General features: G+C 33.9%; 1 protein-coding gene and 2 long non-coding RNA genes across 5 annotated transcripts in view; 2 read left to right on the top strand and 1 right to left on the bottom strand.

The window, feature by feature from the left end:
• The first annotated feature begins 3,895 nt into the window (after nucleotides 1-3,895).
• Nucleotides 3,896-23,580, top strand: LOC131042786 (NAC domain-containing protein 26-like). Its single transcript, XM_059212490.1, has 5 exons — nucleotides 3,896-4,058; nucleotides 4,158-4,405; nucleotides 4,550-4,655; nucleotides 23,118-23,369; nucleotides 23,510-23,580. The coding sequence occupies exons 1-5, from the start codon at nucleotides 3,896-3,898 to the stop codon at nucleotides 23,578-23,580; spliced, it is 840 nt and encodes a 279-aa protein (XP_059068473.1).
• A 24,055-nt stretch (nucleotides 23,581-47,635) lies between these two features.
• Nucleotides 47,636-55,955, top strand: LOC131042800 (uncharacterized). Its single transcript, XR_009105312.2, has 3 exons — nucleotides 47,636-47,930; nucleotides 48,081-48,232; nucleotides 55,656-55,955. It is a non-coding gene; the product is annotated as an uncharacterized LOC131042800 (long non-coding RNA).
• A 15,275-nt stretch (nucleotides 55,956-71,230) lies between these two features.
• Nucleotides 71,231-72,089, bottom strand: part of LOC131042776 (uncharacterized) — a 6,140-nt gene continuing 5,281 nt past the window's right edge. The window contains exons 3-4 of one of the 3 annotated variants that reach the window (XR_009105309.2): nucleotides 71,746-71,827; nucleotides 71,231-71,595 (exon numbers count right to left, since the gene is read on the bottom strand). This is a non-coding gene — a long non-coding RNA (uncharacterized LOC131042776). Of the gene's footprint in view, nucleotides 71,828-72,089 lie in introns of all 3 variants that reach the window. The other 2 variants (XR_009105310.2, XR_009105308.2) reach the window with 2 other exon arrangements.

The raw sequence follows: 72,089 nt of genomic DNA, 5'->3' as shown, positions 1-72,089 counted from the left end.
AAATACATATCATTTGATAGAGCTTGGAGTCCATATACATTGGAAAGTATTTGATCCTCTCAAATAAATTCCATTAATAAAAACACTTATTTTTTCTTAAAAATTAGGATCAACTTTGTAAATTTTCTGTTCAATAAGTATTTGTGAATGTATGAACCCTCGTTACCATTTTCTGAGAAGACATTTAAACGAAAACAGAGAGGAGAATACATAAAATGATGAGAGTATTCTGCTATTTCAACCACACAGTCCTCACTATTGGCCCCCATACTATCTATTACGAGTTCCTGCCTATTGCCTACAAATGGGATAAAACATAAATTTAACCTTTATTTGAAAACTATCATAATACTACACAAATGTAAAGCCAATCGCAATGTCATAATAGCATACAGATTTTGCAGATGTAGAAATCAGAAACCTTTCAAAAAATCTTACATTTGTCTATTAAAATTGTCATAATAGCACACAGTAGAAATCAAAAGGCTTTCAAAAAAAATATCGCATTCGTAACTCAAAATATTTCATCAGGTCCTCTTTTTTAATAGCTCTTCTTATTTTTAAATTTAAGAAACTAACTATGAATGCAGAATATAAACAAAATATATTTCACGCAAAACAAATAGATGTTGGGAGGAGGTTTCCGAAGAAAACATGCTATTGCTATCTGGTGGAGATTGCATTGGCTACTGTTGTTGAATTGGTGATAATTTTTGTTTTAAAAGACCCTACTCTTCCAATATTCTTGAGGGGATCTACAAAACACATAAGCTAACTTGCAAAAGGAGAACATGCACAAAAAATGAAATATATAATGCTGGTTAAAAGTCAAATTTCTATTTAAATATGTGAAGTGATATTCCAATAACAAAACATAACCATTTTGACACGGGGAACCACTCAGAAATTTTGTAGGTTTAGAGGTGCCTAGATGTGTTTTTTCTATGTTTCCAAGCTGTTAAATTTAAAGCCGAAATTGCTAAGAAATAAAGCGATGAACGAGATTGTAGCAAAATCTGGTTAGTTATTGAGCCTAGGATAGGGATTTTTTGTTGCGCTCAAGAAAAATAACACCATGAATAGATTGATCTGGAGATTATAAAAGCGGACACTCCACAATCACTTGGCATTAACATAACTGATATGCACAAATGGTCTTGTTAAAACAAAACTTAATAAAACTTGAAATAAATTTTGCAGCCAAATTACGTGGGATTGCTATACAAGAAATAAATTATTTTCAAACAGAAATCTAAAATGAGAATAGGATATTGCAAATTATAGGGGTTTAACATGAATATGTTTCTGGTAAAAGAAATGGAAGAAAGACTCTTGGTTCTATCATGCATTTTACACTGGTCTCCTAAAACGTACCAGACAAAACTTACATGGAAAACAATCATAGCACATAATAGATTTGTCTAGTAATTTTATACAAAATGGTTATATTCAATCTCCAAAATGAAGTAGTGAAATGGTTGGATGCGCAGAAGGACTCAGTGCCTAGATGAAAAACTCGTACGCCCACTTCAACCAATAGCTGGTAAAATTTGTACAAATCTTAGTGCCCTCAGAATCTATGTACTTCGCTTTCCATTGTAGAATAATTCAATTATGCTGCACAAAAATCCAGATTATACTGCAAATAATTCAATTATGTTGCAGAAAAACCAAAACCGGTGCAAAACAATGATTCAAACTTCAAAACGGGTGCAAAACAAAAGCGCGACCAAACATACACTTAGCACCACACTTTACGATGGAGAAGAGATACGTTGGTGCCCAAAAACCATGAAATGGCAATTTTATATTGCCCTCAATCTCCTTCAGTTTCATGTCAGTGTATCCATGATTATCTCCTTCAGTTTCATGTCAGTGTATCCAAATCATGCACATTCAAAATTTATTAATCAATCTTTCAGTTACAAACAATTTAAATACATGCATATCCTGGGTGGATATCAATACCATCACTATATTTGCCAAATTTGCCAATTTGCCAATTTTTATGAATCTATGAAGTGTGTAGCAAGTTTGTGGTGCAGTAGAAGTTGTGCTGCCACTAGGCGACAAGATTCTTCTGACAGATTTTATTTTGGGAACTATCATTCCAATGGAATTTCAACTACAGGCGTTCCATAATCATTAATGGCAGTGATATACAGTTTGGATTATTTAAATAGGCATGAGACCGTCAATCTTTTCTTGAAGGCATTTTGTGTTTACCGACAACTTCGATCCCATTGTAGATCGCCTCTGGCGAAATAAAGTTTCTCATTCATTTTTTTTAGGAAAAATCTATTTGCCACATACATTTTGAAACCCTTTGATCTAGACAGATAAATAAACTTTCTTATAATATTTGTAGAAAGACTTCTTTTTTTCAAGATTTATATTTCTTTCTGTAAATCTTGAATACACAAACAAAAATAAGAAGAAAAAAATCTATATTATGCAACATGCACTTCTAGAAATTTTTAGATCCACTTTCTCATTCATTATTTTGGGAAAAATCTATTTTTTTAAGATAGATAGCTTTGTTTTCTCTTTGTAATCCTGCATACACAAAAAAAAACAAAAATAAAATAAAATTACAAATTGATTTTGCAACATGGGCTTCACAAACCCTTAGGCACTCATAGAAAATAACATAGCCAAAATCTTACCTTCCCTGGAACTTTTCCATTTCAACTTCAATAGAGATCTATCAAAAAACCACAAAAAAATGGAGAAGGATTCTGAGTAAATACATGGCTTCTCTGTAAAGTTGCATAGATGTTTCTTTATCTTACATACAAGAAAAAATGAAAAGGAATGGATAGAGAAAGGAAGTTTTATAGGCTTAATTTGGATGTGTAGGTTAATTAGATTTTAGTTTATTTTTATTAGAATTAATTTCTAATTTTGGTTTTGTGACTTTTTTAATCTTCAAGTATTTTTAAAATGAATATTTGAAATGTATATATTTAATTTGTTAATGAGGAAATATGTAATCTATTACTATTCTGGTAGTATATAATATTTATTAATTTTGTAAATTTATTATTGTATTTATTTTTAAATATAACATTTAATGTATTTAGTGTATTATTTAGCTTAATTTTTAATTTAAGTTTTATTTTATTTTCTAATTGTGTGAGATCAAATCAAATAAAGGGGATTAGTTATTATATGTTAATTTAGAAATGTGCTTTAATTCAAATTTTATTCTATTGTGCAAAAACAAATCCCTATAAAATAGGAATTTGATTTTGTTTGAATTTAGATGTGATTTACTTGTCAATTGTGTACATAATTTTTTTTATCTATCAAAATATAAGAATATAAATTTAGCAAGTGTTATTCAATTAATGATTAGAAGAAACATTTAGTGTGTGAGTATTATTTGACTAGTGATAAAATATTATATAGTGTACTACAATAATTATTATAAATCACTTTTATTTGTTTGTTTATTTATTCTTTTGAAAAAAAATATTCTACAATAAATGTTGATTTCAATTAATTTAATTATTGTAGTTAATTTTTAATGTTAAAAATAATAATAGTTACATTATTGTTATTTAAAAATTCATTATATTTTATTATTTATTTACCGAATTGCATAGGAATTTATAGAGAGAACAGTTAGAACAGTGTTCGAATCTCTGAATACTTATATTCAATGCCTGAGAATTCACATTTACAGCTTGTGCAGAAATCTAAGGTGGCATTTTTCCAATTTGATTTCTATCTTGACATTTTAAAATGGACTATCAAATGTAGAAATTAATTCTGATTCTCACCATAATGCAAAACTGCGACTCCAGATATTTGGCATTGTAGAAAAGAGTTTTAATGGCTAATACTAGTACAATATAACAATGTGCGCAGGAATATCGAGCATCTCATCACAATGAACGCACTTATATCCGGCCTGCCTCTAGGTTACAGGTTTCGACCCACCGAGGAAGAGCTGCTTGATTATTATCTGAAAAAGAGAATTGCCTCAGAAAGGATTGACATGGACCTTATCAGGGATATCGATCTCTATAAAATTGAACCTTGGGATCTCCAAGGTATTTACGACAACACACTACAATATATTTTCGACTAAGCCTTGAATAACAGCAATATATGTTCTTATTCGATTTTGGTGTTTTAATGTCGATTTACAGAGATATATGGGGAAGAGAGTAGAGAATGGTACGTGTTCAACAAGAATAATAAGAAAGGCGGTCGTATAAATAGATGCACAGCAGGTGGTCGGTGGAGGGACACAGGGCATGAGAAGGAAATACACTCGAATACTGATCATGATCTGATTGGAAGGAGAAAGACTCTAGTCTTCTGGCACAAAGGGCGTTCTCACAATGCACAAATATCAGAGTGGATCATGCATGAATACAGACTTGAAACTCCTCAGGCAAGTAAATTCAAAGTTTTTTCACTTTTATAAATATGCATTAAACGGAAATCCTTCATTACATTCATACTTCAACTCTAGTTGGTCTCGTGAAAGAGACACTTTAGTTTTGTTCCATTATTAAGCTTTTACATTTTTGTGCAGGAGGTGGCATGGGTCCTTTGCCATGTCTTCAGGAGGGAAATTACAGTTCAGAGGAAAAGAAAATATCGTGATAATGAGGAAGCAGCAGCATTGGAGAAAGGTTCAAGTGAATCCAGAGACGTAGCAAAAGATCAAGTGGAAGAGGAAGAAGAGGAAGAAGAAGAGGAAGTGGAATAGGAGGAAGAAGAGGAAGAAGAAGAAGAGGAAGAAGAGGAAGAGGATATATAAAATCATCCTCCAAAATTTATGAAGGGTGAGAGGACATAAGAAGGGTGAAATGAAAGCAATTATTTTCTATTATTATCAGACGTAGGCATATCTGAGTTGTCAATGGTGTTGTTGCCATTCTGTGGTCACCATTGTGACTGTCAAGAAACCCTCGCAATCAATAGCTTATTGGATAACTTTTTCTTTATTTCAGACTGGCCAATGGCTTTGTGGAAATGCCTAAGTTCTTCACATTCTGCTTCCATTTTATGTCTTAATATTCCACATCTTCTTTTATTTTCCTTCTTTTCTTATGGTTTGCCTACAAATTTTCATATTGAATGATAATGTTAAATATTGTCTCATGTTTCCTTGTTTTAGGAATTTTAAACATTGTCATAGTTTTGATTTTCAAATCTAAATGTAATATTTTCTAGTTTCAATTAAGTTATGAGTAAAAGAACTCATTTTCTATGATAAGAAATAAAAAATAAAATTTTCAACTTTTTGGTTGGTCTTTGGTTTAATTTTACTTTCACAATTAAGTTTACATTTTTAAATATAAATTAAGATTACATTGGATTAGATTATTGTTTATATTCTCACATAAGATTATCTATACAAAATTGCAATATTTCTGATAAATTCATTTTTTAACATATAATATATGTTTAATCTTTATATATATGTACACACACAAACATATGTATATGTAAATATGCATGTCCATATGCATATATAAATATACTTCTTTAAATATACCATTATTTAAATTAATTATATTATAAAATATACCATATGTATGTATGTATATGTATATGTATATGTATATGTATACACACACATATATTATACTTCTTTACATATAGCATTATTTAAATTAATTTATACTATAAAATATAGCATTTATAATATATAATAGAATTTGTATTTACTATTATATACAATATTTTATGTAATATAAATTATTATATTTTTTATTTATTATTATTATTTTTTAAGTATTTATTTAAAGAGGAAGAGATATCGAGAAATAATGAGAAAGATAGAGATATAAAGATCTCTCTTTTTATATCCATTCATTTGTATTTTCCGCTCTATCTCTCTCATATATCTATCTTGTTACTTCTCCCTACATCTCCATCCCTCTCTTCTCTATCTTTCTAACTATATCTACCTCTCAATATATGCCGCTTTCTATCCCTATTTCTCCTTTCTACCTCTCTTTCTATCACTCCCTCTAAATCTATATCTCTACTCTATTATCTCTCTATTTATCTCCCTCTCTCTCATCTCTCTATCTATTTATAGATATTTCTCTCTCCCTCTATCTTCATATCTCTCTCACTCACAAACACCTTGTTTATCCCTAGTTATATCTCTATATATCTCTTTCTCACTCTCTCATACACACACACACTCTCTAAATCCCCCTCCCTATCTTTGTCTCTCTCCCCTCACTCTCCATTACTTTTATTTATCATCTCCCTTCTCTTTCTCTCTCTCTCCAAAATTCTCTTTCTATATATCTCTATCTTTGTACCTCTCTCTATATAAGTTCTTATATATTTATCTTACTATATCTCTATCTCATCCTCTCCCTTTATCTAGTTATCTATCTTATTTACTTTAACTCTCTCTTGGTTGCTCACATCTCTCCTACTCTCTCTATCTTACTATCTCCCCCTCTCTTATTTTTTCCCTCTACGTCCATTTCTATCTCTCCCTCTCCCTTCCTCCTTCCATATCTCCCTATCTATAAATTTATATCTCTCACTCTTACTCTCAACCCCTCTATTTTTCCCAATTTATATCAATCTCTCTATCTCTCCTTTCTATCCATGTATCACTATTACTCCCTTGTTTTATATCTCTCTACTTCACCTTTATCTATTTGTCTCCCTCCTCTATCTGTTATATATCTCCTTTTGTATCTATTGAGCTCATCCATATACATGCACATGTACTCCCCCCCTCTCTATCTCTCTCCCCCTTCCTCCTCTACCAATCCCTCTTCCTTTCTCTCCCTCCCTCCTTTATCTTCCCCTCTCTCTATCTTTCCTTATTTCTTCCTCCCTCACTCCCTCCATATCCTCTATCTATCTCTCTATTTCTACCTCTCCTCCTTTCTCTTTCTATATCTCCTTCTCTTCATCTCTATAAGACAATCTCTAGTTCTCTTTGTTTGTTTATCACTTATTTGTCTCCCTACATCTATATATCCCTCTTTGTACCTCCATCTATCTCTACCACTCCATCTCTATTAATATATCTCTTCTCTCCCTCTCTCTCTTCTTCTCATTTTATATCTCTCTATATTTCCCTCTCTGACTCCCTATCTTTTTCCATCTTTATCTCTCCCTCCATTTATATCCCTCTTCCTCTTCCCCCCCCCCCTCTCTCTCTCTCTCTCTCTCTCTCTCTCTCTCTCTCTCTCTCTCTCTCTCTCTTGTTGTGAACATTTTATATTTTTTATTGCTACAAATTTATTTGTTTTCTTAATCTCTTCAATTTAAATGTATGACCTAATAGCACTACAAGTTCCTTCAAATCCAACCCCAACTTTCTTAAAACACTCACTAGTCCCGTCATATTTGATGTTAGAGGAGGTAAGTTGTCACACACATGATTTATTATTTTTTCAGCCTATCTCTTATTCTCATTGGTATAGGATGAAAGGGCCCTATATCCTAAGTCACATAGGATTTACTCTTTTTTTTTTCAAAAAATTATTAACATCAATGCATTCACCAATTTATTTTATGTAATGAGCCATTCAGTATGTTCAGTTGATATGAAAAATACTGTGCAATTAATATTTTCAAATTTAATAATATAGATCTTGGAAATTTAATATTTTATTTCCTACTATAATAAATGCTAAAAATATATTTCTTTAAAATTTAGATTAGAAGGATAAAATTATGTTCATTTTGTTTTCTTATTAGTAAACCGCTAAGTGGAAAGTTTGTATTTCATGAAATCAAAAAAGTACATTGAAATAAAAATTGCTATGTCCAAAGCCAGGCAACTGAGGCCTAGACTATACCCCACCAAAAATAGCCCCCATTACATACACGCCGTATACCCCTAGTTACGGGTCCCAAAATGGTCGTGTCAAAATAAAATAGACCGCAAAGATTATAAAATAAACATGTCAAGCTAAACTATACAAACATAAAGGCCAAGTCATAGCAAGAAAAGGCACCAATACCTCACCAAATATATAGGGCACAACAAAACCTGGAGGAGAGAAGACCTTAATTGCCCATAGTTGCCCAATGTCTATGATGACCCAAAGCCCTATTTTTCAATCCCATGATGAAGGGTTGGTGGATAACAAGTTCAAACCCCTTAAAGAGCTTATGAATTTCACTAGCCTATGGAATACCAACTCCTAACTCTATGCACACCACTATGTCTAGGTTGTCAACCAACAAATCTTCATAAAACACCTCTCGAAGTAGGAGTAGAGTGTCAACCTTCCTTCTTCCCAAGTCCAATAGAGAGGTTTGAAACCTTGATGAGATGTTTTAATTGACTCAATAGTAGTTTTCATTCCCTATAAAATCTTTGCCAAAAACCATCTTAATGGCTCATTCTTCAACTATTGAACAAACTCAAAATGGTGATCGAGAACTTCGTGATGCATTTTAGCCTTAGGTATCAGATCACACCCAAGAAGGTCATTTGCCTCATATTGCTCCTTAATTTGGTAGGGTTTTCCATTACGATCTCTCTCCTGCAATTCTCTAATGCTAAAATCTTCACCAAGAAGTGTGTTACCAACCACTAACTAACCAAGAATTATGAAGGCATCACCCAAGTTGTCAGCTCTCTATTTATCATGACAACTCAAACCACCTTTGAAGCCCTTGATGATGTTGATCCATGCCATCCATCCATATAGCACATTTAAAGAGCCTTGGCAAAATAACCTTTTGATATGAAAGCCAAAGGATGTGAAGGCATTAAACAAATTTAGTACACTTCCCAACCATCGCGCTAGCATGACCATCCACTACCAAATAAGCCAAATTGTTTGTCTCTCCATTGCCTTCATGGAAGCCATAAATAATTCAAAATAAATTAGAAGGGAAATCACTTTCTCCAAAAAGACTCTTAATTTCCAATTGGGAGTGGTTCTATTTCTTATGGCATTAATTGCTAGAGCTAAATCCCCCACAATTTTAACTTTTTTAAATTTCATTTCAATACATTTACTCAAGACAAATATTAGAGAAGAGAAGTCTACTTTATTATTTGTTCTGATAGGGAGATGGATATACATTAAAATCAAGAGATCGCCTTTTCAATCTCGAATAATGTAACCAACCCCAAAGGCCCCTGGCTTTCCCCTCGAAGCATCGTCAAAATTTAATTTGACCCAACCAAGTTGGGGGGATTCCACTTAACCCTATCCCTTGGATTATCACCTCAACCAGAGTCTACACAAATCTAAGGGGAACTTTCAAGCCATTTCAAATCAATCTCTGATTTTAGCATCCCACTCCATAAACTCCATATTTTTGGGCCTAAAAAGATGAATCTTTGAATTTATGATTTCTACAATCAGATCTTCAACCTCTTTTTGAAAATACATGAAAGCAATTTCCTTTTCTTGGAATAGCCTCTGATTATATTCTCCTTCCACAATTCTCACAATAGAGTGGTCAGGACAATAATCTAGATGCATTTGAACGTTGTCCTATTCTTAATGTTTGGCCAAAAATGAAAATTTTTTAGTATATCATTGGGAAAGGCACTAATCCATCCTAGATTATCACACAACCAGACCTAGCACTACTGGGAAAAAGGACAACCAAGGAGAAGGTGATATGCATTATCCTGATTATTCTTGTATAAGACACATCTAGATGGTCTTGAAAATCCCATCTTGGAAAACCTATATGTTGTCAAAATTTTCTTTTGAAGGGTCATCCATGCAAATATGCTTTCTTTAGGCATGTAAAATTTATTCCAACATAGATGAATGGGAAAAGACATCATCACACCAACCCTAACACCAAGCTTCAGATAGCCAACCTTCATCGATTATTTTCCATCTTTAGCTCCATTCCAAATCAACAAATCCTCCCATGCTCTAAATATCAAAATTGTATCCTTCAAGATCTATGAAAGCCTCCTAGCCTCTTGGTCATATTGATCCAAAGTTTGTAATTGTTTCCAATTCCAACCTAAAGGATTGATAGAGTTGTCCATCACCACATATTCACAGATGCTTGATCCCTATTATTGTTGCAAAATTTCCTTCAAATTACCTTTAAATCAAATCCCAAACTATCTAGAATTGGGTACCCTCCCCAATAATCCTCCCGAAACTAATCCTTCTTCCCATTGTGAATATCCGAAGACAATTTTTTTTGTAATGACATCTTTACATTTCTACATGAAGTTCCAAATCCTAGTACCCTTCGATGGATCCTTGGTTGTTAAAAGTCCTTCAAGGAAATCATTGTCTAGATACTTACTCCTCAAATATGAGTTCATTTCTTGTGGGGTTCTTGATACATCCTCCACACCAATTTGGCACCCAAAGCCTTATTTTGAATTGCTTGACTTCTAAGCCTAACACCTCTATCTGTTCTTGCCTTGCAAACTTTATCCCAAGCCACAAGAGGGAATTTTTCCCTCTTCCATCCCTTGCCAAAAAATCTCCTCATTATTTGATTCAATTTATTAGTGAACCCATCAAGCAAAGCCATACAAGATAGCAGATAGATAGGCATAACTAAGATAAGAGATTTGAGCATAGTTAATCTTCCATCACATGAGATCCATTTCCCTTGTCATGATGACAACCTATCCCCCATCCTACATTTAAGATCATCCCTAAGGTTTTTGATTCTCAGGCCCTTGCTTAAAGGGATGCCTAAATAGATGCAAGGCAATTGCCCATCTGAATTCTATAATTTGATAAATCTCCCTCTCCAAAGCAGTAGGGGTATGGAAGAAAAATATTTGAGATGTATCTTCGTTTACCTCTTGGACTGCATCCCTAGCATATATCTTCAATATATTCTTAAATTGGAAGGCCTCCTTACATTTAGAAATCCCGAATAGAAATGTATCATCAAAAAATTGTTGATGAGTGAGAAAATGAAGTGAACTAGCCACTTCAACACTTGAAATCAAACCAAGAAGTTGACTATTGGTGAAAGGTCTTCCCAATGCATCTACCATTATAATGAAAAAAAGGGGTGGCATAGGATCCCCTTCCTAATTCTCCTTGATTATTTGAAGACTCCTTTAGGTGACCCATTTACCAATATTGAGAAACTTGGGACATAGATGTAAGATCTTCTATTGAAATCAAGGGCTTCCATGATCTTAAGCAAGAATATCTATTCAACTCTATCATATGCCTTTTTAATATCAAGTTTGATCAACATGATGGGCTTCCGTAAATGATTGAATGTAATGAATAGTCTCTTATGCAATGATGACCCCATCTATAATGGATCTCCCTAAGACAAAACCTATCCACTTTTCTGAGATAATATCCTTGATAATAAGTTTCATTTTGTTAGCCATGACTTTAGTCATAATTTTCTAAATAACATTACATAAGGATATGGGATTATAATCATCCAATTGAACTACCTCATCTTTTTAAGGGATCAATGCTATGAAAGTGTTATTAACCTCCTTTAATAGGTGGCCAAAATGCCAAGATGTATTGATGGCTTCAACCAATTCCTTACCTATGATGTCCGAGCAATACTTTAGAAAGAAACTGGTAGGCCAACCATCTAGATATGGGGCATGTTCAAGATGTAATTGGAAGAGGGTTTCCTTGATATCTTCAAAGGAGAGGTCCTTATTAAGCATCACATTTTATTCTAGATTCACCAACCTGGGGATGTGTTGAAGAATGTCCCTTTGTGCCAACAAGTTAGAGCCTTTGAGATTTGATAACATATTTTTAAAGTAATCAACTGACAACCTTCTAATAGAATCCCACTCTTCTATAATAGTACCATAATTGGATTTGATGAAATGAATACAATTCACTCCCATTCTTTGTCTTGTACTATTGTGGATTAACTTGGTGTTATTGTCCCCTTCCTTGATCCAAGTTTCTCTAGGCTTCTGCCTCCAAAATATTTCTTCCCTAGCCAATATTTATTCATATTCCTACATTAATTATTTCTATTTCATGAATAATCCATCATTCATTCCAAACTTTATAATATTCTCTCCCACCTATTCTAGAACTCCCCTTCTAAGTCCTTATCTTCAAAGATATCCTTGAACTGAGATTTGTTTCACTCCCTAATATTCTATTTGATGCTCGTTAAATTTGAAATGAAGATAAACATTTTGGAGCCATTGAAGGTAGAATCTGACCACCACTCTTCAATGAGAGAGGAAACTAGCATCTCTCATCCATATATTTTCAAATTTAAAAGGACATCTAAAGGGCTTGCAATCCCCCATAATCTCTAGTTTGATCGAGAAATATTTTGATCCTAAGAAAGAAAGAATCTAGCATTCCATATTAAAGGGGAAGAGAGCCAGGTCTCCTTGGAAAAGAAACTTATCTAATTTCTTTGTAATTTGGCAGAAGTCAATCCTCCTATTAGCCAAAGTGTAGTTACCGTTAGAAAATTGGACTTCCATCATGTGGTTTCTATCCACCCAGTCAACAAAATCTCTCTAAGATTGATTTTCTAGACATCTACCACCAAACTTCTCCTTGGCATTCAAAATGGCATTAAATTCCCCTCCATAGATAATATGTTGATCTTGCAAATTCAAAGTGAATCTATTAAGTTCCTGCCAAAATTCCCTTTTTTATGTAATTGTTTGGACCATAGACATTGATGAATGCAAAATATAAAGCCAAATTCATACTCTTAGCCCTACACCCAATCTAGTGATTACTACTACTGATGAATTATGCCACAATATCTCTCAAATTCTAAAAAATGGCTAGATCTCTTTAGGCTGAGCTATAGCGACAATCCCTTCCCATTTCTTCAATTTCCTCTTAAGAAGATCAAATTCCCCTACTGTCATTTTGGTTTCTTGTAACATAATAATGGACCCTTGACTTTCTATCAACTTCTGCCTAACCAAGTGTTGCTTTTTAGGGGCATTGAGGCCCCTAACATTCCTTGAAATGAGCCTCATGGCTGCAAGGGAAAAGGATCCCCCTTCTAATCTAAGTGCCCATAAAATTTTGGTTTTCCCATCAGACTCAACATCCAAATCTCTCTTTGTTTTATTTAATCTTCTTCCCCTTGATTTCTGAAGTGCACAATAAGGTTCAAATTTGGTAGCTAGAATCTAGCATATTCCTAGCCTCATATCCACCATTTCTACCTAGGAGGACCCTTCTAATTCTAAAATATTGCCAAAGAAGGATAATTTTTCATTGGTCAACAATTCTTCCTCATCTATGTCTAATGTTTGGTTCTTGCAATCCCCTTTTCTCCAAAGATCTTGGACATTATTTGTCTCCATCGCTTCCTTTTCAATTATAATGTTATCCACCATGTCATAGGCTTCTTCAAAAATGTTTTCCTCAATGAATGTTGTGTTGGGTAATCTTTGGGGTTCTCTAGATGCAACAATCTCCCCTTCCTCAATCAATGGATCCATAAGGGAGGGATTGAGATTCATGGGGCCTTTTTGATTTTGAGAACTCCTACCTTTATTGGTACCATCAAATACTCACCCACAAACAACAACCTCTACCAAGGATTTTGGATTACTCCACACAACCATTGCTAAAGAAGACTTTTGAGAGTCAGCATTGCCCAACCTAATATCCTCCTCCAAAGCCACAATCTTCCCCTAAAGTTCTATTCGACAAGTTTTTGAGACTCCTTGATTGGGGTTTCAATGGAATCTAAGATTTTTTAAGCACTTTTCTAGGGATGGGATCTCTAGTCTCTCTCTTCCACCCACAAATATTAGAATAACTCAACCTTAATAGCCTACAAATAATACAATTCCCCCTCAATTGCATAGGATAGATATCCTAATCTCTTCACTAACTCATTTGACTGCAAAATTCAATGAAACTTTCCGACAAAAGTCCAATAATTATTTATATCATCAAGTACCTGTGAGATTTTTTTATTTATTTTTCATTTCTACACGATATTCGTCAAAATTGCGATGCTTTGTGATTTTATTTTCTATTTAGACATTCTCTTAAATTTATGGTCTGACAGGTATATGTTTAGCACTACCTTCATTTGTGGGCTGACGGGTATATGGTTATCATTCGTTGGGGTTCCGATGAATGTTTTTTGATAAATAAAATTGATAAATAAAATTTATCTATAATTGTGACCCAATGCGGATAATGCTTGTCAAAAAGAATTTATAACTAACCGTGTAAGGGATTGTGGACTCTTATTTGGGGATTTAGACCTTTGAGATTCTTTTACCCTTTGTCAAATTAAATGTATCCACTTATGTGGCTGACCCTTCAAATTGATCCATTGTAATCAAATTTGCATATACTTGGGAGCTTGGTAAAGAAAAATCATGTCAGATAATATTATTTCAGAACAAAATGAAGAGACAATTGCTAGATTGTGTGATAGATTGAAAAGAAAGAGTGATGGGAAATGTTATTGTCCTTGTAATAATTGCAAGGGCTTAAAGACGAGAAGACTTTTAATCACAACAACTGAGAAACGTTGTAGACATCATGGTCACATTGAAGGGGGCCATGATTATCGTCCATTGGTAAGATGTTCATCATATGTCTTTATATTGATTGAATTTGTAAATATTATATCATTTTAATAATTTTTTATATATACACAAAATCACTTGATCGTGATCATGGTTTTGGGGTTCCCTAGGGCACATGATATGGATTATCATGGCTCGAAGAATGTGATTTTGTAAGTGGAGGAACATGGTATTGTGAATATCGAAGATGAAGTTAATGATCCTACGGAAGAATATTATTGTGCACCAAAAAATACGGTTGAAGATGATGGTACAAATACATTGATCTATGACACATTTGTTGGCATCATGTGAACTGGTATGAGGACATAATGATATTGTATGTTGTCATTGATGTCAATATGTGATATGAAGAGAGAACCGACATATGTGAGAACCGGTATATATGCAAATAAAGTGGTATGTTTGTTCAAGGTGAACAGGCATGTAGTCATGGGAACCGACACATGGAAGCATTGTATGACTACCAGTTGGTAGGTAGTTTCCACTTCAGAATTTCCGGTTGGAGTACCTCAAGCTTGTGTGACTCAATCGGTGACCTTTGTGTGATGAGTTAGCAGTATAACAAAGAACAGATCATGTTGCCATGTCATCCTTGTGCGTGTGAAGGATCTTGCATGAAGAAGACTATCCCTATCTACCTCGGGAATGTGCGAAGTTTGTAAATGGTGAAAACGCATGATGGATTATCAGCCACCATGAAATCAGTGGATAATGAATGATGGAGAATGTCTTGAGATTTATTCAAGATCTGTTGCATTTAATGCAGTATGTTCAATGGTCAGGATTGAACTGTTTGAATTGCTTAACCTAATAGGTTTAGGGTTTAAGGTTTATGCTACCGACCTGTCTGTTGTCCTATAAGGTCGATGTTGTGATTCTTTCAGAGGTTGTTGGCAAAAGTTGTGTGTGTGTATCTAAGAGAAGAGATACATAATTCTTGCCAAACCAAAGGAGAGAAGTCATATCTGTAGAGTGTAAGTGCAGAAGGTGAAAAGGAGCTTAAGCAGATCTGCATTGGCATTGAGTGCTATTATCAGGTCATTGATATACCTATTGATCTTTAACCACTTCAACAGTTGTGAAATCCCCTAACAGGGTAGCCTTAACCAGCTTGTTGAAAATCCTTTAACAGGGTAACTCAAAATTACTGAGTCATTGATATCCTTTAGCTATTGAGTTCTTGAAATCCTCTAACAAGGTACCCTTAACAGGGTTTAACTCTTAATCGGGTATTGTAGCCATCCCTTAACTGGGTGATCCCTAACAAGATTGGTTCCTAACAGAACCTATTGTATATGTCTTTAACCAGACAAGGCTTCTAACAGAGTGGACTTCTAAAGAGTTCAAAAACAGCTTGTGGGTATTCATCCCCACCGTGGTTTTTCCCAGTTGGGTTTCCACATGAAAAATATGTGTGTCATGTGTGATGCTTTCTTCATGTGATGTTATGATTGTTTTCTGATTAAGTGGTGATGCATGTTGATTTTGCTGTAATATGTACATCTTTGATGGTAGATTTCCTATTCATGCATTAGGGTGAAATGGGAATGAAGAGTTAGATTATATGAGAAGATAAGTGTCAACCGGTCTTTGCTTGTCTCAGTTATACTGGGTTTTGCTGGTTGAACTCTGTTGAAGGACCGGTGATGTTGTTTGTCTGTCAGTGCATAAGTGTTAGTTGACAAACTGGTTTAAGGTTGGGTTTTTGCCTGTACTGATTCACACCCCTCTCAGTACCAATTTGGTACTATTCATTCATCATTAAGTTATCAATTGGTATCAGAGCATCCTCTAGGTCCTCTGTGTTGTAAGCTTAACCGTTTGAGGGAAAGATCCTGTTGTGATGAAGAGGGAAGGTCCAAAGTTTAACAAAGAAAATTTCAGTATATGGAAAGACATAATGAAGATATACATTAGAAGCATGGGTGCTCAACATTGGAGCTATGTTGAGAATCCCTATGTTTCCCCTATCGGTACTCTCACCGATGATCAAAAGAGAGAGATACAGAAGAATGGGCAAGTCATGGAAGCCCTAATCAGTAGTTTATCTGATATTGAGTTCATTGATGTCCAAGATAAGGTGAATCCCAAAGAGGTATGGGATGCTCTTGAAAATATCTATGGAGGTGATGAGCATGTAAAACAAGCTAAGGAAGAAAGCCTTAGAGGAAAGTTTGAAGACATGTGAATGGTTGAAGGTGAAACCATTTGATAGTATGGTATTAGAATCAAAACTATTGTCAGAGATATCAAGAGTGCAGGTGGTAAAATGGAAGATTCCACTGTGGTAAGCAAAGTCCTGAGATCCCTATTGTTGGTCTATGCAATAAGGGTTGCTGCTATTCAGGAGCTGAGATCAATAGACAAGACTAAGGTATCCTTGGACTCCATCATAGCAAAGTTGACAACCTATGAGCTAGATAGTTTTGATGGCAGTGTTCAAAAGACTGAATCAGCTTTTAGAGCTTCTGTTGTACCATCCAAGAAAGGAAAAGAAGCAAGCACTAGTGGTGAACATAGACAGAGCAGAGTAATGGATGATGAGGAGTTTCTGATGGAATTTGAAGCTCTTCTTGCCAGGAAACTTCCAAAAGGAACCAGTAAATACAGAGGTAAGCTCCCTTTGAAATGTTTTTCATGTAACCAGATAGGACATGTTGCTATGAACTGTCCTAATAGTGACAACAAGGACAAACTGGAAAGATTCAGGAAATTCAAAGGAGGAAACCAGAGAAATTGTTTTGTTGCAGTTGATGAAGGTGTCACAGATGAGGAATCAGAAGATGAAGAGAATGAAGACATTGTGTTTGTTGTTGTAAAGGAAGATGTGTTAGACAAGAAGGCTCTTGTCTCCCACTTTGATAATTCCAATGAGTGGATTATTGACAGTGGTTGCTCTCAACATATGATTGGTGACCGAAGCAAGTTTCTGTCCTTGGAAGAGTATGATGGTGGTGTGGTTCGTTTTGACAATGATGCACCATGTATGGTTAAAGGAAAAGGGTCCATCTCTCTTAATGGAAAGAGTAGTGCTGACAATGTCTATTGGGTTGATGGTCTTAGACACAACCTTCAGAGTGTTGCCCAGCTGAATGACAGTGGCCTCACTCTGGATTTCAAGAATGGAGTCTGCAGAATCAAAAGAAAAGATGGTGAATTGGTGGCCACCAACATATAGATCAAAGGTAACCTATTTCATCTTAATGAAAATATAAGTACATGTCTTATGGCTAAATTTGATGATAGTTGGCTATGGCATAGGAGACTCTGCCATGTAAACTTTGATAACATTGTGAAGGCTAGTAAGATCAAGGCAGTTAGAGGGTTGTCGGTGCTAAGCAAACTAGATAATACCTTGTGCAGAGAGTGTCAATTGGGGAAAATGTCTTCCTCAACCTTTAAAGGTAAATCTTTCACTGCTGACAACTTGCTTGATCTTGTGCATACTGATTTGTGTGGTCCTATGAAAACTAGAAGTGTGCAGGGTGATAGGTACTTCATGATTCTCACTGATGACTACTCAAGAATGATGTGGGTCACATTCTTGAAAGACAAGTCTGAAGCCTTTGTGAAGTTCAAAGCTTTCAAAGCATTAGTGGAGAAGGAAAGTGGTAAAAGGATCAAGTGCCTCAGAACTGATCAAGGAGAGGAATTCACTTCCGGTGAATTCAACAAGTATTGTGAAGAATTTGGCATCAAGAGGCAACTATCTGCCCCCCAGACTCCACAGCAAAATGGCCTAGCAGAGAGGAATAACCGGACTGTGGTTGAAGTAGCTAGAACCATGTTGATTCAAGGAAAGGTAGCTCACACCTTTTGGAGAGAAGCGGTAAGCACTGTAGTCTACACAATGAATCGGGTACTCATCAAGAAAGGTAAGGATAAAACTCCTTATGAGTATTGGACCGGTAAGACACCTATGGTTAGCTACTTTAGAGTATTTGGTAGCAAATGTTACATCAAGAGGAGTGAACATCAGGGCAAGTTTGAAGCTAAATGTGATGAGGGAATATTCCTAGGATATTCCACCAAGAGTAAAGCTCTCAAGTGTTTCAACAATAGGACTCAGAGAATTATGGAAAGTATCAATGTGAGAGTTGATGAAACCTCTGAGAAACCAGAGGAAACTGGCAGTGAGCAAGTTGTGAATGAACCGGTTGCAACCTTTTGGGAGCCAGTTGTCAGTCAACCAAGTACCAGAAACAATGTTCCTGAACCAGTGAATGTTGATACTGATGAAGATGAGGATGAAGAGGAAAAGCAAGAAGAACCTGTCAAGACTATTCTTCAGTATGTCAAGTTGAATCATGAGCCTAAGTAGATCATAGGAGATAAGGATGCAGGAATCCTTACAAGAAGAAAGATTAGAGAAAACTCATGTATGATCTCTGAATTTGAGCCTAAATCATTCAAAGAGGCTCATAAAGATGAATACTGGATCAAGGCAATGGAAGAGGAACTTGACTAGATAGAGAAAAATGGTACATGGTCCTTGGTACCTAGACCGGAGCATAAAAATTTCATTGGCACCAAATGGGTGTTCAGGAACAAGCTGAATGAGGATGGCACAGTGATTAGGAACAAAGCCAGATTGGTGTGCAAAGGATATACTTAAGAAGAAGGAGAAGACTATGGAGAAACCTTTGCTCCTATAGCCAGATTGGAAGGAGTTCGTATGCTTCTTGCATATGCAGCTTTTAAAGGATTCAAGGTATATCAAATGGATGTAAAATCTGCATTTCTAAATGGTGTACTTGAAGAGGAGGTGTATATAGAGCAACCAGATGGTTTTTCCCTATCTAAAGACAGTGATATGGTGTGCAGGCTACATAAAGCCTTATATGGTCTAAAGCAGGCACCTAGAGCATGGTATGAACATCTACATTCCCATCTTGTGAAGATTGGATTTGAGAGAACAAGTGAAGATAGCAATATCTACTTGAAATCTGAAGGAGATCAGATCTTGATCTGTGAGGTTTTTGTTGATGACATTATCTTTGGTGGAGATGACAAGATGAGTCATGAGTTTGCTGATGAGATGAAGGAAGAGTTTGAGATGTCACTCATAGGGGAGATTAAGTTCTTCATTAGACTGCAGATCCAGCAGATGAAAGATGAAATCTTTATCACTCAGTCCAAATATGTCAAAGAGGTGTTGAAGACCTTTGGCATGGAAGATAGCAAACCAGTTGGCACACCGATGGTGACCGATTGCAAATTATCAAAAGAGGATGATTCTACATTGGTTGATGAGAAGGAATACCGATCAATGATTGGTAAGTTGCATTATGTAGTGCATAGCAGACCAGATATTGCACATGCAGTTGGAATTACTACAAGGTTCCAGAAAAGTCCAAGAGAATCCCACTTGGTTGTAGTCAAGCAGATTCTTAGGTATCTGAAGGGAACAGTTGACTATGGATTGTGGTACCCATACAATAATGATTTCAACCTGAAAGTATTCACAGATGCTAATTGGGCAGGTAATGTGGATGATCAGAAAAGCACAACCGGTGGTGCATTCTTTCTCGATGGTAGACTGGTCTCATGAATGAGTAAGAAGCAGAGTTGTATCTCTCAGTCTACAGCAGAAGCAGAGTATGTTGCAGCTTTCATGAACTGTACTCAGACAATCTGGATGAAGCATGTATTAGATGGCTTCAAAATCCCTGTATCTGAACCGGTAAGTATATTCTGTGATAACACAAGTGCTATCAATATTTCAAAGAATCCGGTTTTACATTCTAGAACCAAGCATTTTGAGTTTAAGTATCATTTCTTGAGGGAAAAGGTTCAGAATAAAGAGATTTCACTAGAACATGTTTCCAGTAAGGAGCAGTTAGCAGACATATTCACCAAGCATCTCCCAAATACTACATTTGTGTATTTAAGAGGTGAATTGGGGGTACTGCCCCTTTAGGAGGTAAATTAAAAGTATTTGTTCCACATCAATCAGGTATTTCATAGTCAAATTTTTTTTGTTGATTGATGTGTTGAAGGATGCTACTCCTTAGGGGGAGTAGCATAATGGAACAGGGATGTTTGTGCCTCCACTTTGGCATTGTTGTCAAAGGGGGAGAAGAAGTGTAGCGAAAAAGATATCTGCAGAAATTGGGGAGAAGATGAGTTAGCAGAGAGATATCTTTGTATATTACCATCAATGTCAAAGGGGGAGATTGTTGGCATCATGTGAACCAGTATGAGGACATAATGATATTATATGTTGTCATTGATGTCAATATGTGATATGAAGAGAGAACTAGCATATGTGAGAACCAGTATATATGCCAAAGTAAAGTGGTATATTTGTTCAAGGTGAACCGGCATGTAGTCATGGGAACCGGCACATGGAAGCATTGTATGACTACTGGTTGGTAGGTAGTTTCCACTTCAAGATTTCCAGTTAGAGTACCTCAAGCCTATGTGACTCAATCGGTGATCTTTGTGTGATGAGTTAGTAGTATAACAAAGAACAGATTGTGTTGCCACGTCAACCTTGTGCGCGTGAAGGATCTTGCATGAAGAAGACTATCCCTATCTACCTCGGGAATGTGCGAAGTTTGTAAATGGTGAAAACGCATGATGGATTATCAACCGCCATGAAATTGGTGGATAATGAATGATGGAGAATGTCTTGAGATTTATTCAAGATCTGTTGCATTTAATGCAGTATGTTCAACGGTTAGGATTGAACCATTTGAATTGCTTAACCTAACAGGTTTAGGGTTTAAGGTTTATGCTACCGACCTGTCTATTGTCCTATAAGGTTGATGTTGTGATTCTTTCAGAGGTTGTTGGAAAAAGTTGTGTGTGTGTATCTAAGAGAAGAGATATGTGATTCTTGCCAGACCAGAGGAGAGAAGTCATATCTGTAGAGTGTAAGTGCAGAAGGTGAAGAGGAGCTTAAGCAGATCTGCATTGGCATGGAGTGCAATTATCAGGTCATTGATATACCTGTTGATCTTTAACCACTTCAACAGTTGTGAAATCTCCTAACAGGGTAGCCTTAACCAGCTTGTTGAAAATCCTTTAACAGGGTAACTCAAATTTATTGAGTCATTAATATCCTTTAGCTATTGAGTTCTTGAAATCCTCTAAAAAGGTACCCTTAACAGGGTTTAACCCTTAACCGGGTATTGTAGCCATCCCTTAACCGGGTGATCCCTAACAGGATTGGTTCCTAATAGAACCTATTGTATCTATCTTTAACCAGACAAGGCTTCTAACAGAGCGGACTTCTAAAGAGTTCAAAAACAGCTTGTGGGTATTCATCCCCACTGTGGTTTTTCCCAGTTGGGTTTCCACGTGAAAAATATGTGTGTCATGTGTGATGCTTTCTTCATGCAATGTTATGATTGTTTTCTGATTAAGTGGTGATGCATGTTGATCTTGCTGTAATATGTACATCTTTGATGGTAGATTGCTTGTTCATGCATTAGGGTGAAATGGGAATGAAGAGTTAGATTATATGAGAAGATAAGTGTCAACCGGTCTTTGCTTGTCTCAATTATACTAGGTTTTGCCGATTGAACTCTGTTGAAGGATCGGTGTTGATGTTTGTCTGTTAGTGCATAAGTGTTAGTTGATAAACCAATTTAAGGTTGGGTTTTTTCCTGTACTAATTCACCCCCCCCTCTCAGTACCGGTTTGGTACTATTCGTTCATCATTAAGTTATCAACATTTACTAGTGTAGCTGATCATGATGATCATGTTGGAAAAATGGTTAGCGCTCCCCTTAGGATTAATGTCAAGGGACTAACTTCCTCCCATGTGATCCATATTTCTATAGTTTGTATCGAGCATTGACAGATCGGTCTTTTGACACAATGACGAACTGGGCCAACAAATGGTATCAAAGCATTGGGTCACGAGTTTGAATCCCCTCAAGTAACATTGAGGGGGGCAAAATGGTCAGTGTTCCCCTCAATATTCATGACAAGAGACTAACTGCCTCTTGTGTGATCCAAATCTCTACAGTTTGTATCAAGCATTGACATATCAATTTTTTGACGCAATGGCAAGCTGGGCCAACAAATGGTATCAAAGCATTGTGTCATGGGTTCAAATCCCCTATGATAATGTTGAGCGAGAGATTGTTGGAAAAATGGTTAGCGCTCCCCTCGAGATTCATGACAAGGGATTGACTGCCTCCCATGTGATCCATTTCTCTACAATTTGTATCAAGCGTTAACAAATCAGTCTTTTTGATGCAACGGAAAACTGGACCAACAAATCAAAATGACTTTGATGATGTTCATGATTTACCTGTACTTGAGAAGGCATACAAGCCCCTTTATGAAGGCTCCCAAACAACTCTTTTCTCTATTGTATTGTTGGTGTTGAACTTGAAAGTTATGAATGGTTTATCCAGCACAACAATCTCACGAATGTTAAGGTATGTCATATATGTTATATTTTTTCATCTATTTTTGTTGTAAGTTCATCACTAGTAAATAAAGGATGAAATATGTACCATTAATATTCTTTATATTAAGAAATTATTTTTTGTTGTAGATTGATAGGTGAATTTATGCCAACACACTACAATATATTTTCAACTAAGCCTTGCAAAACAACAATATTCTTATTTGATTTTGGTGTTTTAATGTCGATTTACAGAGATATGTGGGGAAGAGAGTAGAGAATGGTACTTGTTCAACAAGAATAATAAGAAAGGCAGTCGCATAAATAGATGCACAATAGGTGGTCGGTGGAGGGACACAGGGCATGAGAAGGAAATACACTCGAATACTGATCATGATCTGATTGGAAGGAGAAAGACTCTAGTCTTCTGGCACAAAGGGCGTTCTCACAATGCACAAATATCAGAGTGGATCATGCATGAATACAGACTTGAAACTTCTCAAGCAAGTAAATTCAAAGTTTTTTCACTTTTATAAATATGCTTTAAACGGAAATCCTTCATTACATTCATACTTCAACTCTAGTTGGTCTCGTGAAAGAGACACTTTAGTTTTGTTCCATTATTAAGCTTTTACATTTTTGTGCAGGAGGTGGCATGGGTCCTTTGCCATGTCTTCAGGAGGGAAATTACAGTTCAGAGGAAAAGAAAATATCGTGATAATGAGGAAGCAGCAGCATTGGAGAAAGGTTCAAGTGAATCCAGAGACGTAGCAAAAGATCAAGTGGAGGAATTAGAGGAAGAGGAAGAGGAGGAAGAAGAGGAAGAGGAGGAGGAAGAGGAAGAGGAGGAAGAGGAAGAAGAGAATGATAGAAAACATGTGTCACCATCTCCAAAATATACAATACTTGAGGAGAGCCATGTTATATTATCTTTTTATAAGTAGCCTTATCCATATTTCCATCCAATATTCAGTCATCTGAGCTCGAAATTGCCATTTCATATTTTGGTCACCATGATTGTCAAGAACCCTTCCCAATTAATAGCTTACTATGCACCCTGTACGGAGCTTAAATAAAAATATTGTATCACTTTTTCTTTATTTCAGACTGGCCAATGGCTTTGTGGAAATGCCTACGTTCTTCACATTCTACTTTCATTTTATGTCTTAATATTCCACATCTTCATTTTTTTTCCTTCTTTTCTTATGGTTTGCCTACAAATTTTCATATTGAATAATAATGTTAAATATTGTCTCATGTTTCCTTGTTTTAGGAATTTTAAACATTGTCATAGGATAAAGATTGGTAAGATAGTTTTGATTTTTAAATCTAACCGTATGTGTTAAATGTAATATTTTTTAGTTGAACAATTAAATTATGAGTAAAATAATTCAGTTTTTAATATAAAATATTTCTAATAAATCCATTTTTTAACATATAATATATGTTTAATCTTTATATATATGCACACACACACACACACACACATATATATATATATATACTTCTTTAAATATACCATTATTTAAATTAATTATATTATAAAATATTGTTTTGTTAACTATTTTATATTTAAATATATAATATAATTTATATTTATAATTATATACAGTATTTAATATAATATAAATTATTGTTTTTTATATTTTGTATTAATTTTAAAATATATTTTTAGTATTTATTTAGAGAAGAAGAGACATTGAGAAATAATGAGAAAGATGGAGATATAAATCTATCTATCTCTCTCTCTCTCTCTCTCTCTCTCTCTCTCTCTCTCTCTCTCTCTCTCTCTCTCTCTCTCTCTCTCTCTCTCTCTCTCTCTCCAACATTGTCTTTCTATATATCCCTCTCTTTATACCTCTCTATATCACTTTTTATATATTATTCTTACTATATCTCCATACCTCCCTCTCCCTTTATCTAGTTATCTATCTTCTTTCACTTTATCTAGTTATCTATCTTATTTCACTTTATCTCTCTCTATCTTACTATCTCTCCATATCCCTCTCTCTTATTGCTTCCTTCTACATCTATTTCTATCTCTCCCTTTCCCTCTCCCTTTCCCTCTCCCTTCCCTCTTCCATATATCCCTCTCTATATACTTATCTCTCTCGCTTTCACTCTCACCCCCTCTACTTTTCCCAATTTATATATCTCTCTCTCTTTTCTATCCCTCTCTCCCTATTACTTCCTCTTTTTATATCTCTTGTCTATCTCTACTTCTCTTTGTTTATTTATCACTTATCCATCTCTCTACATCTATATCTCCCTCTTTGTACCTCCTTCTATCTCTATCTCTCTACCACTCTGTCTCACCATCTATATCTCTTCTTATCTCTCTCTTCTCTCCATCTCCCTCTCCCTATCACTCTATATCTCTCTATTTTTCCCTCATTATATCCCTATCATTTGCATGGTACATATCATCTCGTGTGTCTAATATGAAAGTATATGTAGGTGAACAAAGATTATCTGCATACTATACATTAAATAATTCTAACAATCATCGTCATTAATTAGATAACTTACATGAGTGGTTTGTGGATATTAATAAAAATAAGGGTAAGGAAGGAAAAATACCTAGATGTTTAGATTAGATGAATAAAAGTAAAATTTGTCCACATCACTCTCTATTTATAAATTCAAGTATAAATTGTACATTAGTTGGAATGACAAAGGGATGGAAAACATTATTTTAAGTATATTCTTAGGTCAATTTGTAATAATAGAACCTAAATATATTTATCATCTTTTAAGAGGCTAAAATAGTAGGCATCCAACTTTAATGTGCCCTCAAAATAATGTGGAGAAATTTTATATTTTTTCCTACAAATCATTTAATGATAAATGTGGGGCAACAATTATCATTAAATCTCTAAGTGGATCCCTTTTATTTCTATTAGCGGTTCTTTTTATTATAATAGGTTAATTTTGGATATTAATTAATAAATATGTTATCAATTTTGGTATATTTTATGTTTATGCCCTAAATGATTATGAAGAAATAAGTAAGCTTTAGAACAGCACAAAGAATGCAAACCCAAAATGAAATGTCAACTTCATCTGGGTATGGGTGAAATGACAAAGATAGTGGCAAAGAGTAGAGGACACACCTTGAAGCATCTAAATTTGTATGCAGATGAAGGGCAGGTTTTCAACATCACCGACCAAGGCATCTATAGAGGACATGGGTGACAGTATACAACCTCAACACAAGTACAAAGAACATTGTTGAAGTTGTGCTATTATTGGCTAGCAAACAGATGTTGCCCACACATGAACCAGAAAAATAAGCAATTAGTAGAAGGCTAACATATTTTGTAAGCTAACTACCATGTGAGGAAGGTATCACCTAGAAAACACACCTATACATATGTTTGCATTCCACCATAGTAATAGATATATATGTATACACATATGTTTGCATGATACAAAAAAGACATATAAATGTATAATTCAAACATGGTATAGTTGTTTCGCAGCTTCACCTAATGAATGGTAATTAACCAAAAAGTGCTTTTTTGCACCACTTCGGACTACAACATGTATCCACAAATGTAATTGGCCAAAAAATAATGGATATATATATTTATGGATACATTTGGTTGCCATGTGGTATGAACTACAATATGTTCCTGACTCCCAGCTCGCAGGTATCCAGTCAAGGAACACATGTATCCATTAATGTTTTTTTAGAGACAAACACATATATATCCAATTACTTATGCATGGATACTCATGGAATGCATATATATCCTTTTCAAGAAACATAGTAGTAGAGATTCACACACATGAACATGGTTATATATGTATTGGCATGAAAAGGCATGCTAGAATGAAGTATCTCAAAAGAAAGCACATAGATAGATATGCTTCTATTTTCATTTTTGCATGAATAGCCTTCCGGGTATAAATATATATACAATTCAATACACCAATACATATGTTCTGCATATATGCATTTTAGCACACCAATACACATATAGCCATGCACATGTGGATGTACATTGAACAAGGTATATATTATAGATTACAGTATGTATACAAAGATATATGTATGCATAATTGCCAATACATACACGTTTTTTTGGCAGGCAAGGAACATGGGTAGACTAACCAAGTTCTTAGAGTCATTTAATGCAAGTTGTGCACGTGACCAAGAAAATCATCACTAGAGGACATGATAGGTGCTATACGACCTTAATACCATGTTCCTCTTGGAAAAATGTAGAAGATGATGTGGTTGTAGTTGTCTTGTCATTAGCTATCCAGTAGATGATGTGGTAGAAGATGTCTTATCATCACCTTGAAAAGAAGGGTTTGTCGGAAACATTCTGAAAAACACACCTCGTTGAAAGGCAAATACTTTGGCATAGAAAAGGTCACACAGAGAGCCTATTGGCTAAAGATGAGAGAACATAGCTATATATCTCTATACAATTCGAGAATGGAAAGAATGGATACAAATTTATATGTAGATCTATATTTTATTATGCATTGCTAGAAACAATTGTTATCTATGCCTAGTTGAAGAACGAAAAGGATAAAACATATGTCGCATGAAGCAACCTTAGTAGTAGCCTTTGCAATAAACAAAATTCCACATTTAGTTATCCATGCATGATTGTAGCCCACACAGAGAGTCCAATGGGTAAAAGATATGAGAACATAATTGTATATCTCTATACAATTCCAGAATGGAAAGATAGATATAAATTTGTATGTAGATTTATGTTTTGTTGTGTATTGAGATGAAACATTATTATCCATGTGTAGTACGACAATAGAAAAGGAGAACATATGATGCAGGAAGTAGGAAAGCAACCTTAGTAGCAGCCTTTGCAATAAACAAAATTTCACATTTACTTATCGATGCATGATGCTATCAAAACACAAAAAGGGTGCAACATCATATATAGAAGATGGGAATACAAAACAAGTAAGCACAATTATGTCTATCTATGCAAATGCAAGACCTCAAAAACACATAAACTTGGAAAAGCACAAATTTGTACATAAAAGCAATTGAAGGGACATGAAAAAATAATTGCAATAACACATATTCGACAAGATGCTAAATAAGGAAAAAGTGCAAATAGAGAACACATAAAAACTTATAGGATCATGCGCACAAAGGTCTTTGACAGTATGGGTTGGGTCTAAGCCCACCAACATAGCAAATAAAGTATCTTGCAGGGCACACCCAAGCAGAGTCTATTTGCAATTTGTAACAATACGTTGTATATGATAAAGTAACAAAGTAAATAATTGTTTTTCATATATTTTATGTGCGGGTTAAGCTATGAAAAACAACAAGTGAATCTCAACATAGGCATAATAGAAAGCAAACATTTCATTTGTTGGCATCAATTTACACCCACACATATCCATGCATCTATATGTAGTGACATCCGAACAACTACATATGTGAATATATGTATACAAACATATGTATATGTATATATATGCACACACTTAAGCGCATATTGACAAACATTCTTTTAACGAAACCTATGGAAATACATATACAATGTACATATATACACACACCGACACGTAAATATGTGAATAAATATATGTACACATTTGTAGGTATACATATACACACACATATATTTATATTCACAGGCAGTTCTTCAACCACAACTATATATATATATATTTGCAGCTAGATGCATATACATTCATACAACATAAACACATATTTATTTGGTAATCTATAAATTCAGGCACATCTTATATAGGGACACGTGTATGCATATATGTGTGCACGTATACTAACAGGTGTATATGTGGCAGTTCTTCAACCACAACTATATATATATATATATATATATATATATATATTTGTAGCCAGATGCATATACAACAACATAAACACATATTTATGTGGTAATCTATAAATTCAGGCATATCTTATATAGGGACACATGTATGCATATATGTGTGCATGTATACTAACAGGTGTATATAGAAAAATATGCATATATATGGTTGCACCTCTATTTATATATACAATGAAACCTGCAAAATATGTAAATATATGGGTGCACACCTATATATATGCACAAAAACATATATATGTATGTAATTATATAAATATATACGCATATGTAAAAACAAATAGATATGGTTGATGAATATGCATAAGTAATCGTGAACTCCAAGTTCCATTACTAAAGGGATAGAAACTATGCAGACAACGAAATTCCAAAATTAATAATGGTATGGCATTCACAATGATAGAGGTGACGAATATTTATGCATACATACATAGAAAAATATGCATTGTGATCACAACAAAGATCAAAATGTTGAGAATGGAAACCCAAAATAAATGAAGGTATAGTGCCCACAATGATAGAACCAACGAAAACACTACCCAATTACACGAAACTTTCTTGAGGGTAGCCAAGGCTTTAGCGACATTTAATGCAAGCTCTTCACATGAGCACCGAAACAATCAATAGAGGTCATTGTAGGTCCATTGCTCTGGCAGTTAACAAAAGTATATTTCAAGCTCTCTACATTTTTTAGGATTCGATCATTGTTGGTTTGTATGTATTTTTTTTCGGTTACATATCTATGATGTTAGGGTTGCACTGTTTGCATTTTCACAATGGTGCTCAGCCATTCTATACATATACACAAATATATATAACCATACATGTGTTGGTATTTTTGTATGGTTTTGTCATTGATGTCAACACCTACTAACACTTATCAACTCTAGCACTTTGGAGAATCAACAACATTCACCGACAAAGCAAATGACTTATGCACAGTCACTAGTATCTGGTACACCGACAGGATATAATGATCACTAGCAGTTGGAATGACATGGAAAACACTTGGTTATGTCAAAGACATTGTTTGGACACTTCATCTTGAAGATTTGTTCATTAGCATATTCGTATTAGCATATTTGTTGTTACCGACAAATAGGTCCAGGTTATACACCGACAGGTTTATCTTTTCCAGATCAGCATGGCACCCTATGGAGATGATTTATTATTGTTGTAAATGCATTAAGCTGACATGTTGAATCAGTTATTGCATCAGGCATTAATTTATTTGTAAATTGATTTTATTGTAATATCCTTTAGAGCCGACCTACTAAAATTGGTCTTAGGTTATGGTATAAATGTAAGATCTTATCTGTAAGATCGAATGTAAAATGCGAAAAAGAATTGTGTGAAGGTATATGCGAGAATAATCAGAGCTATACATGCACACATAATTTGAAGGTGAAGCAAGGTTTTTGTGAAAGCATATCAGAACTACATCGGTACTGAATCCAACATATGAAGATGCTATTTTGAGCAGTACATCCTTACTGGATTTAACCATCCAATTGTAGTCAGTGTGACTCTTATTTTGTGTTTACGCAGTGAGCTCTAGGCGCTTGGCCTTTCTGCATGTGCAGACCCCATTTGTATACACTTACTATCTGCAATAGTATCATCTGATTGTGGGTAAGGTTTCCCACTGTGGTTTTTCCCCTTACATGATTTCCATGTACAAATATTGGTGTTATGTGTTGTGGATGACTTTGTCTTTTTGTTTCATGCATTAATCCTTACCGGTATTGCAATTAACTGATAAAATTGTCTACCAGTGTAAAAGATTGGTTTACCAATATTAAGCATTAAGTTGGTTAAACTATTTTTGGTTTGAATTTATTTGACAACTAATTCACCACCCCCCCCTCTCAGTTATCATCGGGACCTAACAATTGGTATCAGAGCCTAGTCCTCTTTTTGCAGAAGTTTAACAGCTTGCGGAGATCCAATGTCTACTAACTATTTCAGGAAGGACAATCCTAAACTTGATGGAACCAACTATGGCATATGGAAGATCAAAATGGAGACACATTTAAATTGCATTGGAAAGAACATCTGGGAAGTTACAAAGAATGCCTATACTGCTCCTACTCCCAGTCGGCCTAATCCACCTACCTTGGGAAAAGATGAAGAAAATGATTGCAAAGCAAGAGAAGCACTTTTGAGCGCATTAACAGATCAGAAAATCATGGGATTATCAGATAGATCAACTGCTAAAGCTATTTGGGATCATTTGGAAACACTGAATGAAGGAGATTCCACAATCAAAATTGCAAAACTTGAAAGCTTCCAAGTCAGGTATGAAAATTTGAAAATGGAAGAAGATGAAAGGATTTCTGCTTTTATGGAGAGAGTTAATGAAATTGTTTTGGGTATTAAATGTTGTGGAGGAACCTTAAGTGAAGATGAAATTGTTTCAAAAGTTTTAAGAGGATTTCCACCGACATATAAAATGAAAGTTACTCCTATAAATGAGTTAAGACCAATGCCTAATACATTAATAACTATGGATATATTGATTGGAAAACTTTCAGCTTTTGAAATTGAGGAATTTGGTCATGTTGCTACTATAAAGACAGAATTAGCTTTTAAGGCATCAACATCATCTGCACCATCATTTGATAATTCTGATTGGAAAGCTTTTTATGCAAGAGAACTTGAGGAAAGCAGGAGAGAAAATGAAGAACTTGAAGAACTTGAAGCACTATTTGCAAGAAAAATGCCTAAAGGTCCAGTAGGAAGTAAGTATGAAGGTAAAGCACTCTTTAAATGCTTTAACTATAATAAGATTGGTCATATGGCTTCTAGATTCCTTGATAGACATGCTAGACTAAGAGAAGAAGCTAGAAGAACATACAAGCCTAACCCTGAATATCAAAGATACAGATTTAGGAAGAATAAAGACAAATCTTGTTATCTTGTTCATGAAGGAGTGACTAATGATTCTGATGAGGATTTGGCAGACAATGGATGGGTTTTTGTTGCTATAATAGAAGATCAACTGACACCTACTATTCAACCGGTAGAGCAGGCCCTGGCAGCTAAAGCTGAAGTAAAGGATGAATGGATCATTGATTCAGGATGCTCACATCATATGACTAGTGATAAAAGTAAATTATTGACCTTTCAGGAATATAATGGAGGTCTAGTGAGATTTGGAGATGATAAAGCTTGTTTGATCAAAGGTAAAGGTACAATATCTCTTGATGGTAACCAAAACACTGATAATGTCTACTATGTTGAAGGTTTAAAGCATAATCTTTTGAGTGTTGGTCAATTAGTTGAGAAAGGATTTCAGTTACAATTCAAAAATGGAAAATGCAAAATCATGAATAGAACTGGTTTGGAAATTACAACTGGTAATCAAACTAGAGGTAATATCTTTCATTTGAATAACAGTGAAAAGACGTGCTTGATTGCACATATTGATGAAAATTAGCTATGACATAAGAGACTATGTCATGTAAATTTTGATTGCATGGTAAAAATCAGTACTACTAAGGTAGTTAGAGATCTACCTAAGATTGTTAAACCTCACAATATAGTATGTAAGGAATGTCAATTTGGAAAACAAGATAGAGCTACTTTTAAAAGTATTCTAGAAAAATCAAATAATGCTCTTGACTTAATCCATACTGATTTATGTGGTCCATCTAGAACTAAAAGTTTGCAAGGTGATAGATATTTTATGCTAATCATTGATGACTACTCTAGAATGTGTTGGGTTACTTTTCTCAGAGAAAAATCAGAACCACTTGGAAAGCTCAAACTATTCAAAGCAATGGTAGAGAATGAAACCGGTAAGAAAATCAAATGTCTGAGATCATATCAAGGAGGAGAATTTACATCTAAGGAATTTAATGCATTATGTGAAGTGAATGGAATCAGAAGACAACTATTAGCACCTTGGACACCACAACAGAATGGAGTTGTTGAAAGGAAAAATAGAACTATCTTGGATGCAACAAGAAGTATGTTATCAGAAGCAAATCTACCACATGTGTATTGGAGAGAGAGGCAGTAAGTACAACGGTCTATACATTCAACAAAGTTCACATCAAAGGTGAAACCGGTAAGACACCTCATGAACTATGGTTTGGTACTACTCCTACTCTTAAATATTTCAGAATATTTCGAAGCAAATGTTATATTAGAAAGGATGAGTATATTGGCAAATTTGATCCTAGAAGTGATGAAGGAATATTTCTTGGTTATTCATCTAAGAGCAAGGCATATAGATGTTTTAACAAAAGATTGCAGAAAATTGTGGAGAGTACAAATGTGAAGATTGATGAACAATTCAAAGGAACTTCAAGGTACATAGACTCTAAACCGACAGCAAAGATTCTAACAAATGAACCTACATTGAACCCGCTAGTACAGAATGAAGATCCAGTTATCCCGGTATCATCTGAAAATTCCACTGTAACTGAGGAACAACAACAAACGAAGGAAACCCGGTATGTAAGACTAAATCACTCTGAAGATCAGATAATTGGAAACAAGTATAAAGGAGTTATGGCAAGAGGAAGATTGGCAAATTAAGAGGTATGTCTTATTTCTCAAATTGAACCATCATCAATTAATGAGGCATGTGAAGATAAATACTGGATTAAAGCTATGGAAGAAGAATTAGAACAAATTGAGAAAAATAACACATGGACATTAGTTCCCTGGCCTAAAAACAAAAATGTGATTGGAACAAAGTGGGTATTCAGAAACAAACTTAATGAAGATGGAAAGGTAATCAGAAATAAAGCAAGACTAGTGTGTAAGGGATATTCTCAGAAAGAAGGAATTGATTATAATGAAACCTTTGCACCGGTAGCTAGAATTGAGGCAGTTAGATTATTCTTAGCTTTTGCAACACACAAGAACTACAAAGTATATCAAATGGATATTAAATGTGCATTTATGAATAGGGATCTTGAAGAATAAGTTTACATTGAACAACCTGATGGATTTTCTTTGACAGATAACAAAAATATGGTTTGTAGGTTAAGGAAAGCTTTGTATGGGTTGAAGCAAGCTCCAAGAGCTTGGTATGCAAGATTGGATAAGTATCTTTTGAAGATTGGTTTTTCTAAGGTAAAGCTGACAACAACTTATATTATAAAGTGAAAAATGATGACATCTTGGTTATAGAAGTTTTTGTTGATGATATAATCTTTGGAGGAGAAGATGGATTATGTAAAGAATTTTCTATTGAAATGCAACAAGAATTTGAAATGTCTATGATTGGAGAAATAAAATTCTTTTTAGGATTAGATTTCACAGACTGATAAAGGTATATTCTTGAGTCAATCCAAGTACTTGAAGGGGTTATTAAAGAAATTTGGGATGGAGAACTCTAAACTGATAAGCACACCTATGATTGCAAATGACAAATTATCAATAAGGGATGAATCTACACATGTTAATCCAACTAAGTACAAATCTATGATAGGAGGTTTACTATATTTGACACAAACCAGACCTGATATCATGAATGCAGTATGTATTGTTTCAAGATTTCAAAGTAATCCTAGAGAAAATCATGAATAAGCAGTAAAAAGGATTTTCCAGTACTTGCAAGGCACTACAAATCTTGGATTATGGTATCCTAGAGATGAAAACTTTGAATTATGTGCATACACAGATGCAAATTGGGTAGGAGATGTGGATGATAGAAAAAACACCACTGACGGAGTATTTTTTCTTGGAAGCAAATTAATTTCTTGGTTGAGTAAGAAACAAAGTTGTACATATTTATCAACAGTAGAATCAGAATATGTTGCAGTAGCAACTAACTATACACAAGTATTATGGCTTAAGAAAATGTTAAAGCACATAAAGGTAAAATGCAAGGAACCTATTACTATCTATTGTGATAACATTGTAGCAATTGATATATCTAAGAATCCAGTATTACATTCTAAAACCAAACATGTTTCTATCAAACTAAATTTTCTAAGGGAAAATGTTGAAGCAAAAGAAATAAAACTAGTTTATGTGAATGCTAAAGAGCAGATTGCAGATATTTTCACTAAACCTTTGCCTAAGGAGACTTTTGAATATCTCAGAGATCAGCTTGGGGTCATACCCCCACTGGTAGAGACTTGGGAAGTTAATGTTTGTCATCAACCGACAGAATTAACAGAGAAATATTTTACTCCGACTTTGATGAGGAAGCTACTTCTCAGGGGGAGTAGTTGTATACTGAATTGGTTGGTATTTTGTATCTGAAAAATATTTTTTATTTTTACTTTGGCATTTGATGTCAAAGGGGGAGAGATTGAAATGGAAAAACACATTATCTTTTGAGGAGAGATTATTCATTGGGGGAGAGATTGTTACTCTATGTATCTGTATTTGGATTTCTAGTTATGATCTCTTTTTGGGAGATTGTTGGCTTTTGTTGGCTTTTGGTATTTGGCACTTCTGTTTTGGCACTTTGATGGTTTTTCCATCTTGTGTTGCCATCAATGCCAAAGGGGGAGATTGTTGGTATTTTGGTATGGTTTTGTCATTGATGTCAACACCTACTAACACTTATCAACTTTGGCACTTTGGAGAATCAACAACATTCACCGGCAAAGCAAATGACTTATGCACAGTCACCAGTATCTGGTACATCGGCAAGATATAATGATCACCGACACTTGGAATGACATGGAAAACACTTGGTTATATCGAAAACATCGTTTGGACACTTCATATTGAAGATTTGTTTATTAGCATATTTGTTGTTACCAGCAAATAGGTCTAGGTTATACACCGACAAGTTTATCTTTTCCAGATCAGCATGGCATGCTATGGAGATGATTTATTATTGTTGTAAATGCATTAAGCCGACATGTTGAATCGGTTATTGCATTGGGCATTAATTTATTTGTAAATTGATTTTATTGTAATATCCTTTAGAGACGACCTACTAAAATTGGTCTTAGGTTATGGTATAAATGTAAGATCTTATTTGTAAGATCGAATGTGGAATGCAAAAAAGAATTGTGTGAAGATATATGCGAGAATAATCAGAGCTATACACGCACACATCATTTGAAGGTGAAGCAAGGTTTTTTTGAAAGCATATCAGAACTACACCGGTACTGAATCCAGCATATGAAGATGCTATTTTGAGCAGTATATCCTTATTGGATTTAACCATCCAATTGTAGTCAGTGTGACTCATGTTTTGTGTTTGAGCAGTGAGCTCTAGGCGCTTGGCCTTTCTGCATGTGTAGACCCCATTTTGTATACACTTACTATCTGCAGTAGTATCATCTGATTTGTAATAACCCACTTACTTAATCCAAAAAACTCAACTGATTTTATATATATATATATATATATTGATTTCTTATTCTTACTTATTCTTATTTATTTTTTTATTCAATCACATACTCAGGTACATCTATCCAAATGAGATAGGCATCCATCCAACCGGGATGGGCATCTAACCATACAGGTTAGGCATCTATCCATACTGGACTAGGCATATAACCATACGGGTTAGGCATCTATCCATATGGGACTAAGCATCTAACCATATGAGTTAGGCATTTGTCCATACGGGATAGGAGGTTTCATCTATCCAATCCAGGATAGGCATCTACCCAAACGGGGTAGGCATTGATTCATAAGAATAGGATATGCTTTGGCCAGAGACTTTAGACTCATCAGGACCATCTGGGTCCTGAGCCACTCTCTAAAGACTACACTCCCCTACTAGGAGTGCACCGAGGTCATCGTCCTTAGGAGTATAAAAATAATTACATAAACAAGCTTGAGTTCCACCTCAGAATTTGGCCTAAAGCCTCAAGAAGTCAAGCGAATCAATACGGGATTCCTTCTGAGTATGCATTGAATTAATTTTAACATTTCAATTATTATTTGCACCATTTGATTAAAAGACCAAGGAGCTTCAAGAACCAACTACTCACCCATAACCAAATCCTAACCCCCATCCCTGAACACCTGAGTATAAGGGACAACTCCGTCCTAGACTGCCTACATACCTGTTTCAGTACGGGATCAAGGCATAAAGTATGTAGTTTTGGTTTCTAACTATTGTTTAAGGTAAACTATTTGGTGGGTACACAACCCTTTCTAGGGTCAATGTCCCAGACAGTTTCTCTGCGGTTGCTACCCACGATGGTAGCTCTATAGCAAAAAGGCTTAAGGTGGCCTTTTGCTTGTGTCCTAAAACAACTAAGTCCTATTTTCTATTAAATACATCACCCTTAATCTGTTGAATTGTATCAAGATAAAATAAATTTCCAAGATCTTCACACACATCCAAACCCTAATGGGGTTATCTAAAGTTCAACTAATCGGATGTAAATTCATTTAAAAATCAAACTTTTTAGATTATCGATCCAAGGGGGATTACCCGCCCCTTGGATTTTAACTTCCAAATGACCCTTATTTCTCCCTGATGATTTAGAGGGACGATGCCACAGACACCGTTATTGCAGCTTTATTAGGTGTTAAGTACAGTAGTTCAACACGACGACATTACCCGTAAGTGTGACCCAGAGGCACCATAGATACTGAATGCCACTAATTTTTTTTGGTTTCAACTCCTCTTGTTTAGTTATCTAACTAGGAATTTAACTTTGAATTCATGAATCTTAAATGAAGCAATATACCAATACAATTATGAAAAAGAAACTATTATATACAAGTAATTATCACTTGAATTTAAAAACTATAGTATGAATTTTATGTAATTGAAAGGAACATAAACAAATTGACTACTTGGAATAGTATTTTCTCCTAAGGAAAGTTATGATAATTAAAAATTTGAAAACTTGAACTAAATACATGAAATTACTAATTGTTTGGAAACCATGATACTTCCAAAGATAACTTATGAAAATAATTTGAATTACTTGCAAGGTATAATTGTTTTGGGACAAACCATTACACAATAAGTATGAATCCTAGTACTAATTTGCTTGAAAGAAAATTAAATGATTGAATAGCAAGAATTTGGAAATGAATTTTAACACCTACTTGTTTGAAGTGAAAAGTACTTAATAGTAATCCCAACTAATTCTTCCATATGAAGTAATACAAATTTGATCTACAAATGATAACGCTACTTTAAATGTGAATCCTAATACTTGAAAGGTACTAAATTGCTTGAAATAGAATTTAAATTATCAAATAATTATACTTTGGAAATCAATTAAATACTCACTTGTTCAAGGGAAAAGGAAACAACAATTCAACAATAAGCTTCAAACTAACCACATTATTCTTAGTTACTAATTGTATGAAAAAGAGATTAGACAAGAGTATAAACTCTTGCTAGTTAACCAAGTAAATAATACTAAGTTTCCTAATAAACAATTCTACTCAATAAACTTCTAGTTTCTTTTGAACCAATACCTTTGCAAGATTATAAAGTGATAACTAATTACTCCTTCCACTTGAAGTAACGTTAACTTTATTGTTGGATACATTCTACAAATAATAACTTTATCAATTTCAAATACTTCAAAGGGAGCTAATGTTTGCTCCTTAAATTACCCTCAATTAGAATTGTTATTTAATTTTCTAAGTGATCATGGAATAGGTTTCTTGAAACTCATTTGCTGAAACAATTTCAGTTTTGAATAAACTCTCTTTGCATCCTAATTAATACTATTACCATATGAATATTTAACTATGCAATTTACCTCTAAATTTATCCTTACTAATTATTTGTATTATTAAGTGTAACTTTTTCTTTTTACTAGTCTTATGTTTCTTTTAGCTAGAAGGTAAATGATTTTAACTATTAAAAGAAGTGACTATTCGCAATGCCTTATATACTCATATCTTGGAATCTAATAAAGAAACAAATCAAATAATCAACCTTTCAAATTGAGGTAAAACTTTGTCTAACATTAACTCATATTGCTGAAATACCTAAAAGGGTTACTATGAATCTAAACACATCTACTTGTTAGGTAAATTCCTTTAACATTTGATACTTGTACTAATTGAAATATACAAAACTTAGTTTTGAAATCCAATAATTAAAGAACTTAAATATTTGAAATGTATTGAATGTCTTGAGGGAACCTCCTTACTATTAAGATTTATTTATTTGATGAAAATATCCAAAACTATGGAATAAGTGTATCATTGGCGCAATAACATTTTCCTTTGCTTTGTTTTTCCTAAGTCAAACTAATTTGTTTAATAAAGATATTTAACTATTATATCTACATCCTAAGAAGGATTAATTCAAGATGATAGATCTCTTAATGCTCGATTATCTATGGAACTTCTCAAGTGTTAATTGACCCCTTTTTCCTTATGCAACATTTATCTTTTCAAAACCCAAGGAACTCTTTTCCCATCATTGAGGAGATACGAACTCTTTAGAATTAAAAGGAGTTCAAATTTGCAACTTAAATTTTTCATAATTAAAACTCCAATAAGGTATCCATTAATATGGGTTAGACCCTTTTCGCTTAAATTTTCCTTTAATATATTAATAATCTAATTCCTAAAACTAGAGATGATATTTTAAACACATTTCCATTAATTTTAATAAGGTTAGATTATAAATAGGTCTCATTAATCCTTTTTAAATAGATATCAATCAATAAAACCATTTTTCATTAAATAGACCTCAATAAATAAATCCATCACTAAATTTGATTAATTTTTAATTATTAAAATTTATAATTATAATCCTAAATGATTTTTTTAATCACCAAGTGCATAATTAAATTTCAAAGAACTATAAGCTTATTAATTTTAATCATTCAAAATAACTTTCAATATTCTAAAACATTTTTAATTTTATTTTAAACACATAAAATTTAATTACAAACTCTAAAGTATAATTCAATTTAAAAAATTCATACATGCACAGGGAATAATTTATTTTTTTCCTAAAAATCCAAAGAGATGATTATGTTTCTAAAAAGTAAATCCACAGAGATGGGTATTTATCTAACATACACAGAGATGAATATATTTCTATTTTTGTTTTCTTTATTCTGATTTTATATTACTTTGGCAATAGATTTATTTTTGTTCAAGTTATTCCATTCTAAAAAAAATCTGATTTTTTGTAAAATAAAGAAAGTTCAAATTTGTATATGCATATTTTGAAAGAGATCTATTAACCAATTTATTTCCTACATGCAGAATAAAAAAGAAAAAGATTTTTTTTTTCTTTTATTTTTTTTGGATATAAAAACAATTTATTACATGTATTTGATTAAATCAATTAACAAAAACTGAGAAAGATTTCCTTGCAAAAATCTAAAATGGATAAAAGAGATTTCTTTTAAAAAAATAAAATTAAAATATAAACTTTCGTATGTGCAAAATTTTGAAAGAGACGAGAAGAAGATTTTCTTTGAAAAGAAAAAGCAAGCAGTGCATGTGCAAGAGGGGAACCTGGATTTGAATGAAGAACCTTGTTGACCTCCTTCAATTCCTCCTTGAAGCTTGGTAATGATCTTCTCCAAAATCCTGCAACACATCTACAAAATTTCTTCTACAACTAACATGGTATTGAAAATAAATTCATAAGCATTTCAAGACTACTTTTCATCCAAAAACAATGAACTCCCTTTTTAAAAAATTTAGAACTCAATATATAGAAAAGAGAGTCATTTTTCCACTACAAAATAAATCAATTGATTTCCATATTCTTTTCCCAAAATAATTTCATGCAAAATGATTAATTGTCATAGTGGGGGTTACATGCAAAAATTGAATTTGAAATTCTCTTCTAGAACCTTCTCATTTCCTCCTACAACATGTGCTAAATAGCATATTGAGAAAATAAACAATTCCTAAATTAATTTCATGCAATAATGATTGTTGTCATAGTGGGGGTTACATTTGACCATGCATTCAAAATTCAAATTTGAATTCTCCTCCAAAAATGTATTTTGTAACTCCTTTGTCATAAAAATGCCATGAATAGAATTATTCTTGTCATATAATAATTTTGTAACTCCCATGTCATATATTTGCTAAATATAATATTTATTCCTTAATATTTTGAATTTAAAATTTCTTTTCTAGAATCTTCTTATTTCTCCTACACCATGTGCTCAATTAGGATATTGTGAAAATAAGCAATTTTCAAATAAATTATGACCTCATGTGTGCGTCACCACTTAAATTCTTTTTTATTTAAAAACTTCAACCTCATTTCAATATATATTTTCTTTCTAACATTACTCATTAAATTAATATTATAGTAGTAGTAGTAATAATAATAATAATAATAATAATAATAACAAGTCATATCAAGGTCCAAAAAGAGGGTTATGACATGATTGTGGGTAAGGTTTCCCACCGTAGTTTTTCCCCTTACAGGGTTTCCACGTACAAATATTGGTGTTATGTGTTGTGGATGACTTTGTCTTTTTGTTTCATGCATTAATCCTTACCGGTATTGCAATTAACTGATAAAACTGTCTACCAATATTAAGCATTAAGTTGGTTAAACTGTTTTTGGTTTGAATTTATTTGACAACTAATTCACCCCCCCTCTTAGTTGTCTCCAGGACCTAACAACATACATACACATATGTCTTTACATATAAAAAAGGTATACATACCAATATATGTGTGTATATGAATGCATACCTCTCTCTCTCTCTCTCTCTCTCTCTCTCTCTCTCTCTCTCTCTCTCTCTCTCTCTCTCTATCTATCTATCTATCTATCTATATATATATATATATGTCTCTACATATAACATAAGCTATACATAGCAATATATGTGTGTATACAAATGTATATATGACCTCACTGCCACGTATCTCTCAAAAAAAGAAGAAGACGATGTGGTTGTAACTGTCTTATCATCGAATAGACAACATATGACATGGAAGAATATGTCTTTTCTTCGCTCGGGAAAGAAGGGCTCACCGAAAACATGCTAAAAAATGCACCTCGTCGGAAGGTTGATACTTTGGCATGCAAAAGCCCACACAAAGAGCCTATCAACTAAATATATATCATTTATAAAAGACATACGCTTTCAAGTAAAGAAGAGGTCCTAATCAAGGATATACACCTCCAAGCAAGGATAAAATCTTGATTCTTCATGAAGGACAAACAATTTTATGTAAGAAAGGATATCAAGTTATAAAAGATAGAACTCAACAAAGGGAAAGTGGATCCTAAGAATGAGGAATGATTTGAAAAATATTGTTGCCCCTGAGAGTAGAGATAATAATATCTAAGCTATTATGTTGCTCACCAATTATGATTGCACATGAAATTGTACCACCATGAATGATAATGAGCCCCCGAAAGGTAAGCTACTAATGTCACACTGAGGAGCAACATAATAGGAACTTAAATGTTATTTAGAAGGGACAAGACAATGTTGCAACTCATTTTCACTTGTCAGTTGAAAGATTTCAGTTATGAGGAGTTGTTGAATTTTACACTCCAAATCATGGCATTCATTGGTGGAATGGCCATGGATTTGATGATATTTGTAAAAAGAGAGATTGTCATGATTTTGTTTACAATTTTTTTCTTCATTTATCAAAGAGAGTGTAATCAATTTGACTTGGAGAAGGTCAAACAGAATATTCTCTTGTCATGATGAAAGTTTAAGAGACAAAGACATAGATTCATTAGACAATGTGAGATTGGATGTCGACAATAGAGGACATTGGAAACCTAAACCCTATTTGGAAAAGTGTGATGTAGATTCATCATGATTCAAAGTCTTGAACACTAATGTATCTTCAAAATAAACATGTAACTTGTTCTTGAACCTACAAATACACAAAAGGAGAGGAAAAGGGTGTTGGGTTGTATTGGGGCTTGCCTAAGTCAAACCCAGGTTAGAATTAACCCGACAACAATGATAAAGAAAAAAAGAGCTTACCCTTGCAAGGTAGATACTATTTATCTAAAATGAAATACTTGAATTGAAATGATTATACCTTTGATTAATGATGCAATTCTCTTAGGATAATTCCTCCAAGTTTTGATGCAGTAACATGATAACTCATCACAAAATCCATCATGAAAACATACTTGAAGGTGCTTTGTTGTAGCTCAATTCTCCTTGAAATCAAAGTTTCTCTTGAAGAATAATAATTTCTCTTGAAATGAAACCTACAAATGATAAAATTAATTAGGGAAGATGTCTTATTTAGGGTTATTAAGGTATTTTCACTTTTAGGGTGGCTTACAATTTGTCTTATCCCAACTTCATGGACAGATCTGGAAATGTCAAGGCTGACACATTACTCTCCCAAAATTTCAGCTAAAAATACTCAGGCCATGACAACATTTTCCATAGTCCTGACAAAATAGGCCCAAATTTTAACATAAGCAAAGATAATAGGGTCTTAATATTGGATCTATAATTTATATTAGATTAACGATATTTAAATGGGGGAAAAGGTGCTTTGAAATTTAAAATAGGATAAAATCCAAATAAGCTTGAAATGATGTAGGAGAAAGGGCACACTTAAAGTAAGGGCCCAAAGAGGAGTGTGTTGAAGTTTTAAAATAGGATAGAACTTATATTCTTGAATTGAAGATTAATTCAAGGCAACAAATGGTCCCAAAATGATTAGATGAACGTGAAAACTAAAATGAGTGCTTAGAGAGAGTGAAATTGGACTTAATAATTAAAAGACTACAAATTACGACACTACAAATAGTTTTTTGGACTTAAGGTTCTTAAGAAACTTAGCTGGAATATTGTAGACTAAAATTTTTGAGACAACTAAGGTGAAAAATAGGGCCTTTATTAGCATTCACCCACCTAGTGGAACATGTTAGTATACTTGGTTCAACCCCATGATGCATAAAATATGATTACCAACAACTTTTCACTGAACACAAATGAAACATTTTGCAATTTTTGAAAAAATATCGCTACAATGAAATGGCTTGGAGATTTAAAAATTTGAGAGAGATTATTGTGAATGGACTCTACATGCACTCGTAGGTTTAGAAGGATTCTTAAGTACAAAAAAATTTGAGTACCGGTTAGTCATAGTTTGACAATTTTTTACACTTAAGGCTCTTGTGAGAGTACATGGCAATAGTATGCTTGGAACGATAAAAAAAGGGTGTAAAGTAGGGACTAACATGGTATTCAACCACTCAATTTAATGTGTTGATGTGTTTGTTTCAACCCCATCATAAATGAAATACAAAATATGATTGTACGCAACTTTTCACTAAACATAAATGACACTTTTTAAAACTTCTAAAACATTGTCGCCATGGTCAAATGGCTTGGATATTAAATTTTTTGAGAGAGATTATTGTAGAGGGAGCCTAGATGAATATGTAGGTTCAAATGAAATTTTCATAGATAACATAGATTATGAGAAACAATCCATCATAGCTTAGTAGTTTTTTCCACTTTAAACTCTTAAGGGACTACACCAAAATAATGTATGTTGAAATGATTGGGATAGTTGGTGTGTGTAGCAAGAATTTTCCTAACATTCACCCACTATCATATATGCACTAGCATAGTTGGCTCAACCCAACAATGCATAAACCACAAAATATGGCTTCCTACAAATTTTCATTGAACACAAATGATACTTTTTGTAACTTTGAGACATTATTACCATGGTAAAATGGCTTTGTAGATTTAAAAATGTTAGAGAGGTTATTATGGACAAACCCTACATGCATTTATAGGTTTAGACAAAACATTCGCAAGTGCCACAAATTATGAGAAATGGTCTATCATAGTTTGATAGTTATTTTCACTTTAGGCTTTCAGAAGAGTCGATTGGAATAGTGAATCCCAAATTGATTAGGTGTTCTAGGGAATGAGTAGAGATCTTCTTTGGTGTTCACTCACCCTTCTAAATGTATTGGGATAGTCAATTTATCCCCATGAGATAATTTATTATGGAGGGATCCTCAATACACTTGTAGGTTTAAACAAAACATTTGTATGGAACTTAAATTATATGAAATAGTCCATCATAGTTTGATAGTTTTTTGCACTTAGGGTTCATAGGACTGCATCATAATAGTGTATCCTAGAATGATGGAGATAGTTGGGGTAAAAAATAGGTACTTTCCTAGTGTTCATCTACCTACTCAAATGTGTTATAGTAATCAATTTATCCCCACAACATGTGAAACACAAAATATAGTTGCCTACAACTTTCCACTAAACACAAATGACACTTTTTACAACTTAAAACATTGTTAATATGGTAAATGGCTTGACAATTTAAAAATATCAAAGAGGTTATTATGGAGGGACCCTACATGCACCTATAGGTCTATACAAAACATTTGTAGTTGCACAAATTGTAAGAAACAATTCATCATAGTTTGAAAATATTTTGCACTTAGGGTGTTTAATTGATTGCACAAGAATATTGTATCCTAGAACAATTGGGTATCCTAGAGAATGAATAAAGGCCTATTTTGGTATTCACCCACCCACTAGGATGTGTTGGCAATATTTGGCTCAACCCCATGATGCACGAAACACAAATTATGGTTTCCTACAACTTTTCACTAACCATAAATGACACTTTTTATGACTTTTTTTAATATTAGATAAATTCTAATTATCGATAATCATAGGTGGAGTTATTTGAGAAATGTGTTGATGGTGAGACCTTTGAGAGGGTATAAAATGAGGAGAATAAGTAAACTCCTTCTATATTATTTCTTTTGATGATCCTCCCTTATTAAATTGTGAGGTAAGTGAAATTCTTATCTCTTGTCGTCCTCCTTAAACATGTATTCCTTCTTTCTAAGTTAACAACTTCTGTAATTAAAATTTATAAGGATCTTTTGTAACCTACCATATGATTTTAAAACTAACCAATATGGGAGGAAAATAGGAAGTAATGTTTGAATCCTCACACAAGTAGTATCTCTTATGTTCTCTTTCCAAAGTATATATACCCATACAATTCTACCCCAAATAAATATGTGTTGATGTAATGTAATAAACGATTTTCTTCTCTAGACGTCCATTAGAATAACTTGTACCTAGAAGCTGAACTATCCAAATTAATATTTTATGTTTAGAATAATTTGATGGCCTACCTACTAAAGAAATACTCATATCTATAATCATGTTTTGATTAACATTTTATGTTAATTTGGTATGTTATTTTTTATATGCCAAGAGTTTTATATAATAAACTAATATCAACAAAATTGTTAGACTAATTTTTGGCAACCTATTTGGAGTGTTACACTTTAATAAATAAATTATAATTTTATTATCTTATTTTAATCCCTATCATCAAATTATTTAGTAACATGACCATGAATGTATCTATCAAGGTAATTATAATCATACAAGCCAATTAGTTGGGAACATTCCACATGGGAGCCCTAAGTTGAACCCAACAATGGTTAGGAACTAAACCAATGCAATCATTATTGAAAACTTGAACAATATGTTTTACTTAAATTAAGAGGATGCCTTTGATCACACTCCTCATTTGCTCCCGAATTCTCTCTCTCTCTTGCATTTTCCATTCTTGATGATACTACTCTTATTTCTCCCTCATAGTTGCTACTTCTTATATTCAACATAACACCAATGTTTTCCATCACATCCCATATCATTTTTATAGTTTCCTCCACTACATGTCAACTCATCGTCAACCATGTTCCAACTTTAGCTTCCATTTCCACTAGGCATCCCTCATCTCTAAGATATACAAAGTGTAGCAGGTACCTTATCTCTAAGAACTAAAAAAAGATGCACTGATTAGATAATATATATAATTTAATAATTAAGATAGCTTAGCATATTCTTTTTCTATTATTTTTTAATCCTAATATTGAAATCTTTATATTCTATATGTGCTTCTAGATTTGATTGTGTGAGCTTTTTTACATCAACGTTTCACATCACATTCTGTGATTAAAAGCTCACACTTTCAAACCCAGAAGCTCATATAGACATACTAATGAATTGTAGAAATCTAGTGATATTGATCTTTATATTCTTTCAATGCACCACCCATTACATTATTTAATGATAAATTCCCGATGATTGATGCCAAGTTGATTTTTCTATATTATCCTCTAGCACTAGGGGAAGAGCACCAGTAGTTGAGCATGTACCAATTGTTGTGAGGGTTGTTGATACCTTTTATTCCAAAAATTGAACAAATAAAACCTATTGTTTGAAATATAAAATATCAATTTTTGTTAGGAAATGTACCAATAGTCCTTAGGAAATGTACCAATAGTTGTTAGGAAATGTACTAATATTGTAAAAAGTAACCAATCAGGTGATGCCACATCAGCTGCACAACTATTGGGGCCTCTTTTGCATGCCTATTGGTCTCACTTTTTTGGGGGCTGTTTTGAACACCTTGACAAAAAGCATGCTGATGTGGCACCATACTTGATGATGTGGCGCTAAAAGCTTAGTTATAAGCAGGGGACTTGCCAAGTAAGCTACTGTAAAAAATTGGGAGTGATTTGAAATTTCCACATAGAATTTTGAGAAGCGTGAAGTTAGGATGCTCAACTAATGGTGCTCTTCCCCTAATTACCATGTTGATCTTGGTTCAAACTTGATTTTAAAAAAAAAAGAGAATATTTTAGCGAATAAGCATAAATCAATCCAAATTAACTATTTTAGAGGCGGGAGTAGAAAACCAGAAATGTCAGACGATGATGAGGGAATGTGTTGAGGTTGAAGAAGAGCGGGGTGAAGATGGGAAGCACATCTCCTAAATCTTCCAAATAGCCGTTAAGAGAATGTAACGGGAAACAAAAATCGAACATTGTTAGGGAGAACTGAAAAAAGCATGGAAAAGCATATCCAACGGTATTATGGAGAAGAGCGGGGTGAAGATGAGAAGCACTTCTCCCAAATCTTCCAAATAGTAATTAAGACAATGTAACGGGAAATAAAATTCGAATGTTGTTAGGGAGACCTAAAAAAAAACATGAAAAAGCATATCCAACGGTATTATGGAGAGCTGGAGAAAGCATAATTAGTTCCATCTATTTCATTTAGAGAGAGTGTTCTTCCTTTTCTTTAACGTTTTGTTTTGTTTTCTTGTTCGTTGTCTCTGTTGTATTTTATCTCTTGTTGGAGTTTTTGTTTGTTTGTTTTGTTTTAGATTTTTCATGTTTTCTGGTAAGGGTTATGTGCTGGTGTTCATCCGTGATTTCTTTTTGTTGGTTTTTATCTTTTACATAAGAAGATGTGGAACAAAGGAAGGGGGGAAACAAAAGGAAGAGGCAGAGCAAAAGGAAGCCACCAAATTCTTGTTCTACGTAATTATTTTTATGTTTTAGATTGTTTTGAAGACAATTTTATGTGACTAGTTGTCCTTACTTTTTACTTGCTATTTTGATTGTAGATGAATTGCAACTGGATTAAGCTCTTCTTCAACTCCCATTAATAATTTCTTTTTTAATATGCAGGAAAACTTGGCAGGAAGTGTGGAAATTCCTGAATTGCCTTTGTCTTGTGTACAGCAAGCGAGGAAGGATGGAGCCGTCAACAGAGGAGGCACAGTAGATGTTGATAATGTCACAGGGACCTGCCCATAACATGCTTTGCACAACTAATTCACGTATGTCTTGTCTGCTATATTTGTCTTCCCACCTACTAGCCATTCTCTACATTATAAAATATGATGTTTATCTTAGTCATATTCTAATTGCCTGCCTTTATATTTATCTCATAGTCTAAATAAATTGAAACTGAGATAGAAAATGATTTGGTGAGTGGATTGCGTGAGAATTTATTGTGCTGTAATTTTGGAACAAATTGGAGTGAGGGTCAGATTTTGACACTAAAATAATCCATGAGCTCCAATATGCAGACCATATTCACAAGAGAGAAATGCTAGAGAGAACACCAACACACCAATGTATATAGAAAGTAGCAATAGAAACAAGGAAGACATGAACCTAAATACCTAATACCAATACACAATACTCACAAGCAATGACATGGAGGCATAGAAAGAAGACCAAATGCTTGTATAGTTGTATAGTTAAATGAGATTTCGAGGGCATGCTAGATAAATAGTACAACATTACAAGAATACCTGATTGACACTAAACACCAAAATCATGAAAAGATGCATAAATGCAAATATAACCATGTCTCTGCCTCTGAGATCTCTTTGCCTCTTCATTGTTCATTACTATCATATCATACAGGTCAATGTAATTCCAATAACTGTCTCTCTTAGTTGTTGTGCTCTTGAGGACTGACTTTTGTTAAGGTATAAGATTGTCTAGAATGTTCTAGACAAATAGAGTTTCCTAGAAATGAGAAATAGATAGAAGCTTCCAAGCTTAGCTATAAATGTGAAATTAAGTTAGATTTATATTTTAGTAATTTCTCCCTGACTAGTGTCTTGTTTTGCCTTGTTCACCGCTGTTATTTCAGATTATAACTATATTTTGGGCATGTTTTTACACCTTTGGCACATAAGACTTTCTTATGCCATGGCTGCTCTTGATAATAAAATAGTGTCCTTTCCTTTTTGGTGACTGTCATTTCCTTTGTTTTGATACTTCATGTCTCTGCTGCTCCTAAGAAAATCATATGAATTGGATTGTTATTCATGGCTCTATCCAGCTATATTTATCACCACCATGTCCCCATATAAACTATGAATGTCCTTGTGTATTGTCATTCCCTTTTATCCATAGTAGATTATCATGTAGTCATCTACTACCTTTATGCAATGAAAAATGTCACTGTTGTCTTCCTTATACAAGGACTGCATGCCCATTATCGTCAGCTTTGTGTGGTTTGTTAGGGAGGGTGCTGAAATTACTACAAATGATCTATGTGACATCACTCATATTGCCAAGACTTTACTTGAAGACTAAGGATGCTTTCTCAATGTCACTGTGTATACTTTTTAGTCCCGTCTGAGGTGAACTGTAATGGATTTGATTTAGGCATGCAAACTGTCTCTCTTAGCTGTTGTGCACTTGAGGACTACCTTCGGCGCATAAAATTTTGGTATGCCATGACTGTCCTTGATAGTATAATAGTGTCTTTGTCATTTTGGTGACTGTCATTTCCTATGTTTTGACACTTCATGTCTCTCATAGAAAATCATATGAACTGGATTGTTATTCATGGCTCTATCCACCTATCTTCCTCACCATCATGTCCCCATGTCAACTATGAATGTCTTTGTAAACTGTCATTCCCTTGTATCCACCGTAGATTATCATGTAGTCATCTACTACCTTTATGCAATGAAAACTCTCATTGTTGTCTTCCTTATACAATGATTGCATGTCCATTATCATCAGCTTTGTGTAGTTTGTTAGGGAGAGTGCTAAAACTACTAAAAATGATCTATGTGCCATCACTCATATTGCCAAGACTTACTTGAAGACCAAGGATGCCTTTTCAATGTCACCGTGTTTACTTTTTAGCTCTGTTTTAGGTGGACTGCAATGCGTGTGATTTAGGTCTCCAAACTGTCTCTCTTAGCTGTTGTGCCCTTGAGGACTGCCTTTGGCACATAACATTTTGATATGCCATGACTGTCTTTGATAATAGAATAATGCCTTTGCCATTTTTGGTGACTGTCATTTCCTTTGTTTTGACACTTGATGTCTTTGATGTCTTTGCTGCTCTATCTAGCTCTCTTCCTCATCATCATGTCCCCATGTCAACTATGAATGTCTTTGTGCACTGTTATTCCCTTGTATCCACTGTAGATTATCATGTAGTCATCTACTACCTTTGTGACATTAAAACTCTCATTGTTGTCTTCCTTATACAATGACTGCATGTCATTATCATCAGCTTTGTGTGGTTTGTTAGGGAATCCTAAAACTACAACAAAGTACAAATGATCTATGCGTCATCACTCATATTTCCAAGACTTTACTTGAAGACCAAGGATGCCTTCTCAATGTCACTGTGAATACATTTTAGGTATGTCTTAGGTGGACTGTAATGCATATGATTTAGGCCTGCAATCTATTTCTTTTAATGTTGTGCTCTTGAGGATTGCCATTGGCACATAAAACTTTGATATACCATGACTGTCCTTGACAATAGAATAGTATTTTGCCATTTTGGTGAATGTCATTTCCTATGTTTTGATACTTCATGACTCTACTGCGCCTTAAAAAATCATTTAAACTAGACTGTTATTCATGGTTCTATCCAACTATCTTTCTCACCATCATGTCCCAATGTCAGCTATGAATGTCTTTGTGTACTGTCATTCCCTTGTATCCACTGTAGATTATCATGTAGTCATCTACTACCTTTATGTGATGAAAACTCTCATTGTTGTCTTCCTTATACAATTACTGCATGCCCATTATCATCATCTTTGTGTGGTTTGTTAGGGAGAGTATTAAAACTACTACAAATGATCTATGTGCCATTACTCATATTGCCAAGACTTTACTTGAAGACCAAGGATGCCTACTTAATGTCAGTGTATACTTTTTAGCTGTCTTAGGTGGACTGTAATGCATATGATTTAGGCCTGCAAACTATTTGTCTTAGCTCTTATGCTCTTGAGGACTGCCTTTGGCAGATAAAACTTTGATATGCCATGATTGTCATTGATAATAGAATAGTGTCTTTGCCATTTTTGGTGACTGTCATATCCTTTGTTTTGACACTTGTTGTCTCTGCTGCTCTTTAGAAAATCATATGAACTGGACTGTTACCCATAGCTCTATCCAACTATCTTCCTCACCATCATGTGCCAATGCTAACTTGTCCTTGTGTACTGTCATTCCCTTGTATCCACTGTAGATTTTCATGTAGTCATCTACTACCTTTATGCAATATAAGCTCTCGTTGTTGTCTTCCTTATACAATAATTGCATGTCCATTATCATCAACTTTGTGTGGTTTGTTAGGGGGAGTGCTAAAACCACAACAAATGATCTCATGATCTAATGATCTATGTGCCATCACTCATATTGCCAGGACTTTACTTGAAGACCAAGGATGCCTTCTCAATGTCACTGTAATGCATTTGAATTAGGCCTGCAAACTGTCTCTTAGTTGTTGTGCGCTTTAGGACTGCCTTTGGACTTTGGCACATAAAACTTTGATATACCATGACTGTCCTTTATAATAGAATAGTGTCTTTTCCATTTTGGTGACTGTCATTTCCTTTGTTTTGATACTTGACGTGTCTTCTGCTCCTAAGAAAATTATTTGAACTGGGCTGTTATTCATGGCTCTATCCAGCCATCTTCCGCATCATATGAACTGGACTTTTATTCATGGGCTTGCCATGTGACCGTTGTACTCTACCAATCCATAGGCTACTCTATCTCCTTTGGACTATACAATGTCCTCTCCTCTCAGACACCCCTGTCATTATTTAGTGTAGCTTACTATGAATCATATGCACAGTCATATATTTCACAAATCTTTGATAACTCATCTTGACCTTCTGTGCCTTGTCATGAAAGATGCCCATGGTTAGCTAGTACTGTTTTGTGCTCAGGGACTTCTATGATTCTTCAACATACAAACTTTTTCTGTCTTGAGTCTTTTGCATGCTTGGAACTCTCATATTCATTATATTTCTTTCTTGCTCTATGTACCCTCTGTTATTGTTCATCATAACTGTGAATGACCTTGAACTGCCATTGATACTCAAATCTTTTCCTTTGTATTTTTGACATTCTCTTCTACTTTTAAGACTGTCCTTATATCCATGTGACCTCTATAATAATTCCTCCGAGTTTTGTCTTTGTTATAACACCCTTTCTCTTTTCCATTAACTGTTCTCTCATGACAGTGTTTCGATGATTGCCATATTTTATCTATTATCTCCTTTGTTATTTGTCACACAAAAGGTCACCTTCACTTACATGAGCTGATCATTACCTTACATTGTGACAGTCTCCTATTGTCTGGCTAGTCACTAGTCCTAACAGGCTGCCATGCACTTGGAATCAATTCCTTGATATTTATGTTTGTCCGTTGTCTTTAAAATGTTTTGAGATAGTAAGATACCTATGTTTCCTAGTACTTACTAGTGCAATGCCATTAGCATGCAGTTCTAAAGCCCTGAACTTTAGGCCAATGAAGAAAATAGATCCTGTCTGTATAAGTATAAAGCAAGCAACGAGGTGCAATTTTACATTCTTGATCTGAAGGCATTTGAAGACGAGGACAAGCTTTCCATTCTTTATACAATTTCCATTAAACAAGATTTTTTTCTTCCTGTTGTTCAGCAAACTTCTAATATAAGATCTTAAAAAGGAAATTGCTTAGCACTAATTTAAGAATAGAATATCGTGAAAGATTTAAAAAAATGTTGGACTTCAAAATTTTCCAACATACCAGTTAAACTCTCTACGACAGAGGAGAATACTCTACCAATCACAAGAAAGATAGAAGGTAAAGCCAAAATCTATAGAACAATTGATCGGATAAGATTATGTTAAATTGGACTTTTCCCAACATTAACATCTTTCTAGTCGAAGCTAAGTTTGAATATTCCAAAGCCTGGCAATCCCTCATTGGAATCTTAACCTGTGATAATATCCAGTGTAGAATCTATTATCCTCCACTTTATTGGTTATATAATTAGTGTCTTAAGCATATAATTCTCCCTCCTATATGATTATTATATAAGGAAAGAGTGAAGAGGGGTAGCTTGAAGATGCTGAGAGGCGAGGATCCATTAATTTGTTTCGAACCTGTAAGATTGTTTGGGCCATACAATGATAAATGGCCAAGATCCTTCAAATTTCCTACCTCGGGTGGTATACTACCATCCAGTAAGTTATCGCCCAAAAGTAGTAACTCAAGTGAAGAGCAATTACCCAGAGCCCCGGAAATTTGAGACTTCAAACTATCAGACTGCAAGGAATTTGCTAACTGGTAAAATCCCTCCTCTCTCAGTAATTGCTCTGGATTGAACTATATTGCATTTTCTCACAACAGCTTGACAAAAGGCATTCCCTCTGAATTGGGTAGATTGGAGAAATTGCAATACCATTACCTGCAGTCTAATATGCTGTGTGCAGGGGCATCAAGATGTCTTTTGTCTTTAGAATAGAAAACATCGTAACCCTAAAAACTTCTAAGGCATTGACCGTACAATGATAATTGGCCAAGATCCTTCATATTTCCTACCTCAGGTGGTATACTACCATACAGAAAGTTATTGCCCAAAAGTAGTAACTCAAGTGAAGAGCAATTACCCAGAGCCCCAAAAATTTGAGACTTCAACCTATCAGACTGCAAGGAATTTGCTAACTGGTAAAATTTATTCCTCTCTCAGTAATTGCTCTGAATTGAACTATATTGCATTTTCTCACAGCACTTGACAGGAGGCATTCCCTCTGAATTGGGTAGGTTGGACAAATTTCAATACCTTTACCTGTAATCTAATATGTAATGCACATTGAACCTCCCCTGTGAATTCTAGCTGGAAACGTGAGATAGGATTTGAGAAATATGTAAGTATTGTATTTTAAGTCTTGTGCCTTTCTGAATTGGTTTTGTTGCATCTATATTCAATTAGAGTTATGTTGCCTAAAGTAAAAACTGCAATAAAGCAAGCGCTGACCCAAGAAGCTAGAATGGGAGCTTTAAAGTAGTACCTTCTTTCAATTCTTATTTCCCCATTCTTCTCCTAGTCGGTATTTAGAAGCTTGATCAACACAATTAAACAAAGGAAAATATTTGTATAGTTAGTAGCAGACAGAAATGGAGCTGTAAGCTGGGATAGCTAGAAAAAATAATGGGTGCTCTTTATCAATGTTGGCAGCGATTTTTGGAGAAGAAAGAATTAAGTAGCCACATTGATGACAAAATCAACATAAAAAATGCAATGTTTCATAGTCTAGTTAGCGACTGCTCTCAAACATCAGTTTGAGAAATTTATTTATTTCAAGGTCCAAAAATACCCAAATAGATTATGAGACTCAAAAGTAGAGCCAATGTGGTGGTATATAAGGTAGTATCTAAAGCTCTAAACTAGATATAACAAGACAAGAAAGTAGATTTAGAAATGAAATGTGAACTCGTTGTTCTTGAGAATTTCAAGAGCACATTATAATAGTCACAGGAGTATAGTTCCCATGATATCCAACAAAAGTAGATAAAAAAAATTAGCCTTTATCCGCATTCAAGGGATGATCTACAGAGTTGTGAGCCACTAAATAGTGTTCGAATAGAGTCAGAAATCTTCTGGTTTTGGCTAGGACTGTGGTGGAGCTACTATCAAAGGTAACGTATTTCTCTGCATTCCATTAAAATCTTAACATCGAAAAGCCCTAGAATTTAATCTTTATGGGCAGTGGTTCCTCCAGGATGCCCTTCTCTCTTCTCTCCAGTGCTTGCATATCTTTAGTACATAACCCATCGAAACTTTGATATGTATTAAGGTATGTGTATCCCAAACTTCTAGAACGGTAGAACCATACCAAATTCACATACATATTCATACCTTAGAATGAAGCTTCTCTACAAGGGGCTAGGGCCACATGAAACACTTAGAGCAGTCAAATACCCTGGGCCCATCTATAACCAGATTGTCTCTGTATCATTGGGATGAAAGGTTTCACCCCAACCAGATTCTAGATCTGCTCTATACAATGTCTTGGGGACTCTTTGAAGGGTCTAGATCTCCACAAAGCAACAATCAAACTTGCTTTTTGGTGCACAATTCAGATTTTTTATTTCAACAAAACAATCAAAATACATTATTCTCTGGCGGACAACAAAAACTGTGGGAATACAGCAATGATCAAACCCTGTTAAAAGGAAAGGTTACCCTCTGGACTGCATCACTAGAAGATATTAGATATGGTTTTTGATCATTGGATGTCGATTGTTCAAATGATGCAGAAGACTTCTTAGTTTGTTGAAAGTTATGGCATATATTGAACTTGATTATGCTAACAGGGAACTAAATTCCAGGACTGTTGTAGGGGAAACGGCACAATATTTGAGTTGGCTTCATACCTTTTCTATTGTACATTTTGATTATATTAACATGGTGTTCGTTTTGTTTGCAGAGATTCGATGGATTGGAGCCTGGAGCCAATGCCAATTCGGCTAGGGGATTTGGGGTGATAAAATTGGTGAAGAAGTTGTTGCAATTGATAAAATTAGTGTAAATGTAATTTGTAAATTGAGGCAGTTTACTGGATAATGCAACAAACAATGTCTAAAATTGAAATTGTTGCATTTTTGAACCAGTTGTTGAAATTGGTGGCATCAATAAATGTAATATTTAAATTGAGACAATATCTATCCAGTAGATTGATATGTAAACTGATTTATTATTTAATATCATTATTTTTATTTGGGTTGAATTTGCCCTCTTCCTAAGGCTGCAAAGAATGGTCATTGGCCATGGCCATTCTTTTAGGTCTAGTGTCTTTGTTTAATATTTTTTTTGGTTTTAATAGTATTTTTTACTGCATAAAATTTTGCATTTTTCAATTTTTGTTTTTATTTCATTACTTATGATAACTTAGCATTTGTGGTGCAATATAATTCTTTATTATAACATAGTTTGGTAATATTGTAATAATTAGTGTGGTATTACCAAGCTGTAATTTAAAAATGTTTGTTTAGTATTTTATTTTGGAATTCATTTATCATTTGCATGAACTGTTTGTTTGAATTTTGATTTAGTTATTACTTATTAAAGCTTGGGTTTGAAGCTTGGAATGGAATTTTGACACTCTTTTTTTGTTTACATTTAATTTGTATGCATTTATGTAAAGCATGTGTTTGAGCTTTACTATTTAGTTTGTGTATATGTTTGAATTTTGGCATGTAATAATTGTTTGTTTGAAGTGACTTTTATATTTTATGTTTAGTGCATTTCACTTTTGCATCTACTTTGTTTACATTATTATTAGAACTTTGACATTCACTTGTTGTGCATGTTTGGATTTTAGCACACAAAGTGTGTGTGTGTGTGAGTGAGTGAGTGAGAGAGAGAGAGAGAGAGAGAGAGAGAGAGAGAGAGAGATCCCCCTTTTGTTTGAGTTAACTTTGAAATCCCTTTATATTGTTTGTTGACATTCCCTTTTTTTAGTGTGTTTATACAAAGTGTTTGCTTGATATTTGGCATTTAGTTTGCGTATGTGTGAACTTTAGCATAGCGAGAGAGAGAGAGAGAGAGAGAGAGAGAGAGAGAGAGAGAGATCCCCCTTTTGTTTGAGTTAACTTTGACATCCCTTTATATTGTTTGTTGACATTCCCTTTTTTAGTGTGTTTATACAAAGTGTTTGCTTGATATTTGGCATTTAGTTTGCGTATGTGTGAACTTTAGCATAGCGAGAGAGAGAGAGAGAGAGAGAGAGAGAGAGAGAGAGAGAGAGAGATAGAGAGAGATAGAGAGAGAGAGAGAGAGAGAGAGAGAGAGAGAGATCCCCCTTTTGTTTGAGTTAACTTTGACATCCCTTTATATTGTTTGTTGACATTCCCTTTTTTAGTGTGTTTATACAAAGTGTTTGCTTGATATTTGGCATTTAGTTTGCATATGTGTGAACTTTAGCATACACTAATTGTTTGTGTGCATGTTTGGATTTTAGCATTTTTGTGTGATGTGTGTGTGTGTGTGTGTGAGAGAGAGAGAGAGAGAGAGATCTCCCTTTTGTTTGAGTTAACTTTGACATCCCTTTATATTGTTTGTTTATACAAAGTGTGTGTTTGATATTTGGCATTTAGTTTGTGTATGTGTGAACTTTGGCATCATTAATTGTTTGTTTAAAGTACCTTTAAAACTTTTTTTGTTTAGTGTGTTTCACTTTGTCACCCACTAGCTATTTGTTGGAAGTGTGTATGAACTTTAGGCATTTACTTTGTGTACATCTTTTATTGCTTGAGTAGTATTCATTTTGTGTGCATGTTTGAATTCTAGCATACCCTTATTGTATTCTTCTATTTCCCCTTATTGTTTGTGAGTTTTTGCATATTAGTGTGTTTGAAGAAACTTTGTGTATTTTTGAAATTTCACTTTCAAGATTGTTGTAACATTGGCACTCACTTTATGTGCATGTTTGAACTTCAGTGTATTTTTGAACTTTTTATATTCACCTTGTGTGGTTGAGCTAACTTTATGTGAATCATGTTTTAAATTTGGCATTGACTTTGTGTATTGAACTCCAATATTTACTTCATGTGTGGTTGAATTAAATGTGTGAAGCATGTTTGAACTTACGTATTCATTTTGTATGAAGAGTTCTAATACTTTGTGTATTTTTAAACTTCAATGTTTACTTTTTGTCAAGATTTAAACTTTAGCGTGTGTTTATATTTGAACTTCCACATTAACTGTGTAAGAGTGTACTAACTTTGGCATTTATTTTGTATGTGTGAAGTCTCTCTTTGCACAAACTATGTTGAAATGTGTTTGAACTTCATATATTCTCTATGTAAAGGCTATACAAAACTTTCATTCACTTATGGAATATTTAAACTTTAGCATTTAGTTTATATATGTGTGGTCTTTGTGTTTGAACAAACTTTGTGAAATGTCTCTTAAACTTGTTTCTTTAGTGTTTCACTTTTGACATCCACTTTTGACATCCATTCACTTTAGGGTTTAAACATGTTTCTTTAGTGTTTCACTTTTGACATCCATTCACTTTAGTGTTTAAACTTTAGTCAACTTTGTGTATATTTAATCATCTACTCTGTGCATGCTTGAGTTTAGGCATCCTCTTATTATATGTTTGAACTTTAGTGTATTTTTGAACTTTTTATATTCACCTTGTGTGGTTGAGCTAACTTTATGTGAATCGTGTTTTAAATTTGGCATTGACTTTGTGTATTGAACTCCAATTTTTACTTCCTGTGTGGTTGAATTAAATGTGTGAAGCATGTTTGAACTTACGTATTCATTTTGTATGAAGAGTTCTAATACTTTGTGTATTTTTAAACTTCAACGTTTACTTTTTGTCAAGATTTAAACTTTAGCATGTGTTTATATTTGAACTTCCACATTAACTGTGTAAGAGTGTACTAACTTTGGCATTTATTTTGTATGTGTGAAGTCTCTCTTTGCACAAACTATGTTGAAATGTGTTTGAACTTCATATATTCTCTATGTAAAGACTATACAAAACTTTCATTCACTTATGGAATATTTAAACTTTAGCATTTAGTTTATATATGTGTGGTCTTTGTGTTTGAACAAACTTTGTGAAATGTCTCTTAAACTTGTTTCTTTAGTGTTTCACTTTTGACATCCACTTTTGACATCCATTCACTTTAGTGTTTAAACTTGTTTCTTTAGTGTTTCACTTTTGACATCCTCTTATTATATGTTTGAACTTTAGTGTATTTTTGAACTTTTTATATTCACCTTGTGTGGTTGAGCTAACTTTATGTGAATCGTGTTTTAAATTTGGCATTGACTTTGTGTATTGAACTCCAATATTTACTTCGTGTGTGGTTGAATTAAATGTGTGAAGCATGTTTGAACTTTATCTGAAGTGTGTGAGTAAACCTAGCATCTCCCTTATTGAGGGAAAGAGGAGAGGGGTAGTGTGCTTGAACTCATTGTCGCTTTCAAGAGTGTTCTAATTTCAACACTTGGCTTACATGTTTGAATTTTTTTGAATTTACTTTGTATATGTGTGAATTGTATTCTAACTTTTGGCATTCATCTTGTGCGTTGTGTTTACTTCATGTGTGGTTGATCTAACTTTTTGTGAAGTGTGTTTTAACTACGACATTTATTTTGTTTGTGTTGAACTTCAATGTTAACTTCGTATGTGGCTGAACTAAGTTTGTGTGAAGCATGTTTGAACTTTGGCCTTCGGTTTTTGTAAAGAGTTTAGGCATGTTTAACCTTCAACATTTACTTTGTGTGTAAATTTATAAACTTTAGCACGTGTGTTTATCTTTGAACTTTTACATTCATTGACAAACATTGATTTGTGTGCTGTGTGTTTTTTAACTTTGATATGTTGGAGAAATTTTCATGTGCAACATATTTGCACTTCGACATATTTTATAATTTAGCATTCAATTTGTGTGTGGTTGTACTTTTTGTTAAGTATGTTTGCCTTTCACTTTTACTTATTTAGTTATTTATTTTCTTGTGTGTTTTTTAATGTTAAACTTGACATTTACTGTATGTGGTGTTTGTTTGAATTAACTTTGGCATTTAGTGCATATGTGTGCATGTTGAAAAGAACTTTGAAATTCATTTTTCCTATTTTTGTGTGGAGTGCATGAAAGAACTTTGTTTTTAGACTTTGTGTGAAATATGTGTAAACAAACTTAATTGATGCTCAGTTTGTGTACAGTATGGTTAAAAGTTAACTTTATGTGGTGTGATCAAACTAATTTTAGCATTCATTATGTGGTGCATGCTTTTAATAAATTTGACATTCAGTTCAAATGAAATGTGTGTTTTAGCTTTGTCATATTTGAATGAATTTCATGTATAGTATGTTTGCACTTTAGCATGATTTATAATTGGCATTATCTTTATGTGTGTATATTTTAGCATGTTTGAACTACAATTTACATTGTGTTAATAATATTCAACATTGTATATGTGTGTGTGAACTTTGTTTGACATTCAATTTATGTATATATGCATGTTACACATTTATGTTTTAAAATCAATTTAAAATTCACTTTGTGTTTATTATTTATGTTTGACGTAGAAGGATCTAAGTCCATAGGCAATCTTGCATCATAAAAAATTTAGGTTCTATTTATTTTCCAGTTTAATTTTGCTATGTTTCTATTAGTTTTTAGTGATAACAAGAGAGGTTTTAGACTCAATTTTTGGAAATTTGAGAACATTTAGTAGAGGACTCGGTTTTGATTTTGTGAAAATTGGACCAAAATTGACTGTTATGATTGATTAGAGGTTTCATTAGCATCAAGAACTAAATTGGAGGTTAAGGGGGTTCTTGAAAACCTAAACATCCTCTACAAGTTTCAATTCCTATCCTAAGCCTCAACGGTTCTCATTCCCACTAAAACCCTTGATAGAAAGAAACAAAAGACATTTTCAAAGGTTTGAATAGTTTGTTAAGGAATTAGTTCACAAACATCTAGTTAGGCCACAAAGATTCGAGAAATGTTTTGAAGTTCAATAGTTCCAAGTGGAGTAAGAATTATTGATACAGACTAAGGCCATTTGGTTCCCAATTGGGTTAGAACTATTGATAATGAGATGCTTGGTGCTTTGATTCCTAGTTGAGGGAGAAACCTCGATAAAGGTAAGGATTGTGTAGTTCTCAAAGGGAAAGGAGTTAAAGGAATCATCAATAACGTTATTGTTACCTATTTTTTGCTCATAGACCAAAAATAGCCTTCTATAGGGTATTAGGTTTTATTGGCTAAATTTTGAGAGGTTTAGGGTGATTAAAGGAAGTCAAAATAATGCCAATGCTTTGGTTTATATAGATTTTTTTTTTCACATTATATTTCTTCCTTATTTGGAGTGGAAGTCATCTTCATCAAATCTCACATTGAATAACGTTGAAAAGGGAGCAAGCTATGTTTTATGCATGGAAGAAAATAAGGGGGGCAAGGAATATTTCCCCACGTTGAGCAAAGTTAAAGGAAGAAATTAATATATCGCTTTGTAAAGCCCACGCTACTTGAAAAGAGTTTGAGAGCCTAAAGTCTTCTTTGCCACGTATGATTCCTTGTGTTGCACCTTTTTCCATGTAGTTTGAGGATGAACTAGGGTTTAGTTTGAGAAATCTTCAGTTGTCAAGGTAGGGTTCCCATGGAGGGGGCTTACACTCTATTTTTTGGCTATGAGATTATTTGGAATGTTTTCCAAAAAAATAGAGCCCCTACTTTTTAGCCTACAAAATCTAAGCTGGGGAAAATGGGGTGGGGCTAAATATTGCTCCACCAACTTAGGAATATATTATGCCATTTGTCAATCATATAAATTTTAGAAAAAAAACTAAATTTATTTACCACCAGTTTAGGAGTTTAAACTTAAGTTGATATGCACTACAAAGTTCATGACATCCTTAAATTTAGGAGCTTAAATTTTTAAGTTGAAGTGCAAAACAAAATTCATGGGACCTTCAGCTTTAAAATATTCCTAAAAAATCTCAGCAACTCTAGCTCTATTTTTTAGGAAGCCCCCCTCCATGGGACCCCAACCTAAGCAAAATGAACCCTATTTTTTCTACACGTTCATTCTCAAACAAAGGCTAAAATGGTGGACATAAGGGTGAGATAGCCACAGCTTGGAGAAGTTCATTAAATGCAAATAAGATTTAGTAGCAAAATATAAGACAAAAGAGACTACAGAGGAATAAGAGCGAGTTTTCAATCAATGAACAACAATGCTAAAAGGAGGTCAAGAGATTTTCAGCTAAGATGCATGGTGAGGTAGGGTTCTAATTCTATTCAATACCCTATATTGGTAGGAAACACGTCTTGCATTTTTATTCATTAGATCCTCTCATATTTGTGTTTAAAGATAGATATCTGATACATGCATCATAAGATCAAAACATAAGTGATAAAAGATGTAAGAAAATATAAGGATATAATGTAGATTTAGAGAAGACAAATTATTAAGTTATATAGTAGAAGCCATGAAATGAGAGCTTTAGCAAAAGAAGTTTTTATCACAACATGGTTTCCTTATTCTATTATGACCCATCCATCCATAGGACTGCTCTTAGCTTGATGCTTCGACTGTCTTTTGTGCTTTGTGCTCGATTTGAGATTATCCTTTAAACACTATCTCTGTGTGCCTTAAATAAGGACTACTTCCTTAATCTCTAAAAACTCTTGTCATATATGGTTTTGAAGCCAATAAAACACAACAATCTAAGTTAAAAGAGGCATATTGACCCTAAAAACATTGTTGCAACCAATAAAATCCCAATAATAGTTTATGAGCAATGAAAGAATATAAAGATAGTAACTAGTCTTTGAAGGAAAATCAATTGCCATAAGGGCAGTGAAAGTATCCATTATAGTGAGCAAAGTTTTGGAGGCAAAGAGAAAAGAAAAGAGGAGTTTGTGACAACCTTTACCAACCAAATGACATTATTGAAGTCAAAGAGATTTAGGACAGTCACAACTTGTGTTGAGGGAAAATTAAGAGAAAGCATTTCAATGCAAGATGACAACTTCAGAGCTTGACCAATCCTCATGTCAGCAAAGAGCATTTGATAATGAAGAAAATGTTTTTCACGGTGATCACATAACAGTCTATAAGGGTCTTAAACTCTTTGAAAATCATAGGAGTATGATATAAGGTTCACTGTAAAACAAAATCATGGATCATTCATAGTAGTGAAAGGAATAATGGCAAGATATTTGAAGATCTCTTGGTCAAAGATGTTCAACAATAGGTTTCAATATACATCAAATTAGTGAAGCAAAATGCATAGTCAGAAAAGGTCTAGACACCAAAAAACACAATCTATAGTCATGCAGTATAAGCTAAACAAATGATATACACATAGGTCTTAAGGATAGTTTGCCACATGTCAAGATAGAGCTCAGTCATAGATGATGAATGGCCCTTACTATGATATACTTAGAAGAAGGGCAATGAGCTACAGTAAGACATGCTACAAGATATGAAACAACCTCTACAATAAAGCCTCATACCATACAAGAGAGATGACCATATGATAGTCTTCTTACATGAAAGGATCTTCATGGAGTTGTTGCAATTAGTAGTGGATAGATAAGGCACAATCCAAAAGCAAAGATATCCATAAGGTTCTTCAATAATCCAAGGACAATGCTCATCACAATCATGGGCATTGATCTGTGTTGAAGGGTAGGGTTTATTGTCAAAATAGAGCTTTATAGTGAGTTTAGATAGTAAGGAAAAAGAAATGAGAGGTTTGATTTAAGAAATGGTTGATAATAGTCTTAGAACATGGAATACATAATTACTAAAAGATAGTCTAAAATCCCTAGATAATAGACAAGGACCTTGTGAAATGATATGATGCATAAAGAACAAGAAGAAATAAAGGATTAGTTGAATGTCAAACTTATGTGTCCTCATATCATGCAAAATCAGCTCAAGTTTGAATTTCAGTTAGAGGAGTTGTCAATTTGAATTTCAAAATTTGAAATGTCACCAATTGATGCCCTATAAGAGAGGGATTTTGTGACCCCTACAACAAATCAACCTTTTGTTTAAGACCCCATATAGATTGACCATCTACAAAGAGTAGTTTGGAGAGTGAAATCAACAAGTTATCTTTAGTTCTAACCCCTTTTTTGTGGGATTTTCAAGCCTATTCATCCAAGCAATTGACTTTTGAAATTCAAAAGTCACATTGAGCTTGATTTGGAGTTTTTTTCAATCAAACTCTTGATTTGAAGTAGTAGTTGTAGTTAGTTGGAGCCACCTCATCCCCTCTTGAAGTCCACTCAGCCAGTCACTACAAGTCAGCTCAATCATCACATAAAAAAGGAGCCAAAATTTCAAATTCAAAGTTTCAGAGCTTATTTTCCAATAAAAGCAACTTCACCACTTGTTTTGAAGTTAGTTCTTGCTTTCTTCTCTCGGTATACAACAGAAAGACTTGTCTTGTAGCTCAAATCTTTTGAGTTTTTTTTATCAAATACTTATATGAATTGCACTTAGATTCTTTAAAAGCAATAAGAAAGTTAATGTTCAATATTTATTGGCAAAGTAGTCCTTTGTACGATTTTTATGAAGTCTAATGTGATTATTTCATTCCTTTGATTTCATCTCATCTATGTAATATTTATTGGCAAGTAGTCTTAAGTTTTGATAAGGTAGTATGATGTGTTAAAATCTTTTTGATTCAACAATATTGTATGAAACATGTCATCTCTATGGAAACTGAAACAAATTACCTCCATAGGAAATGTTTATGGTCAAATTAGGCATGAATTAGTTGTGAAGAAAGGTTGTTTTCTTAGTTGATACTTTTGTAATCAATTATTTTAAAAGCATAAATGTAAATATTGGTGCAACACATCAAACTAATTGTAGGTTTTTTGTTTTTATGCATCCATCTTTATCCCTTTTCCAATCAAGACATCGCTAGTGTTAGGAGACTTCAAAAAGGAACCAACCCTTCATTTGGAGGTCTACTTTCATTATAGGATACCCACAACCTAAAAGTAGTCCCATGTTTCACAAGTAAGTTGAGTATAGGCTTAGCTAGGGTGCAGACCTTAGTGATAATAGTTATCACTTCCTTGTTCACATTCGAATGGGAACCCATGATGAAGTGATCTAGCAAAGTGGTTCTTAGTGAGAGTTCTTAGAAAATTAGAAAACCTCAATGCCATGGAATCATACTTAAAGGGAAGAAATAGGGAGTTCCTCATATGATTAAACCTTGAGTTATGGGCTCATTGAATCTACATGATGAAAATCAAAGGATTTATGATGTTTCAGTTTTGGGATTTAGTTTATTGTATAACTATTCACAGCTACTCAAATTTAATCATTGGAGAAAAACAATTGACTATTCATGAACTAATTCTACCCATATAAAAAAGAGAATTGATCATCTTTGTAAAGGGGTTATCAACTTGGCAAAGAGGAAATTTGAATCAAAACGCTATTGAAATTCACCATGAGAGAAAGCACGATGAGCAAAAAGAAAATGAGAAGTGAAGGTAAAATATAATTTCTTGTCTTGGAGAGAGAGGTCATAAGGAAAAGGACAAACTTTGTAGTGTGATGTCTAAATGTATTGTATTATATTGTGTTGGAGAGAGGTCATAAAGCTTGTCGTGACAAGTTCATGTCCTTAAATTAATCTTTGACCATGTAGAACATCAAATTTGTATGAAGAAAATCACAAAATCGTTTTGTCTTTGGGACATCGAAACTCACTGATAAGTTCCTACTAGATATGAAAGGCTCAATGAAGCTCATAACACAACCAAGTGAAATTTGATTTAATATTGACATGTGGTGATATATTATTAAAATTTTATGACACTTTAGTTTTGGGATTTAGTTTAGGGGGAAACAATTGACGGTTCCTCGATTACTTCTAGTTGATCGATTACTTCTACTTGTAGTGTAATGTCTAAATGTATATTGTATTATATTGTGTTGGAGAGAGAGGTCATAAAGCTTGTCATGACAAGTTCATGTCCTTAAATTAATCTTTGACCAAGTAGAACATCAAATTTTTTATGAAGAAAATCATAAAATCATTTTGTCTTTGGGACATCGGAACTCACTGATAAGTTCCTACTAGATAAGAAAGGTTCAATGAAGCTCATAACACAACCAAGTGAAATTTGTTTTAATATTGACATGTGGTGATATATTATTAAAATTTTATGACACTTTAGTTTTGGGATTTAGTTTAGGGGGAAACAATTGATGATTTCTTGATTACTTCTAGTTGATCTATAAAAAGGGATTGATAATATTTTTGTAAAGGGGTTGCCAGTAGCCTTGGCAATTTGAAGTGAAATATGATTGAAATTCTCACTGAGAGAAAGGAAAAGGAGTAGAGAGAGAATGAGAAGGGAAGGTAAAATAAATAAATAAATCTTAGAGAGAAAGACCATATGAAAATGCCCAATTTTTTAATATGATGAGTGTTCCATATATAAATAAAGTATTTTGAAGCTTGTTGTGATTGTGAAAATTTGAACGAATATAATGTGTTGATTTAAGAGTTCCTCATTACTTCTAGTTGACTTATAAAAGGCAATTGATAAATCTTTTTGTAAATGGGTTAGCAATTGGCTAAAGAATGGTTTTAGTGATTTGAAGTGAAATAAAATTGAAATTCACAGTGAGAGAGGAAAACGAGTAGAGAAAGACAAAGGACAGTAAAATAAAAAAATTTAGAGAGAAAGAAATGGCCAAGTTTGTAATGTGATGTATGGTTTTATATTGTATTCTTGAGCGTTCTATATATAAATAAAGTATTTTTAAGCTTGTTGTGATTGTGGAATTTTGAATGAATATAATGTGTTGTTTTAAAAAAATCTTTTGTGTTCTAGTTGAATGCCTGGGTAGTCTTGTAAGACCCTCTAATCATGTTTGCATAACTGTTTAAACAAAATTTGACATTATCTTTGATGCCTATGTATGAATTTGTTTAATCAAAATTGGGTATTTTTCTCTCTATGTGTGTTTTCAATTAAAATTTAGCATTCCCTTTGTGTGTGTACACAACTTGACTTAAAGGTTGGTAGTTTATACAACACGAGATAACATGAAACGTTCTCATATTCCTATTTATATAAAATACAAACAACAATCTTAAAGTGTGAATTTCATAATTTTGGAACCATAATCTTTTCTTTTTGCAAAAAAATATTCTTGTGACATACAATCTTTTTTTTTAATGGTTTTGAGGAATTATAATCATTGTTTGACGAATCTATCAATTGTTTTCTTCAATTAACATAAAAGATCAAGTTTGCATTTTTCGAATTTAATTTTATACCATGAATCATTACTTTCATATATTAATTTTTTTAATGATTATTTTTACGATTTAAAAAAATTGATTCACTCTTTTTATGTTTTGTATTTGAATTTGATAACTATCAATTAATGTTTTTATAATTTTGATCAATTATGTTTAATTAATTTAGAATTCAACATCATATAGAAAACATAAGTATTATAGTGTGCTTATATTTCTATGTACATAAAAAATGAACAATGATTTTAAAGCATGTGAATGTCATAATTTTCGATCCATACGCTCTATATTTTCTTACAATCTACATATTGTATAACGTAAAAAAAAAAAAATTTATGACTTTGAGGACTTATTTAATTATTTGACTATTTTATTCTCTCTCTCTCTCTCTCTCTCTCTCTCTCTCTCTCTCTCTCTCTCTCTCTCTCTCTCTCTCTCTCTCTCTCTCTAATAATTAGTGTAAAAGATTGATATTATGAATCATTATTTTCACATTTTGTATTTGAATGCAATAATCATTGTTCATTATTTTGTTAATTATATTACATTGATATAGAGTTTAATATCATGTCAAAAAATTCAAATATTAAAGAAGTGTGAAATTTCCAAGATTGTGAAAAAAAGGTTTGAATGAGAAAAAAAAAAATTGAATGGATACTTCATGAAAATAAGAAATTGAACTTCATAGATGAAGATATACTTAGTTTGGCAATTTAATTAAATCATGAAGTATCCATTCAAAACATCAAAGAGAAGGATTTGAAGAAATAAAAGAAGTAAATATAAAATTTTGTGTAATTAAGAAAGTAAATCATATAATTGAAGTTATGTTATCTTTGTCTTCTCAATTTGATATTAAAAAAAATTCTAAAACATTGATTGAATTAATAAATAAAAAATGAACAATGATGATACAATTTTAAATAAAAATTAAGAAATTACTTTAATTGATCATTGTATTAAAGACAATATATACATCAAATCTTGAAAATGAATCAAATTTAGTAAATTTTCTAATGTACTCGTAGAAAAATGGACATTATTTTCACAATCTCAATTTGAAATTGAATAAATTTCTCAAACGTGGGTTCAATTAATAAATGATGAAACATGGGTTGTGCCTTGTTTGTGAAATAGTTTGGCTCTGGCTGTGACAGTAGCAAAGTAGAGAAATGGTGGGAAGATGAATGGGGAGAGGGATTCAAAATCAAACACATTCCCAATGATTTCTTCTTGGTGGATCCAAAAAAAATTCAATCATGAAGGATGGTCATTTAAGAATGAACAGATTTGGTTTCTACATGCCAGATTGGGTACCCAACATCGATATCTAGCAAAGCACGAAATGAAGAAGATCCAAGTTTGGTACAAATTCCTCATCTTACCATCGAAGTATCAGAAGTAATCAAAAATGAATTAGGCTCTTTCATCTATGCGGAGGAAAGTTCTAAGCCAGGTCAACCTAGATCACATGTAAGGATATGTGTGGAGATTCAACCAAATAAAACCCTTTGGGACACACTTCAAGCCTTCTACACGCTATTAGATCTTAAAGACATGTTAAGATTACAAAAATGATTTAACAAAGAATCTTAACAAAATATGAGGAGATATTGTCATAACATCTATGCACAATGTCACTCCTGCACCTGCTCCCCAACGGCTCTCCCGCCTCCAGCTTTTTGAATATGCTTGTTGCTGTGTTGACCAACAGTGGCTGCTACTTCCAGTGCTGGTGTAGTGGCAGCTCTATCTGCTACATTGGGTGATTTTGCTGTTGCAGCAGGTCTTCCTACGGTTTTGGGTACTAATGTTGGGGGTTTGGATGCCAAGATCCCTGTTGGTGGTTTTGTTCCTCCCAAACCTGGTGTCTCTGATCTAGTTCTGGATTTGGATACCTTGGCGATTACTGTTGGTGCTAGTGACAACCTTCCTGCGGGTGAGACTGCTATGCCCAGACCCTTTGCTGGGAAGTGTAGCTTTGCCTGTGTGGCTAAATCTGTTGCCCAACCTTCTAGGGGGGTTCGTCCTCTTCCTTGTGCCAATACCTCTCCTGTTGTGGTCTGTGGCCGTGAGGTTACGGAGAATGTGGACTTCTATCAACGCAACACTTTGGTTTGCAAATTTACTGGGTTTTGGCCTTCCCTCCTGAACCTTCATCGTTGGATGAGTGATTACTGGAAGCCCCATATTTCTTATGGCATTGAGCTTTTCCCTTGTGCTAAGGGGTTTTTTTTTTCTTTCTTTGTCTCTACTCTTGATTGTGATTTGATTTTGGATAAGATATGGTCTTGGGAGGATCACTCTCTCTCCCTTAAGCCCTAGACTCCTTCCTTCAACCCCCTTACAGAATCTCTCTCTGTTCGTCCGGTTTGGGTCCATCTCCCCAATCTTCCCCTCCATTTCTGGGAACCTTCTTGTTTTGAGGCCATCAGTAACTCCATCGGCAACTTCTTGAAGGTTGATGATGCCACATTCTCCATGGGTCATTCTACCTTTGCTCGCCTATTAATTGATGTTGACATATCGCTGGCCCTCCCTAGGGATGTGGTTCTTATGGTTGGGGACATGCCTTAGAATCAACCGCTGGATTTTGAGGGTCTCCAGTTTCACTGTCGAAGGTGTTTCTCAATGGGTCACCTTGCTTATGATTGTTCTCTCTCTCGCTACAAAGGTGTTGCTACTTGGTGGAAGGATGCTACGGATGACCACTCGACGATTAATGCTTCAGATTCCATTTCGGTTGATTCATCTCAAGATGAGGTGCCCCTTACTACTGATGAAGCCTTGGTTGATGTTACTGTTGTTGCGGCCCCTTCCGCCCCCTTGGATCCCCATGCTACTTCTCCTTCTCCTCACTTTCACTCTACTCCTGGCATCTCTTCTCTTGTTGTTGCTCTGCTGCAACAACCTGTTGCTGCTTTGCAACAGTAGTATGGCAGTGACTCTGCAGGGTATTCCCCGCTTGTTTCTTCTCCAAAAGTTCCTACTGATAGTGTTGTCTAGACGGTTGTTTGTCGTAGGTGGAAAGGAAAATCTAACCACCTTTCCCAAGCCCTCCTTTCTCAAGATTTGGGGTTTTCTCCCCCCTCTTGATTTGGATTGGGTGTTGATGGTTTGACAGGTTGGTTAGGCTGGTCTGACTTTGTCCTTGTGGGGTTTGCACCCCTGCTTGGTCTTTAAAATTTGATAGCCTTTGGCTTTGTAAAGGGTCAGCACCCTTCTTAACGCTGCTTTGTTTTAAAAAACAATTAGCATTAATTATAGCTAATTGTAGAGGGATTATGGTCTCTTTGTTAAGGGTCAGCACCCTAGTTAATGTTGCTTTTTAATCAAAAACAAAATATGAGGAGAAACATATAATATATAAGCAACTATCACATACATGTATTTTAACTTTCTCCACTCATTTTGGCACACCCATAAAAAAAATATAGATGTTATTTTCTCTTATAGGTGGGATACACATCATTTCTTCACAAGAAATACATGGAAAACTTCATTACAACATATTCAAGCTCTCTTTTACACAAAGGAAAAATGATGAAACAACTATATAAGCACATCTATACACTTTAAAAAATGGTAAGCTCACAAATACATAAGTTATAAAAGAAAACAATAGTTCTAAAATAAAAATACATCTACTTAGACAAATTTTTCCAAATGTAGATTTGGAGCTTTCTAATTCTTCTACAATAAATCTCCCTACCTTTACTAATATTTAATTATCCTTCTTCAAGCTAAAAAAAAACTTTATTAAGCACAAAAATTCAAAAAGACTTTTGCTCTCTTTATTTTCCTAAACTCTCTAATTCATGATGGTTAAAATGAACAAGGACTACAAGGCAGCTTAGTTCCTGCCGAGTGTGCGAAGATGGTTGTGGATTGGTTTTGTTTAATTTAAATGTTTATGAAAAACTAATATTCTACAAGGTTGATTTTTTGGTGCTTGAAACATCTATATAGCTTCAAATGTATATAATGATTGAATTGAAACTATTGCACAAGAAATTCAAAACGCTTCAAATAGCTGTAATCATAAACCAAACAACCTAAATTTGTATTTATATCTATTTTATGTTCTGAGTAAAAGTAGTTTTGGATTTGAATGTTTTAGTCATATTGTAAATAAAAGTAGTTTTTAATTTACACTTTAAAGGGCTCATACACCATCAAATACAAAAAAAAAAAGATATAAAAAAATTGTGCAGTTTTGTTAACGTATACATGATAACAGTGGTTTGTTTCCGCAATCCTTCAATTTTAAGAAAATATCATAGACAATATAGAAAGAAATTTGCATTGAAAAACTACATAGCATTCTGGCACAATTGTTTACAAGGAGACTAAAAATCTGGATTGACAGCTTCCATTCAATGGCTGGTGTAGCCCACTTCAATGTACAGGACGAGGCACAAAAATGGAGAAATTTTTGCTTTCATCTTGATGATGAGTGTGATCAGCAAAGTTGATGCAAAGAAAACCCCACCGTGGCTCACCTTGGAAGTCAGCAGCTAACTCATCATTTTGGGATTTTGCTTGTCTCAATTAATCCACATGCTCTATTCTATGATCAAAAAGGCTTGAAGTAGAAAATAAGCATTATCTTTCTTTCTTTGCAAAATCTGGTGTTTTAATTCTTTAAAAGGAAAATTTGACTTTAGGTTTATTTCTGACTTTTTGTAACTACAAAACTAATTGACAATAGTAATCTTCATTAAAGGCTACATACCTTTGTCAAAAATCATCTCAACAACAACATCTGAAAGATTCATGTCCGATTTAGTTAGAATAACTATCACCATTTGTTTCACCTATTAGCATTCACACCAAAATGACTTGATTTTGTCAAGAAGAAAGAAGAACTAGGATTATCCAGCCTACTTAAAGAAAATGTAAAGCTCATTTGTCTGTTGAAGAAAAAGAAATTTGCATGCTTAAGAATACGAGAAACAAAGATCATTTGAACTATTCAATCTAAACATGTTTACCAATTGCACAAAGAAAAGGCATTCTTACCAGTGTGTCTTGTAAAATGCACTCATGCATTGGCATCTACTTCGTCAAATGTATGTA

This window comes from Cryptomeria japonica, chromosome 10 (assembly GCF_030272615.1).
Source record: "Cryptomeria japonica chromosome 10, Sugi_1.0, whole genome shotgun sequence".
Classification (NCBI taxonomy): Eukaryota; Viridiplantae; Streptophyta; class Pinopsida; order Cupressales; family Cupressaceae; genus Cryptomeria; species Cryptomeria japonica.
This window is presented reverse-complemented; position numbering and strand designations above follow the sequence as displayed.

Bases quoted from the DNA above. Each gene is read 5' to 3' on its own strand.
- LOC131042786 (XM_059212490.1), top strand. From the start codon at position 3,896: ATGAACGCACTTATATCCGGCCTGCCTCTAGGTTACAGGTTTCGACCC. The intron at 4,059-4,157 runs GTATTTACGACA...GTCGATTTACAG, and splicing joins TGAACCTTGGGATCTCCAAG to AGATATATGGGGAAGAGAGT. The intron at 4,406-4,549 runs GCAAGTAAATTC...ATTTTTGTGCAG, and splicing joins ACAGACTTGAAACTCCTCAG to GAGGTGGCATGGGTCCTTTG.